A 53,102-nucleotide genomic window follows, 5' to 3' on the forward strand; every position below is an offset into this window, starting at 1 on the left:
CATAATTCATTTATGCATATATTTCTTTTTGTCAGAAGAGTAAAGTTTAATTTTATCTCATTCGTATCCATGATAGCATTATTGGATTTCTTGTCCTTTACTTTGATTAAGAAAGTAAATAAGTTTTATTTACCAAAGTCGATCTTCTCTATACATATTAACAAACTATAGTATTATATTATTAAGTGTTAAAATACTTATGTAACAAGATAAATAAACAAAATATTAAAAACTAATAACCTGATGTGTGGCCTAAATATGACACTTTTAAAAAGCATGTCATGGGTGGGGTTTTAAGCCATGACTTCATGTTTATAAAGCGTATAAGTGTGGGTACTCTCATTTGTGTCCAACTTGTTTTATATATGGCTGTAGCAACGTAGTTTAAATAAATGCAAAAGCAAGGTTCGAACTCACGATCAGATTGTTTCTAAGTAATAACTTTTACTAGTTGATAAATCATCAATTAACTTCATATTAGTAAATCATTTTAGTGAAAAAAAAAATCATTGTTTAGTTAAAAGAGCTGTTAGTTATTATAAAAAAATAAAAGCGGCCAGCAGGTTTTGAACGGAACACCAACACCCGCTGTTTTAAAAGTCGGTGTCTAAACCAGTTCAGCTGTGTTTTTATGCCCATTTTTTATATATACTAACACACAGTTTCATTTATAACTAAAAGTAGGTTTTAAAGTCAGGTGTGTATACGCACACATACATTTAAGAGATCAGATCCAATGTACAAGAGTTACCTGCGTAGTGTTCGAAGGTGGCTAAGGATGCAGCGGTGGCAATTACAGTTGCTGGAACCGAAGGTGGTGGCGGCATGTTTATTGCTGACGCCGGAAACCAAACAGTGGTGGTTGTGGCGCAATTTCGAAACGACCATTGGTTGGGAATGGGTCGTTTAGTACTGATTTCGTTGACGGTGGTTACATCCAATCGTTTTTGGTGACGTCCGATGGGTCTCCGGTTGTTGCTGGTGGTCGCCGAGAAAAACAAGGGTCGCGGCGATTAGTTTTGTTTTCGATGTAGGTTCTGATGTCAGTCGGCTGATTTAAGGCCCGTTCGATGTCTTCCACAGGTGATGAGTATGGTGGTTAATGGTTTGGGTATTCCTCCTCGGTTTCGCCGGAGCTCGATAATGAGAGGGTTACCAAACAAAATTAGTGTAAGCTGAACCGGAGTGTATTGGACGGTGAGTCCAAGGCTTTTATAGTGACAATATGAAGTTTCTAGTAATCCAAGTTGCAATGGGTTATCAGAGTTTGTCTCCAATAATGTGTAAGATATCATGTTTGACAATATTTATATCCACAAAATCTTCTTGCTCATAGAGGAGCTTTGTCTGTTATATGCATTCACACGCATCCTTTTGCAGGAGATGTTTGAACAAGAACTAATCTCATCCTCTCAATTATTGAAGGGGTTTTTTTTTTTCAATTATTGTTAAACTCATATATAAAATTAATTTTATTATTAGGATTATTATTATTATTATTTTTTTAGGATATTTCAATTATAAAATAAGAACTATTGTTCACGTGACATTCAATTATGCCTTCCACGTAGTATATAGTATGCTAAGTATATAAGTTTTCAATTCAATAAATTTCAGTTCATTATCTATTTACTATAGTATTAAAAGAAGATTTATTGTCCACGTGACATTCTACTAGCCGTCCACATAGGATGTTGTGTACAAAACTACAAATTTCCAATTTAATAAATTTCACTTTGTTATCTATTTTGGTTAATTAAAATTGTTAAAATGAAAAATATGTTGTTGATGAGAATTGAAATCACTAACTTACTTTTAAAATGTTTATAGCTTATCAACTCAACTAAATGATTTGATGCTAACCTTTTCTTTTCCTTAATAGGTATAGATTCACTACCTCTCATTTTGATTTCTTATAAAATATAAATACAAATTATTCTTACTAATCTATGTATCTTAGAAAATATGCAATTACCCATGTATTAATATTCATTATGTAATTCATATATGTATGTTTGACGTTTTATATATTTTTATATATTTTGTACCCGTGTGTTACACGTGATAGTATCTTGGTTATCTTTATTTTAAAGAATTGCGATTAAATTGTTTGCTTTGTAATTATTCTCATTCTACGTCTGTAATCAGTGGAGCAATAATATAATATACAATATTTACGAGGATCTCATTATTTTATGCCCACTTGAGGAGGATCTTATTTGATACTTTTAAAGAATGAGGAATCAAACGATGACGGATATAAAAACTCAATAACACTTTTGTATGTATGTTTGCACTTTTATCCACCCGTATGTAGAGTTCTAACCATAAGCGAAAAGCCGAAAATGTCAAAAATAATTAAAATAACTTTAAACTGCGTCTGCGGATTAATTGGCATCAGCCAGAAAGAGGACGAAACAAAAAACTTGGTACAGTCATATCAGTTGAAAATGACAAACAAAAGGTGAGATCTTATAAAGCTTATTATGTCTTTATCTGTTTGATGCCTTTTAACTTCATGCGAAAAAAAACAAACAAATAGAAGCCAGAAGTGATGAACCATGAACTAAAGGGGCTGATATTATTAGTAAATACACCATTGTGTGTTTGTGATTCCATATAAAGATCGTTATCTGCTTGGATGATTTCTTGATTGGTCTGGTTGCTTTTTTATAAGCTTTTGTGTGATTCTTCATCATCCGTGATCTTACTATCCACTAATCCTTTTGTCTCTTCTTCCTTAATCCTTTCTATTTAACAACTTGTAACAATTTTCCATTTCTTATCCTAGTTTCTCATTATTAGCTAGAGCGATTACAATTACATCGATGGCTAGTGTAACCAATGTAGTTCTTCTCTTGCTGTGTATAGCAGGAAGTTTGCTGATATGTGTTTCAAGTTCAAACCGAGCGCTTATTTTGCATGAAGTGCAACTTAAAGAAGATACGCGAAGTATTTTAAGTAAGCATGGGTTTGAACAACCGTTGTTGAAGTATTACTGGAGGAGGGCGATGTTAGCCAATGACCCCATGAGAGTGTCTCCTGGAGGTCCTGATGGTCATCATCATTAAGTGAACTTATGTTCATGCATTTTCTGCTTTTGGTTTTCATGTTGTCTTCTTCCTTTGCTTGCAGAAGATGAATTAGATCAAGAAAACAGTTTCTTTCTTTATTTTGTGTATTAATGGAGTTGTATTATCAGGCATAAATCAATTACTTCGATACTTTGTGTGTATCTTGAAGTCTTGTAATTATATTTAATAACCATAACTATCACATGTTAGCCGCTACAACTCCCAACTGACGAGTTGATCACCGTCACTCTATACTTTAAACTTGTTTGTCTGTGTCATTCCCCCAACTAACATGGTTAGTTTTGGGGTAAAAATTGTCAATTCCTCCAAGTTGAGGGGGTAAAATGGAAATTTTATTTAACATAAATCCCAACATTCCGGTCATCATCTTCTGCCACTCCACCAATTTTGTTCATCATCTCCGGCCACTCCACCATTTCCGGTCATCATCTACAGCCACTCAATCATTCCCGGTTATCATCTTTTACCACTCACTAGCACCCTCAACCGTCATCTCTACTCCTTTTTACCCATCTCCGATCTACTCCTTGCATGGTGCAGTAAGCTCAACGGAAATACGTGAACAAGTGGCGGCGGCTTGGTTTGGGGTTTAGGGAGGTTGGATATGGGTAAGAAGGAGTGGAGATGACGGTTGAGGGTGCCAACAGGCAGTATGGTGGTAAAACCTGCAACTAGCCGAAAAACATGGTTAAACAAATTTTACATTTACTCCCTCAACTTAGCAAAATGACAATTTTTGTCCCAAAACTAACCAAGTTAGCGTTTGATTAGTTTGGGAAGTGACACAAGAAAACAAGTTTAAAGTATAGATGGTGGTGGTTTACTCGTTAGTTGGGAGTGTCAGCGGCCAACATGTGAAATTAGGGGTTATTAAAATCCAAAAACCTTAATTAATATTATACCCAGACTTCAAGCATATTCTCCCTGCTCCCTAGTAAGTTTCTAACTCCATGTTGTCAATCTTCACCCTTCACCCAATCTTGACTTTTCACCGTCTTCCTCTGATATGCCTTGTCACATGATAACTATTTAACTCTCTTCTTCAAACTACCTACCTTGGAAACATCATCATCATCGAAGACAACGACGTTCCCAACCCTACATGCATGTCATGGGTGCATGCTGACCAACGATTGGTTCATGTTGATGGTCCAACTCTCCCACCATCTCTGTAATGCCCTAAACCGGGGCACCTTACTTTTAGCTGGATTTACTCATAAACTTAGTCTGATATAGCGGAAGCACATATAATTAGCAGCATAACTAAAAATTTTTACATAATAACTTCTTCCTCTAACTAATCTTCAATGGATAGTCTCGTACGCACCTCAAGCACGCCACGTCATCAACAATACCTGCTTGCATACTAAAAGTCAGCTACGCGCTGAATGAATTCGAACTTTTCATCTTTTCATAAATGATCAATTTTAAACTTCTAGTTTTGCTTTTTACATAAACAACTTTTATGATTATCCACAGGAGGAACATTACATAATATCTATTAAAAGAACATTTATTATTATCCATATAAGGAACCTAGAACTAAGGGATACCGTGCATTATCCATTAAAGGAACCCTAAGTATTATCCATAGAAGGAACATCATGTATTATCCATACAAGGAACACTATATATATTATCCATATAAGGAACATCGTATACTATCCATACAAGGAACACTATATACTATCCATAGAAGGAACAACGTGTACTATCCATACAAGGAATACTATATACTATCCATAGAATGAACGTCATGTACTATCCGTATAGGAACACTATATACTATCCATCAAAGGAACATTGTGTACAATCCATAGAAGAAACAACGTGTACTATCCATACAAGGAACACTATATACTATCCATACACATTCTTACCCTTGCCTTGTTTATACATATCGGAGCATGCACGCTGTTCACATACGCTATCTATTCTACTAGTATCAATAACTGGAGCATATTACACATATATTATTCTATCAGTCACTACCTTGTATCTATAACTAGACCATACAACACATCAACACGTGTCCCAAACACAATATAGGCTTTTAGTCCTTTATTGTGTTCATGTCCGTACTTTCCTGTCCTTGACAACACACTATCATTTTCATAAAAGGAACGCCTACTCATAACCACAAAAGAAACATCTGCCTATCATATAAGCACTTGCATACTGTCCAAGAACATTCATGCTATGGACAGGTATAAGGTACTACAAACCCTGATGTCCACGTCATGACTTACTTACATTCTTCATACACTTCACTTAAAAGAGTTAAGCACGTTTCTTATTTTACCCGTTTACTTTATCATACAAAACATGTCACATTCATCTATTATCTTCTTTCTTGAGTGTGCATACAGCCCCAAAACGTTTAAAGGTAAAACGGGGGCTAGACCTCACCTGGATCCTTAAGCGTTCCGAATTAATTGTAATCCATTTCTTTAACTGAGCACTGCTAACTATTTAACATATACACGCGTTAATTAACCATATAACTAGCAAAACTAACCAAGTAGTGAACTAAACTAACTTGGGTGAACTAAACTAACTTGGTTAACGGAGTTAACAAAGTTAACTTGAAAACTAAACTTGTTAAAAGTCTAACGGACCTAACGGGGTTATTGATACTAACTTGGTTTATTAGATTTAACAAAGTTTAAATAGTTACTTTAGCCCACTTAGCAGACTTAACTTATTTCTCACTAACTGAGCTAATGGGGCCAGTTAATTTTTCTTATTTTCATGCTAAACCAATTTGCATCTCGCATTCCCATCTTGCATTCCAGATCACAAGATACATCTTGCAGGTGCGAATGCAAGATACATCTCCATCTTGCATTCCCATCTTGCATTTCGCAACTTAGGCCTATCTTGCATTTGTCCTTTATTGCAAATGGTTTTTATCTTGCAAATGACATTTACCTTGCTAATGGCCTTTATGTTGCAAATTCTAGTTGTTTAAACGAAATTGTTTTATCTACCGGATCTGATCCAAAATTTCATAAAGCTCGGGATTTTATTAAACGTTGCATCACGATCTAACGTCATACAAAATGCCATGTCAAACCCGACTTCGTTTACCCGTCCTTTTTATGAACCGAACATTACTCGTTTTACCCGAACCGAACTGATTGGCTCGTTTATGGTAACTTTTGCAACTTTAACACTCATTTTAACCCGATCTAACATCATATCAATTTTTATGGCGATCCGACATAAAATACATAACCTTTTTAACTAAAGCATACCTTTCTGAGGTCGGTTCATATTTGGATCTTGGCACGCGTTTGATCTTGATCTTTCATATAAATACACGATACACGAACATTAAATGATTCTTGCTCGATTCTCCTCGGTTCTAGATCCGACTTAGATGGAGAATGGTGAGTGTGTGTGTTTTGAGAATCTGTAGGCAAAAAATGAATTATGAGATCTAGAGTTTTAGGGAGGTTTAAGGAGCGTATATATGCTAAGCCCATGGACCTCAAGGCCATTACCATCTTTAAGTCCATGTTTATTTCTAAGTCCATCATTTTAACTATTAAATATTTATTCAAAATAAATAATTTTCTCCAACACCTAATAATAATATTTTATTATTATTTATTAGAAATTCCGGATGTTACAATCTCCTACCATTCTCAACGAAGACAAGGACATTCCCAATCCTGCATACATGTCAGGGATGGTTATTGGCCAACGACTGTTCTTCTTAATTCCTCTCTAACCGAGGAAGCTTTTGCAGAGGAAGTTTGTGCTCGATATGTTGACTACCGGGTGTGGCTTACTGGGTTGCAGGCCTACTATAGGAAAACTACTTCCAAAGAACGGAGTCTAATGAAGGATCCCGAGTGCTACAGACAATTGCTTGGGAAGCTTAACTATTTGGCATTTACACAACATGATATGTCCTTTCTCGTTAGTGTCCTAAGTCAGTTATGGCCACAACATACACTAGAAACTGAGATGTTTCTGTTTGTGTCATAAGTCAGTTAATGTATCTCAAGACCACACAAGGTTTGGGGATCTTTATTCTGATCAAGACCATTGTCATGTGGGTGTTTTTACAGAAGATTGAGATGAATGCATATATGGATTCTTAGATTGGGCAGGTAGTCCTGTTTCACGAAGTTCCACCACCGGCTATAGCATATTTTGTCATAGGAAATATTGTCATGGAAGAGTAAAAAGCAACACACGGTATCTAGCACAAGTGCCGAGTCAGAGTACAGAGACATAGCAGAAGTAACATCGTATATTATATTGGTCCGTTGACTTCTTAGAGAACTCTAGCAGAAGTAACATCATATATTATATTGGTCCGTCAACTTCTTAGAGAACTCGACTTTATTTATGAGGACATGATGCAATTATACTGTGATAATCAATCAGCTATATATATTCCCAAGAATCAAGTATTTATGAGAAAACCAAGCATATTGTGGTTAACTATCATCTAATCAATGATGATCAGTAGGCACTAAAGTAGATCCTCCATCTATTCAACTAGTTCACATCAAAACAGAATCCCAACTAGCATATATTTTCACGCAACCTCCAAATGGCAGACGTCATATGTAGCAAGTTGTGTATGATTAACGCCTATGCTCCAACTTAAGAAGTGCTAGTTGTGAATAGTCTCTGGCTAGGGCCCTTTTATGCAATTATTATTTACTACGAACCCCTTCTCCATCTCTATAAATAGAGTGGCTTTCTTACAATAGAGTGATAGACACTCTTCACATTAATCAACAGGCCGGTTTATATAAACAATCAAACAGTTATTTCTAGTAGATATATGCAATGGAAGCCAAAACAGATTTGAAAATTTAGAAGTGATCATAACTTCTTAAAACATGTTACCAAAAAAGGACTGTTCATTTCTGATCACTAAAATGACAATTTTCGACAACAATGAAAATGCCCATAGAATGAAACAACCTAACATTCTTTTGGAATTTGCAAAGGGTATGTTGGGAACATCTGCTTCCCTTTTTATTGGGCAGCTAAGTGAACTGTAAACCTAGTGAATCCTGAAAAGTTCAAAACTGTGACAATTTCTTAAAGCACGCACGCGATGTTTAACTTTGGTTGGCAAACTTGATTCCCTTCTCGATGGATGACTTTAGCTCAGGCAAAAGAGCTTCCAAACCCTGTTTCTCAAAGTCGGAAAGCGGGCCCAGGCCTAGGACTTCCTCTACACCGTTCTTGCCGAGTCTCACCTGTAATAATAAATCTAGTTGTTATAACCGTTTAACACAAGAACCTTGTCATTTCTTGACAAAATCCACAACTTTAACCTGTGTCATTTCTTGGCAAAATCCACATTTAACTATTTAAACACAAAACCCGTGTCATTTTTTAACAATGTCGACAACTTTGTTATCGTTAAACACAAAACCCTTGTCATTTCTTAACAAAATCCATGACTTTTAGCTATTTAACACAAATCCCGTGTCATTTCTTGGCAAAATTCACAGCTTTTAACCATTCAACACAAACCCCGTGTCATTTCTTAGCAAAATTCACAACTTTCAACCATTTAACACAAAACCCGTGTCATTTCTTAGCAAAATTCACAACTTTTAACCATTTAACATAAAACCCGTGTTATTTCTTGGGAAAATCCACAGCTTTTCGTTTAACACAAAACCCTTGTCATTTCTTGCCAAAATAACGCAACAAGAATACAATAACTTAACCATTAATGTAACAAATTGTATGCATGGGTAGGAAATGGTGACGATGTTGTAAAAAAAGTTAAATATAAGTATATTTGCATTGCATTTTCTTGTTAGTTGCCCTTTAGAGAAGCACCCATAAAAGTGAAAAAGGCCGAGTGATTTTGGTTGGTGTTTTGAAAAAGAAAATGTTTTGTTTTTCATGTAGAGAAATAAAAAAGATGGATATTCATCATTTGTGAGAAAGGTGTATTTACTTTGAAAGGTTTGGTGAAGGTTAGAAAGACATTATAGTAGTGAAAGTACCTTAGAGGCAAAGAAAGGTAATTCTGTTACAGTCGACTGCACAAATGAGCATTCCACAACATCCGGGACGCCATTAAGTCCTTTCAAACATGCATCAGCAAATATTGCTCCCGCATAACTGCATTAACAACGAATAAAATCAACACTTTCTACGAGCTCATGCTGTCAATTTCACATTCCAACATATATTTATATGACTGCCAAGATGCAATTACTTAAGCAAAATAATCATCTTTTTTCCTGCTACAGGCTTCAATAAGAGAAAACAATATAACTCGATAAGAAAACGGGCAGCAATGAACAGAAATAATAATAACTTGGGACGTACGCCATTGAGAGTGTAGCAGAACCCTTTCCAGCCTTTGCCTCCACAACCTCGGTACCACCATCTTGAGTTCTTTTTGTTAGAGCAACTATCTCTTCATCCGATAAGTTATTAGCTTGTGGTGTAGCCTTCATTTACAATCATTCATAAGCATCGCAAACCACCATTATTAATGCATACACTTTTATGCAACCAAACGTATAAAAATAACCAAAAACATACCTGAGAAAACAATGGTAGAATGGTAATACCAGCATGACCACCAACAACAGGCACATTAAAATCTGCAACATATGAATTACCAAACCGAATGACCAAATTAAAGATTATGCAATAAGACAGTGTTTCAGTTCTTCAAATATAAAATGCGAGTAACCGTACCAGCAACTGGAAGCTTCGCCTTTCCAGCATAGAAAGTTTTTGCCCTGACAACGTCAAGTGTGGTCACACCAAACAGCTTCTTCTCATCATAGGTACCGGCTTTCTTGAAAACCTCGGAAGCAATGGGTACAGTCGAGTTGACCGGGTTGCTGATCATGTTAACCAATGCCTGATAATATATAAAGTGACAAAAGATTACAAGAAGATTCGTTTCTTCTCATTTATTTATAAAAGCGAGTACTCACGTGAGGGCAATACTTGGCGATAGCTGTGCACAAACCCTTAACAATACCAGCATTGATATTGAAAAGATCATCACGGGTCATACCAGGCTTCCTCGGTACACCTGCTGGAATAATGACTACATCAGCGCCTTCTAACGCCTTGCCAAGATTCTCTTCACCCGTGTAACCAACCGCCTATGAAATAAAACACCAATACATCTATAAATCTATAATATCAACGAATCAAACCTAATGTCACATAAATTTGCAAATACTGAACAGATTAGAATCAGTTCGAGTTCAATTTCACAACTTAGAGTTCCTGAACACCTCCAATTTTTAAACAAATTCTAAACGTAGAATTAAACAAACATAGAATTGAGCCACAAGTGATTTGAACAGAGGAGGTATCGATAGGCTTATAAACAAACCGAATGTTCATGAACTGTTCAGCGGAAGCTATTTATTTATAAAAAAACAAACAAACATAAACAATTTTTTTGTTCATTTAATTAAACATACAAACATGAACAAGCATTTTGGTCGTTCGATTATGCTCGTGAACGCCCGTTTATGTTCATTTATGTTCGTTTTGTTCATTTAAATTTTAATAAATATGCACAAAGACTTATATCTATATAAATATAAGCATAATAAGGGCTCGTTTTGTTGATATTTTGTAGAATCATGACGGATATTTTAAACAAATCATGTAAATTTAAATTTTTAACCACTAATACAGATGTGTTTTAGGATGAATTGTGATGCATTAGACTTCATCGTTTGTGTTCATTAACGCTAACTAATGTTCATTGGTGTTCGCTTAGGTTTAAAACGAACGAACACGAATATGCTCATTTTCTTAACAAACAAACACAAACAAAAATTTTTCAATTTATGTTCATGTTCGGTTAAAGTTAAATAAGCAAACACAAACACGCCCTCGTTTATGTTCGTGTTCGGTCTCGGTTATATGCCTGGGTATCGATCTAAGCTAATTAAGCCACAAACAATCTTAGCAAACAAAACACAACAGATTTAAAATGTGAGCCAAACAATAATATTACACAATTGTCAAAATTAAAAACCAATGGCGGAGAATAAAAGGCAACGTGTGATAATAATAATAATAATAATAATAATAATAATAATAATAATAAGGTATAAAGTATAAACAAAAACAGCAACCTCAGATCTAGTGTTAATGTGGCTGACGTCAGCAGCGACACCAGGAGTACCGGCGATATCGTACAAAGAGAGGCTTGAAACAAGAGGGTTAAGTTTCATGAGGAGAGAGAGGGGTTGTCCGATGCCGCCGGCGGCGCCCAAGATGGCGACTTTACGCTCCGGAGCGGATTCCGATGAGTAAGTACGGCGGAGGGTGGTGGTGGAGGAAGAACGGAGTGATTTCAACATGGTGGTGGTTGGTGTTCTCATTGTGGGTTTGTGGTTGCAAAGGTTTTTAGTTTTTAGTTTCTACAGAGAGAGAGAGATTTTAAAGAGTATGAGTGACCGAGTAAGTATCTAGAGAAGTGAAGTGAACTGAACCACTTGTCGGTAGGTTCTCGTTTAAAACATAGCTTCCGTATCTCTATCTCGATAATTATACTAAAAAAATATTATGTGTTATCTCTGACGTTTACAGCTAGGTTTTATTTCCCGTATTACAGGATTGTTTTCATTTTTCGTTTATATATTTATATAATTTTTTGGATTTTACTTTTTTGTTAATTGTAAGAAAGTTAATAATATACTTTGGGTTTGATGATGAAACAGTTTCACAAATAATTGAGATGCTATAATTCGTTTAAAAGTTATATGGGTTTGATAAGACCTATGACCCGCTTAATTTTTTACTATAAAATTGTTTCTTAATATAAATAATATCTTTTTTTTAAATGGATATTAATTTTTTAATATATCCCTATTTTATAGGATTTTTTAATTAAATATTTGGTGAAATTAATTTTGAATATTATGGGATGTTATAACCCGTTTAAGTGTTATCTGAGTTTGGTAAGATCAAAATCCGTGAATTCGGGTCAAATGCATGAGAAGCCTTCATTTACAAATAAAGCAATCTGGTAGCTTGAGATAATGTAGGAAGCAACCAGAGAGCTATTAAAGATTTCGTTTATATATATATTTAAGATATCATTTAATAAGAATTCAAAAATATTAATAAAAAAATCATACTCAGTATATAAATAAAAAACAAAAAAAATTAAAAAACCAAAATGTTTCCCCTGTCATTCCCGTTCCCAAAAAAATCGTGAAAAGACACAATGCCGAGAAAAAAGACACAATGCCGAAAATGAACAAACAACATGATGATAAACAAAAAAACAATAAATCGCAACATATAACACAATGTCAAACAAAATATGACACAATGTTGATTAATATATCACAATATAAAAAAAGACACAATGTCAAGAAAAAAAAACAATCAATGACGAAAATAAACACAATGATAAGCAAAAGGACACAATGATCTTTTTCACTCAACATTATGTCTTTTTTGAGTTTTTTTAGGAGAACGATGAAGACAGTGGAAACATTTTTGTGTTTTTATATTTTTCGTTTATTTATTAAAATTTGAGTTATGATTTTTTTATTAATTTTTCTTGAGGGTTTTTTTCCTATAAATCCTTCCTATCCTTCTCATATTTGTCCCCCTTTGTAGAATAACTTTACCCTATGTTTAAAATACGATAAGATCTGTTAATTAGTATAGTATGTGATTTTTTTTATTTTTTAAATAATTGATACATGTATGCGAGACTCCATCATTTTCCTTTATTGATACATAAAACTTAAAACTCTTTTATAGTCATGACATATGAAGTGGTTAAACGAGTCGTATTCATGTTTGATACTTATGTTAGGCGTGTTTCTAGCATGTTAAACCCGTTAACACATGAATTGCTAGCCCACTTTTAAAGAGAGAGGTGTGGTTGGGGGAATGGCAATAATGTTCTTGGTGTATCATATGGTCTTCGTTTACGGTTTTTAGAAAAAAAAGTTGTGTGTGTGATTGATGAAATGTTTTGATCGTGTTCAAAGCCTTCTCTACGGTGATTCATTTGTTAGTTGCGCGTAGAAGATGTGAAGTGGACATGAGAATGCATGTAGACATGACGAGGAGAGAAATTCATATATCATTTCACAAAAATTTAGTTATATGACAAATTCATAATTCATAAATATCAAAGAGTTCTTATTTACATTGAATGGTTATACAAAATTATCATGGCTTAATAGCCTATGTTAAGATGTGTAGAAATGGTTATACAAGAATCCCTTCTCATGAGACTATGAACAGTTTTGCAGTGGACAATAAGGATTAGATAGCTATATGTATGCTGTTCTAAAAGAACTTTTACAACAAATTAATAAACAAAATTTAAAACTTAAAAGCACGATAGCTAACCCAATGAAAAAAAAGTTGTACGGATATTGACCTGGAATTGATGTGTCATAGTTTTAACATGAGTTAAGATTTGATTGTCTATGCTAGCTCAAGAGTGGCGTTTTGAGTGCTGTACGTTCTTAGGCCCGATTCTCTAACCGTAGTGGTTTATCTGTATCTTCGGACTTCGGTTAAAGTTCATAGCCCTATCGTTTGTTTGTGTGGTGTATCAGTGTATTTGTATTACGAGCAAACCGTACGATTATCCGTTTGAACCCGTTTCTGTGATTTCAATTTTCTGCCCACTAACTTGGCCAGATTCCTATCAAGTGGGACTCGAGAGTTGACTATTTTCTTCTAGTTTTAAAATTTAAGTCAATTGATATATTTTGAAGATTTTGATTTATTTTTATGTTGTTTTCCATAATTTGGCAACTTTTATGCAAGTAATAAAAAAATAACAGAATCTAAGAACAAAATGTGAGCCAACGAACAGACCAGTTTAACAGTTTTAGATCAATAGGTACCGGTCTGGAAATGATCAGTGTTGGGTCGGTCTGTCGGGCTGGACCAAGACTGCTAGCTAGGCTGCTCCAATCATGGGCTGATACACTACAACACAAACAAATACATGACCACCAAGGCTAGGTTACACACATTATGTTGTGTTGCACGCATGTTTATTGACCCTGGTACACGTAAGCGGCACTTAAACACACGTAACCGATGTCTGAACATGCCATCTGATCAATACTTGCACCATGTTCTTTTTAATGCTACCGATTTTAATTTACTTTCACTTTATTGCCATTACATTTTTTTTGCGTAACATACTTTAAGGGTGATCCAGAACCAAACTAAATCCAAATTAACCACATTTTACATATACACATAATATATGTATATTATATATAATAAAAGATTTGGGTGGTACCCATATGTGATAAAATCCGGTCCGACTGAACTTTGGATTTTCCGGTCGTAGTTTTTCTTCTTTTTTCAGTATCTTAATTACAGGGTTGGAGTCAAAATTTTACAGGGGTGATCACTGATCAGACTAGATTTTATCACACACACATATATATATATATCTCAAATAAAATAAATTTCTCACATGATACAGCTGACACTTGTGCTAAGACAATGGGTCCGCCCCTGATCATAAACACTAGAGAAGTTACATACATTAATTAACCTTAATAGTATTAACTAGTAATTCGATTAATAAATGAGCTACAAATAAAATAGCACCAATGCCAGAAGCAATACATTTTCTGTAACCTATAGGAATACAATGAAAGGAACAAATACATGTGAAGAACAGATATAAACATTAATGTAGTGTAAGAAAATTAAACACCACTATTATACGCCTGAAAATAATGTTAGTTTTACGGGCATGCATGAGTAAAGTATGAATAGACACCTAACTAACAATTTCAATATGTATCACATACTAAACATCCCTTTCAAACATACATGATTACATGAAAAGAACCCTTACCAGAGTAAGGGACTATAGTTATTGCTTCCGGTACAAAAAACCATCGAATAGTCTCTGTCATGATACAATGTGTCGAGTACTTTAATTACGTACCGACTCCTGAAAAGATATAAATACAATTTTTCTTATAATTAATAGATCAGTTTTCCCAAATCCAAAGATAAAATAATCCATGATATAAGTAAAATTGGTTCAAATGGCATATATAAAGAGTAAAACATAAACATATATATACCGAAAGAATTTTTGTTATAGATTATTCAAGATTCGCAGTCCTTCACCAATACCACCACATAATCACACATGCCATGAACACATAAAAGGTTCATAGCCCTTCCCTATGTTCATGCATACATTCACATTCACTTGCATGCACATAGTACGTACAGGGTTTGCAGTCATTCCCTATATACTCATTCCATAGCAGCTAAGTAAAATATCTAGCTAACATTCATTACTCATTACTTAAAACATTACCGTTCCATTACCTTTACTCATTCATTTAATATTCAGGCACAATGCCAAAACAATTATTACTTTCAAGTCATTTCGTGAGTATTCACACAACCTCAAAACGTTAAAGAAAAAAGGGTCTAGGAACTATCTTGCATTCCAACAAGACTAAATATTTTTTAAGTTTTAAAATCTTTTTAGTGTTTAAATTTAATGTTTAATTTTTAGTAATTATTTAAGTTTTAGTTTATTATATACATATTTTTTTAATGTCTAAGTTTAATTTTTAATGTTTAATTTAATTATCAATATTTAAATATTATATATATTGTATTAAAAAAAGAAAAAATAGATACGGGAGAATGATGGGGAACACTATACAACATGAGTTGAGTGGTAGGTTAAATGATAGAGGAAACTAAGATGATGCTAACATAACGAATGATAAGAAATAATAAGAATGAAATATATCACATACAGCCTTACTAATCAACAACCAGTAGTTGCATGAAGTTGTTACATATTGCTTGCAACCCCCAAGGCAATTATCTCACTTTGTAGACATAAATATAAACACATGACTACATCCCATTCCTATACTTAACCAACCACCCGAAAAAATGACAACTTTACCCTTCGTCGATCGGCGGAATCAATACCTCTTCCTAATCGCACTTTCTTTGCTTATTTTTGTAGGGGGTTTGCGGATCGTTTTGACAATCCAAAAAACAACCCCTTGCTTTTTCGGCTGTCGGGTGGCGGATATCTCATTCGTGTTTTTAACGACGAAATAAGCGAAAAGGGTTGCAATATATTTGAAGGAAAATGGGTTTGGGACAATGTGTCTCTTCCACTCTACACAGAAGAAAGCTGTCCACTTTTGGTCAAACAGGTGACTTGCCAAAAGAATGGAAGCCCTGATTCATATTATCAGAACTGGAAATGGCAACCCCATGGATGCAATTTACCAAGGTCAAAGTCAAAAGTCAAAGTCAAACTTAGTTTTATTGGACTATTTTTTCTATTTGATGTTCATGAATCATAACATGGATGAATTTATGGTTTTGGTAGGTTTAATGCTTTGAAGTTGCTGGAGATTTTGAGGGATAAACGACTCATGTTCGTAGGCGACTCGGTACAAAGAAGCATGTTTGAGTCAATGGTGTGTTTGGTCCAGTCTGTAATTCCTAAGGACAAGAAGTCTCTTACAAGAGTACCTCATAGAAGGATTTTCAGAGCTGAGGTAGTACCTTTTGCAATTATAGTTGTACCATAATATGCAAGTCCATGCTTATATAGTTCTTAGAGAATATATTAATGAAGCTAGGTTTAGTGTCATATCATTATTATAGTTTATAAATAGTTGATCAATAATAATAATTTTTCAGAATACTGAACTTTTTCGGTTTCTGAATGTTAGGAATACAATGCATCCATTGACTTTTACTGGGCTCCTTTCCTAGTCGACTCTATCTCGGATCATGCAACGAACCACACAGTGTTGAAATGACTAGTCAGGCTTGACTCGATATCCAACCACAACAGGCACTGGGAAGGAATCGACTTTTTGGTCTTTGAAAGCTATGTATGGTGGATGTTTAACACAACGATCATCAATGCCACATAATTCTTCATTTTTAATTGCGACGTTTTCATAACTGGACGGGTCTTAGTGGTGTCAAATTGGTTTTAAAATGTTGAATGATGTCATAAATAATATGAAAAAAATAAAAAATTGTTATATGTATATCTAGTTAAAATTAAATGGAGCTACTTTTATCTTTTGCTAATAAAAAAATATGAAGCCTTTTTGAAAGGAAAAAAACAAAGAGACAATTCATAATTACATATTTCCCCTTCCAAATATCTTAGGTCATGTTCGTTTCAAGGATTTTGAAGGAATTCTAAGGAATGAGATTTTAAATCCCATGAATTGATATGTTCGTTTCATTAAATGAAGAATGGAATGGAAACTAAATCTCATCAAATCCCATATTTCATGGGATTTTAAAATCCCACCTATTTGAAATAATCGTTATGAAAAATAAAGGATTTTCTTATTAACAATAAAAACCCCTTCAAAAATAATTCAAAAAAATTAATAAAAAAATCATAACTCAAAATATAAATAAAAAATGAAAAATGTAAAAAAACTAAAACGTTTCTGTCTTTGCCCTCGTTCTTAAAAAAAACCGAGAAATGAACCGAAACCGAAAGTCGACGAAAACGAAACACAAACCAAAACTGAACCGAATTGATGGAAACCGAAAAAATCTATCAAAACGAAACAAAAAAACTGAAACCGAACAGAAATGAAACTGAAAAAACCGACCACAACGAAACAAAAGGCCGAAAACGAATCCGTAACTGACCAAAAACAAAAAAAAGAAATCGAAACCCAACCCGTCCAATGCTCCGAAACCGACCAAAAAGAAACAAAGGAAACCGAAACCCAACCCATCTAGTGCGAAAACTCGTGTCAGCTCGAAACCAATTCCAATTCCAATACATGTTGAACAACCAAACACATGATAGGCCGATTCTCAAACATTCCATTCAATTCCAATTCCAATTCCAATTCCTTTAAAAAAAAGTCCGTGAAACGAACGCGTCCTAAATGCATATAGAATTTTGTAATTCCGTCCTACCACCAGTCCAATTTGCCGGTTCAACCGGCCCCACCACGCATTTGACACAGTTCAAATATACTCAACCTTAATTAGTGCGGTGGTTAGCATCGGATTCCGTCTAACAGAGGTCTCATATTCAAATCTTGCTTCCACTAATTACCTAGGCCACATGCCTAGCACAAGTTGCAATTCACCTTAATCCATTGATTATCAACGTATTATCGTCCCGTGAGTTTTCCGGTAACGAATTCTCATGGTTAAAAAGACTCAAGTGGACCGATTATGTGGCTAGTTCCTTATCCAACCAGCCGGTTCGATCTGGTTATGAAAATGAACATGATATTTCAAAAACATACATAAAAAATTTTGTGTTTCTTGAACTAAAAAACATCAAAACATGTCAGGTATGTGAACCTTAAGAATGTCCAGGAGTACAATGTAACCATAGCATACAAGATAGCATTGGAAACTTGGGCAAACTGGATAGAAACCAGCATTAATTCTCATTCTCAGAAAGTGTTCTTCATGACCATGTCTCCAACACACTTTTGGTAAGTAAATTACCATATTTCCTTCTCACGACCGTGTGGTTAATCCTAAAAACATGATCTAACAACTACAGGAACCGGGAATGGAAGACAGGAGACGGTGGCAACTGTTTCGGTGAGACGCAACCTATACAACGGCCATATTGGGGAACCGGTTCAAATCTTGATATTATGGGAATAGTTAAAGATGTTTTGGGACGGTTGCAAGTTAACGTTAGAGTACTAAATATTACTCAACTGTCGGAATACAGAAAAGATGGTCACACGTCAATTTATGGTGAAAGGAAAGGGAAACTGTTAACAAAAGAACAAAGATTGGATCCGAAAAACTATGCAGATTGCATTCATTGGTGTTTGCCGGGAGTACCCGACACATGGAATGAGATCTTGAATGGTGTTTTGTTGCAGGATTATAGAAAATTTTGATATTATAGATTGAACATTGCAAAAATGATTGATTTGCAAGATTTTGTATTATTAAGTTGCTTCTTTGAAGAAATAGGTATAACATAAATTGGGCATATCATAGCATGTGCATCAAAACTCATTACAACAACGATCATTAGCGGATCCGAGGTTTGTGGATGAGTTGATCATGAGTGTGGCCATGAATTTTTTTAGAGTATACATGAGATTTGACCCCTAACGACCTGTGAGATATTTTAACACCAACATTTGAAACGACTTACGAAATTTTGACACAACCCTCAAGAAAAGTTTTTTCATGATTTTAAAAACTTACTAAATCTATATCTATACTCTCTAATAAAAAGCTACAAGTTTTGTCACTTGTCACTCCTATATTAAACATCACCATTTTTAACAAATTTATAATAGTAAAATAATATTTACCATTCTTAAAATTTGTTAATTTAATATTTACTTCCTATTTTTTTCAAATATTTGATATTTATAATAATCTTTTTACTTTAAAGTTGTTTTAAAAACTATTGTATAACGACGTGTATTAATAGTGTTTAATAGGTTTATTGTTTCTTGTATATATATCGATTATTTATCAAATATTGTATTTTCAAGAACTACCCGTATTTTAGACGGGTCTCAAACTATATAACACATTCATTAGTAATTTGGTTAATGAAGAAACGTGGATCTACTCACTGGTAGCAGATCTACTTTCCTCGGGTGTGATTAAACTATTTCACCGATGGTTCTTCTGGATCCGAGTTCTTCCACCTACAAAATGAACAGCGCCGTTACTTACCCCTCAGAAAGGGACAGAGGGGTCCTCTTTGGGGTAACCCTCCGGCGTGAGAATCAGTATCTTTTGGAGAAGATAATAATGTTGTATGTAAGTGAATCTCAAGAGTATTGCTGAATCGCTGAATACTCTTGATTTGTGTGACTGTGTGTTTTCTCTGTAACTGACTGTGAGTGAATATAATTCAATATGATTGAATGTGATATCACTGCTTGTAACTGTCAATGATTGAGTGTGAATGAATGTGTCATCAAAGTGGAGTTGATGCTGTATTTATAGTGCTAGGGTTTCCACTGGTTGGGCTCAGCCTCGTTGGCCTCCTCCAACCGCACTGCGCCATGTGTCCTCTGGGACACCTGGCGCTTTCTCGTTGGTTGTAATCATGTGGTAGCACATGTGTCATGCTGAGTTGTCGACCTTTCATTTGGCAGCTGTCAACATCAGCATATTCTTACTCCTTAAAAAGATGCCTTCTAGAAGATTGTCTGACGTGCACAATCAAGGTTGCCCTAACCCTGATTTGGATAAGGACGAGGTTGATTATGTGCACGTGTGATATGCGCCCATCCTGAGGATGCGCGAAGTCTTCTTTTTATTCTCACGCGCAGATATTTCATGCGCAGGTGTGATATGCACGAGCGTGTGATATGCGCCGCGCGATAGTGCGCCGCGCGCATATGCGACGCGCGAGCATATGTGATGTGCAAGAGCATGTGATATGCGCCGCGCGTTGAAGCGCCGCGCGCATATGTGATGCGCGAGCATATGATGCCTGAGCATGTTTTGTATGCGCCATGCGCCTAGGTTTTGGCTTTGTGCCTTCATAATGTCTTTATCTTGTGGGTTGACCCGCCTTGCTTGGTGTTGAGGCGGGTACATACCTCTTCAAGCCCCCCCAGTCTAATGTGTGTCTTATCTCGCGCGAGCGTGGTAAGATAGATATTAGACTCACTGAATTGTCCTTTTATAGGGGGTTTTGTCGTTTTCCTGGTTGTTTCCATCATCGCGCGAAGTTCTATCCACTTTGTCGAAAACCAAAGGTCCAAACACGTGGTTGGTTGGTGGTGACGTGCGCCGTAAACATGTCAGACGTTTCGTGTGCTCGAGGTGCTACAGTTGCCTTTCACGTCCCCTCACAGCTGTCTTGAACACGTGTCGCGCTCGCATTGGTTAGTACCTGCGAGTGGGGGCGCGTGTCTGTTCCGTGGCAGGTCGGTTTGTCACCTCACACAGCTGTTAGGGACACGTGTCGCGCCTTCGTTGGGTTGCCCCTGCGAGTGGGGGCGCGTGGAATCCGATCAGCTGCCACTTTTCTCTCTCCTGGTCCTATAAAAGCAGGCCCTTAGGAAATTTTTATCCTCATCTTTATTGTTGTTCAAATTCGAATTCCTGCTTTCACATTCTGATTTGAGTGTTTACATCGATTCGAATCCTCGATTATCGGCTATTACAGTTGTATGTCTGATAGTTCATACTCGTCTAGCCCTTCAATCACCTCCGTTGCCTCTCGAAGACGCCGTGTGAAGTCTGTGGTGATGTCGACATTGAAGCAAAAAGGAAAGGGGAAGAAGGTTATTGAAACCACATCGGAGGAAGTAGGGAGGACCAAGGCCACCAAAAGGTGGAATGAAATCCCCTGCAAATTGAAGCAGGCCGATCTCGACAACCTCATCGCCTCTCAGGGCTTTCCCACCCTGTTTGGCTGCATGTTGCCTAGGTCCGGGCAAACGGCGGCGGACCCGCCTGCCGGCTATATATCCCTATATAGCCACTTTTTCACCCACTGCAACCTTCGTCTCCCGATGACAAGGTTTGTGGGTGCACTGTTGAAGTTCTATGGGATTCACATATCCCAAGTCCATCCGTTTGGACTCGTGCGCGTGACTCACTTTGAGTTCATGTGCAAATCCCAGCGCGAGGAACCCACTCCTCGGCGCTTTCAATATTTTTATAAGGCCAAGATCCAAGACAATTGGATCTCTTTTATTCCTCGCAGTCAGAAGGTGAAGTGCTCCACTGTTTCATTCAAGAGCCTTCATGACTGGTCAGAGCGGTTTTTTTACATTAAGGCCGGTGTGATCCCCATCCGTATGACTATGCGCTCTATCACTTCTGCGCCTGCGGATGAGGGTGTCCTCAAGAACCCAACTGGCGCATGGGTTAAGAAACTGACCGCCGAACCATCCCCCGCGAAGAAAATTTGCGAGGAGGCGCTGGTTGGGGTCGGCATGAGCAGGCTCTGGGCCGACAGCGCGCTTGAGCCCGTTATCCAAGTCGACGGGTTGTGTAAGTTTTTTTTTTTTTTTTTTTTTTTTTTTTTTTTTTTTTTTTTTTTTTTTTGCTGCGCGAACATCCTTCTTTTGCTGATATCATTTAATTTGTCTTTGCGCAGTCACCAAGGATTACATCCTTGCCGCTTATGATGAACATGTGGAGGGCGGCTCCGTCGAACTTGGCATTGGGGAGGTTGGTTTCCCGGATCGCTTCGATGACATGTTCATCCCAGTGGATCTGGATTTTGACTTTGACGGTGACGCGCCTGGTAAGCCTTCGCACTCTTGCTCATTCCTTTAGAGTACCCAAGCTTATTAACAGTTCTGTCGCTTGTTTTTGTAGATGCGCTTGAAAACTACGAGCTAGAGCTCGCGGAAGAGGAGGAGGAGGAAGAGGAGGTGCCTCTACTAAAGCGCAAAGCTAAGGGGAGATCTGGCGCAGGGGCCAGTAAGAAACAAAGGAAAGATGACACCCCTGTCGCTCATCCCCATGCTCAAACAAAGGGACCAAAGGAAACCCAGGTGTTTACCACCAACGTCCCTTTATCTTCCCTCCCTGTGAAAGTGGGCAGGCCTCCTGTCCACTTGAGGTATGGTGCCGTCGCCTCCTCCGTTCGCGCTGCTGAAGAGAGAAGCCGCGCCGCGCCTGCAACAGGTATACTTTGCTTATCTTCATCTGACTGAGTTATTATTAAACCGTTGGTTATTTGAATGATTGCAGAGCCGGCGACGGTAACAGATCAGCCGCAGGCGCCACAAGGTGCTACGGCTGCGCCGGGGACTCCATCGAAGTCCCCTGTTCTACCCTCTGAAAAGGGTAGAATGAATTTTATGGCGATGTTCGACGCGCGAACAGAGTTGCGCCAAGGTAAGTGTTGCACATTTGTCTTCTGAATTTTTCCTTTTGGACTTAGTCATAAACCATTCCTTGTTTATTTGTTCATAGGAGTTGTAGCTGGTACAACAGTTGCTGATGACACTCCTGGCGCAGCTGCCGGCGCCGCTGGTTCTGGTCCTGCTCCTGCTAGTGCTGAGTCTCCCCTTGTTGGGATAACCAAGGAGCAGGAAACCTTACTGCGCGCCGAACTTGCGGCGTCGAGACCTCCTTCGCCTCCTCCCGCGCGAAGCCCTCCCCGCGAGGCTAACTTGGAGCCTTTCAGGTCGCAGGAGAAGAGGCCTGTTGAAGAAGATGAGGGGGACGAGGGGGTTCAAGTTGAAGACTCCTTGGGAGATCGCGCCAGCCCTGCGATGCCGCAAGTGTTTGCAGCGCAGACCTCTGGTGGGGCTGGCGCAGACATTCCTGATTCATCCCCGCAGGTATGTATCGATTTGTTAGTCCGCTGCGCGTATCTCCATATAAGATTGTTTTATGACTTAGAACTTTTCTTGTGTTTTTGCAGGAAGGTGACCACGTTTACCGCCCGAGATGGAATATTAATGAAGAAAGTTCCTTTCAATCCATGGGCGTATGCGAGGACTTCTGGGCTCATGCCGTGCCTCCTACTGAAAGGAGGTATCAAGAGGAGCGCACTCGCGCGGACTTGCTGAACGACCATGTTTTCGCTGGGTCGGCTTTTTTCGCTGCTTCCCAAGAGCTTCGTCGTGATTATATTAAAGTACGCGACGCTCTTGTGGAAACCCAGCGAGAGGCTAAGGTGGCCGCCTGGAACCTGTCTGATGCTCGCGCGCGAGCTGAGAAACTCCAGGCGGAGCTCAGTGAAAACCGAGCAAGTGCCAACACCGCATACATCAAGCGCGGGCATGAGCTCCAAGCTGCGCGGGAGAAGCAGCAGTTAGCGGAGGCCGAAGTTGCCAAGTACGCGCGCAGAGTGCGTGTCTTGGAACAGCAGGCCGAGGCGCGTGACCAAGCTATCATCCAGAGTATTACTGAGAAATCATCTCTGGAGAGCGAGGTTGCGCGCCTGAAAAGGGATTTGGCGGCCGCGCAGGCCGATAGAGATGAGGCCTTGGCCACGGCGGCGTCTAGCCAGGAAGCACTTGGTGCTGCGCAGGCGGAGAAAGAAAAAATTTTGGCGGCAGCAGCGTCTGACAAGGAGGAACTAAAAAAGGCTAAGGAAACTGTTGAGTTATTAAACTCTCAGGTTCCTGCCCTCGAGACGTCTGTTGCTGGCCTCGCGCAGGATCGCCAATGGCTGGTGTCACAGGGCATGGCTCGCTGCGCTTTGGCGATGAAATATTCCCACGGATGGCGCCAAATGAAGAAACGTGGATCTACTCACTGGTAGCAGATCTACTTTCCTCGGGTGTGATTAAACTATTTCACCGATGGTTCTTCTGGATCCTAGTTCTTCCACCTACAAAATGAACAGCGCCGTTACTTACCCCTCAGAAAGGGACAGAGGGGTCCTCTTTGGGGTAACCCTCCGGCGTGAGAATCAGTATCTTTTGGAGAAGATAATAATGTTGTATGTAAGTGAATCTCAAGAGTATTGCTGAATCGCTGAATACTCTTGATTTGTGTGACTGTGTGTTTTCTCTGTAACTGACTGTGAGTGAATATAATTCAATATGATTGAATGTGATATCACTGCTTGTAACTGTCAATGATTGAGTGTGAATGAATGTGTCATCAAAGTGGAGTTGATGCTGTATTTATAGTGCTAGGGTTTCCACTGGTTGGGCTCAGCCTCGTTGGCCTCCTCCAACCGCACTGCGCCATGTGTCCTCTGGGACACCTGGCGCTTTCTCGTTGGTTGTAATCATGTGGTAGCACATGTGTCATGCTGAGTTGTCGACCTTTCATTTGGCAGCTGTCAACATCAGCATATTCTTACTCCTTAAAAAGATGCCTTCTAGAAGATTGTCTGACGTGCACAATCAAGGTTGCCCTAACCCTGATTTGGATAAGGACGAGGTTGATTATGTGCACGTGTGATATGCGCCCATCCTGAGGATGCGCGAAGTCTTCTTTTTATTCTCACGCGCAGATATTTCATGCGCAGGTGTGATATGCACGAGCGTGTGATATGCGCCGCGCGATAGTGCGCCGCGCGCATATGCGACGCGCGAGCATATGTGATGTGCAAGAGCATGTGATATGCGCCGCGCGTTGAAGCGCCGCGCGCATATGTGATGCGCGAGCATATGATGCCTGAGCATGTTTTGTATGCGCCATGCGCCTAGGTTTTGGCTTTGTGCCTTCATAATGTCTTTATCTTGTGGGTTGACCCGCCTTGCTTGGTGTTGAGGCGGGTACATACCTCTTCAGTTAAAACTGTCACGTGTAGTAAGTTTGGTACGGGTCGTCAATTTGTTTGACCCGAACAGTTTTTGTTCAAATATTTTATTTACAGTTAATGTTTTAAATATTTTTACAGAAGTTATATCGTTTCAGTAATAATCTTTCGGCTTCTTTTAAGCCACTTTTCATTTTGTAACTTTACCTGTTTGAGATATAACCCGACACGACCCATTTAACACTTTCTCGGTGCAGGGTATTGCACGAAGGCTGATTAAATCAGAACCGAAGCTGCTCGGAAAAGAAAGACGAGGTACCAGCAAGTGAAGAGAATAGGTAAAGGGCTTAGGCGTCCTATTCATGATGACATAACAGTAGTTGTCGTTTTCTTTGACCAGCTAGAAGCAAATCCAGAAGTCGCTGAGGTGTCAATGCGTGGTTTTTCTCAAGCAGCCACGCCATCGAGATTTAACACTTGCACTGTAAGTGAGGGGCTGCATGACATAGTTTGATGGCATGAACATAAAACACTGAGTTTAGTTTTGTTTTCTTTTCTTTTCTTTTCTTTGGGATGTGTTTCATATTGTTTTCATATTGGGATTTAATGCATTGTAAGTAGTGGCTGCATCATTGGATTGATATGTGTTTGATGACATGAATATAAAACAATGACTTTTGGGATGTATCTCATATTCTTTTCATACTCTTTAACAATGGGATTGTTGTATGTCTTTTAGGTTCCACTTATTTTCAAAAAAGTGATTGTATTGCTATAGTTTCATAACAGAAAAAAAAATATTGAATGATGTATTTTTGTGATAGAACTAAGATTAGCAAATAATAAGACTATGATTAACAAACCTTATTTTATAAAAAATATATATATATATATATATATATAGTGATAGGATTAACACTGTACCACTTGGTTAATTAAAAACTCTAGGCATTTGCCAGTTTGTATACCAACTTAGTTAATTATTAGGGGTGAGCATAAACCGGGTAAAAACCATGAAACCCGTGACTGGGATCATACCCGGTTATTTTTAATAGGGTCGGTTCCGGGTCCAAAGAATACCATTAAATAGATTCGGGTTGGGTCTCGTGGGTCCGACAATTTACTTTTTACATAAACCGGGTAGAACGCGGGAGATCCGCGAAACCCGAACCAATCAAACCTAGCTATTTTCAACAGAGTTGGGCCCCGCTAAGCGGGTCCGAATCGGATCTCGCAGGTATGACCGTTTGCACACCCCTAAACTACTAATTATGCTAAATAACTACAATATGTAAATATATGAATATATGAGCATACTATATATACGACAACCACCGTTATGCCATCATGAACAGTACGCCTACGACCCTTTGCCATCCTTTTCACTTCATGGTACCTCTTCTTATTTTTCCGTATAAATAAATTGACATTGCATAAAAAAACAAGAATGAAGTTGTTCAATCTGGCGGGAATATATATAGGAAAGGAAGTATAGGAGTAAAATTAGGGATATCCGATTTTTTTGAACTTTAATTTAATTTACAAAATAAACCTTCAACTTCCTCATTAATTACATTTATCCCTGATTAGTTTACAAATCAATAAACCTAACCCATATATCACCTTTCACCTCCCATATAAGACGCCGGAGTATTTATGATTGTTTCACCAGAACGCCGGTTACTAATCCTCTTCCGGCGAAAATAAATTTCATCCGGTGACATTAAGTACCAGAAGATGCTCCCACTCCCTTGGTCGGTTCATCACCAAAATATTAAGACGCATTCAATCCGGTGGCTCCTTTATCTATTCAAGATTTCAATCATTCATCCGATTTGCTGCTACTTTCAAGGTCTTTCTTTTTTGTAGTAGGTTACTCCCTTATTCATGTTTGCCTTATTGCTAATTGATTACGACATCTAGGGGTTTACAGATGAAAAACGAGCTGTTATGGACAAGAAATCCCCAGGTTCTATTTCTTTTTCGGCAATTTCTGTTTCACACACACATCGATTATGTTCTTAAATGTGTTCCTTTGTCAATTTCACCTTTGATTTGTTTTTTATTTTCGTTTCTTTATTTTTACTTCTGTGACATTAGGTTTTTATTTACCCTCAAGACTGCAGCATTTTTTTCAATGAATATCTATAGCTCACAAGCCAAAAGCTGAGTAAATCAATGATCAGGTAATCTTTTTAATTCTTGAACTACAGGTTTCTTCTGGTTGTTATTTGTGTTTATCTCATGTATTTTGATGGGTATGTCTTTTCAAGAGTCAAATTTGGTGTGTTATTTTAAATGCACATATTTTATTTTTCTTGTTGCTTTGTTATATGTTGTCTAGGAAAGAAGCAAGCAGACAAGGTTGTTGATGCGTTCCATAATAAGAAAACTTTGTCGGATGTAATTAACTAATTATTATTCTGATCATCAGTTATATAACTGTTCGTAAAGAGATATATGTAATGCATTACTGTTGGTGTATAGAAAATTGGATTGCAAAGAAATAGGCTGTGACAACTCCATTAACATCAAATTAACAAACCTTTCTATCTCGGGGAATCAATGGAAATATTAGCAATTTCTATGTTTAGGATGCCCTGTTAAATTGCAAAGTTTTGTGTATCATAAAGATGTCCAACCTTATGGCACTTTGAACTGTGATGATTTTTTTCGGCCATTAGGCTGTGTGCTATGGTGGGGGGCTTCGAAGCCCCTCCACAGTGCCACGTCAGCGTCACGTGGGCACTGGGATGCCCCAGGGCATAATGCCCCTCTATGGTGAGGGGGCTTCGAAGCCCAACATTTTTCTTTTTTTGTTAAAACAAAAAAAACCAATACAATAATATATAATACAATAATAAAAAAAATACAATAATACTAAAATACAAAATAAATTGAATAAAAAACATATAAAAAAATTAAAGCTATTTTTAGTCGTTGTCCTCGCCGTCACCTTGCTTATTACTCCAAAGATGTTCAACCAAATCCGATCGAAGGCTGAAATTCGTTTCCCTTTTTTCGTGTTTTTAATAGATTAGCAAGTTTCTCATCTTCGTTTAGTGTACAGATCGGCTCTGGCTCATCGTTGTACTCGCCTTGGCAAACTGCTCCACCCGAGTCCTCCAATATCATATTATGCAAGATAATGCAAGTGTACATTATGTTTCTTAACTTATCCATTTGTAGAAAACGAGCCAGTTGTCTAATGATAGACCAACGTTTCTTTAATACACCGAATGCCCTTTCGATGTCTTTTCTTGCCGACTCGTGTTTTTTCTTGAAATACTGACGTTTTTCGTCAGTCGGGAACGTAAAGCTATGAACCAACATGGCCCACTCCGGATAAATACTGTCGACTAGATAATATCCATATTCGTAGTTGACATCATTCGTGGAAAATGAGATGTCGGGCGAGACTCCGTCTGTGAGGCGGTCAAAAATAGGTGACGCATTAATCACATCTATATCATTGTTTGCACCGGGCGTCCTAAAAAACGCATGCCATATCCAAAGATCAAATGATGCAGCCGCCTCAAGAATAACTGTTGGGCCATCATATCACCCGATGATATTGACCTTGCCAAGCAACAGGACAGGCTTCACATTCCCAATGCATGCAATCGAGGCTACCAAGCATCCCGGGAAAACCGTGTCTTTGATGATGCACCTCGTATATATTTTGTACGTCGCTTTGAGTCAGCTTCCTTAAATATTTTTTATGATATAGTCGTGGAATACCTAAGTTTAACAAATTTTATGAAATTCATGCTTAAAATGTTACGGTTTTGAAATAAATAATTAGAATATTAATACTCACATTCGCAGAATGTGTGAAGCACTTCTCGAGCCACTGTCGCCGACATCTGTAAGTACTCTTCCATGGCGTCGCTCACAGTCCCGTACGCTAGTTGACGAATAGCCGCCGTGCATTTTTGCATTGTTGAATATCCCGGTTTATCTCTCGCGTCCGCCTGTTGTTGGAAGAATGCATAAACGCTTTCTAAATCACCAAGTATTCGTAAAAATAGTTGGCGACTCATTCGAAAACGGCGCCGAAATCGTTCCGAATCAAAAGTCGCGTCCGACGAAAAATAGTCTTTTATCAACCGGTCATGCGCACCTACGCGATCCCGTTGAAGATGAGGTCGTCTTTCTAGTGGTTGTGAGCTTTAGTAATTCTGGACTACGAGTCGGGCAGCCTCTACAACGGCACTAAATATCGCTTCATCCTCTGAATCCGAATTGGAAATATCGTCGATATCGGGCTGGAAGTCGAGTGTGAAAGATGAGTCGGAAGACTTATTTGAGGAGAAAGTTTTATAAAGTTTAAATAGGATAATGGGATGTTTGTAGAGGTTGGGTGATTGGTACACACACACACACACACACACATATATATATATATATCGGGCTAGAAGTCGAGTGTGAAAGATGAGTTGGAAGACATATTTGAGGAGAAAGTTTTATAAAGTTTAAATAGGAGAATGGGATGTTTGTAGAGGTTGGGTGATTGGTACACACACACACACACACACATATATATATATATCGGGCTGGAAGTCGAGTGTGAAAGATGAGTTGGAAGACATATTTGAGGAGAAAGTTTTATAAAGTTTAAATAGGAGAATGGGATGTCTGTAGAGGTTGGGTGATTGGTATATATATATAGTATTTTATATTATTTGATTTTTTTAAACGGTAATAATGCCGTTGGTGGGGCCCCCACCTCACCGCCCCCCATCGCGCCCATCGTCCGCTCCACCCTCACCCCCTCCGCGCCCCACCTCACCGCGCCCATCTCCCCCTCCCTTCCGCGCCCATAGCGCATAGTCTTAATGTAAATAGAATTTTGAAATAACAAGAGACATTTTAATTAATACATGCAGAATCAAATTTCTAACTTTTATGACATAAAAGAACAATAGTTGACATTCACACTGAGAAGAAGTCAAAATGCTTATGGCCAAACTTTTTGTGATACATTTTGATGATATTTTATGATAGTTTATAATAGATTGACTACTCTTTTTTGTTTAACATTGAAATGCTTATATATTCAAACTTTGACTTTCATGCAAATATTGTAGATCTAAATATTAATAAATATGAACTAATTTAATTAATATTCAAATAATGCATTCCCTGATATTTATGTTATTCCGAAACTTTTTACCATTATTGATTATTTAACTTGTTTTAACCATCAAAATGTCAGCAATTGTAGCCAATTCCACTACTAAAGAAGTGAAAGTTGAAAAAAAAAGTAAACTATGATAGATTGTTTATAAGATAAATATATCAACCAATGCTTAGAATTATAAGAAAATATAACGGTCTATTATGGTAATTTAAAAAAACAACCCATTTCAACCATCTATACTGGCTATAACATGTTTTGACCCTGAGTTAAACTGATACATTTTTAAGACGGTCGCGTGTTGCAGCGGGGATACAATGGGAATTTGGTTCGTGGCACGTCGATCTGAGTTTTATTTAAAATGACAAGAGATTAGATGACTAAAAGCACCTGGTATAGAGTCCACCTAGCGGCGGGTAAACTTGGTTTTGAATAAAATTCATATAAGATCATAGATATTTAGGGTCGCAACGGGGGCGTTAGGGGTTTAGTTCGTTGTGGTACGTTATTATTGTATATAAAATTGTGGTAATAAGTGAAAATAATATATTGTGTTATATATTAATTATCGAGCTGAGGTCACGAGTTAAACGTAGGGTTGTGCAAAAAAACCAGAAAAATGCGAAAATCGTACTTGAAAAAACCGAACCAAATGGTAAATTCGGTTATCTGATCGATTTCTAACCGTGTCCATATTGTGAATTCAGTTCTGTTCGGTGACTGGGTCCACAAATCTTTGTGCCCAGTTTAATTAAATAACCAAATTATAACCGGTTTAAGTGGAAAATGAACCGAATAAATCTAATCAAATGAAACAAAAAGTGCCGAACAAACCGATACCTTGTTTATAGAAGTCGTTAACTTGTTAACACTTTGTTCCTCATAAAGACATAGTCATCTAGTCTCGGGCTTGTGGTGATGACCCTGACAAAAAAAAATGAAAACTTAAAAAGAATGAACTTACATATACATTCAAAGTGAAAGCAAATAATATTTATATTACATTTGTTTCTCCATCCATGGTCTCATTACCACAATTTGCCAACCTTTACCCGCCTACGCTCTTTAGGCTAAAGCCCCACATCATAATCATAGCAAATGAATGTATTCAGTTATCAAGTTAGCAATTTACCACCGGTATCCAAATTAAGTCGCTAAAAAAATTAAAAAAAAAAAAACATTACAATTAATTGTGGCTGTTGATGCGTTCCATAATAAGAAAACTTTGTCGGATGTAATTAACTAATTATTATTCTGATCATCAGTTATATAACTGTTCGTAAAGAGATATATGTAATGCATTACTGTTGGTGTATAGAAAATTGGATTGCAAAGAAATAGGCTGTGACAAATCCATTAACAAACCTTTCTATCTCGGGGAATCAATGGAAATATTAGCAATTTCTATGTTTAGGATGCCCTGTTAAATTGCAAAGTTTTATGTATCATAAAGATGTCCAACCTTATGGCACTTTGAACTGTGATGATTTTTTTCGGCCATTAATGTTAATAGAATTTTGAAATAACAAGAGACATTTTAATTAATACATGCCGAATCAAATTTCTAACTTTTATGAGATAAAAGAACAATAGTTGACATTCACACCGAGAAGAAGTCAAAATGCTTGTGGTCAAACTTTTTGTGATACATTTTGATAATATTTTATGATAGTTTATAATAGATTGACTACTCTTTTTTGTTTGACATTGAAATGCTTATATAGTCAAACTTTGACTTTCATGTAAACATTGTAGATCTTTCAAACATATGGCAAGTTCTTTTATATTTGTTTTTTTATTATTAATTTTGATATTTCTTGTCGGAAAGTAGTAGCTCGTCGGGCCCGGGAACCGAAGACGCTTCATTACGGCCCGTATTACCTGCTTGGGACATCCTTGAAGCGTTCCGTTTTTTGTTGACGCTGCTCTCACTACTTGCACACATGGCATATTATCTCCGCGTCAACTATGTACAGGTCAGCAAGCAAATAACAGATTTAACCGAACTGTAACTGACTTAACTGAATTTGGCAAGACTTAAGGATTTGACAGACTTTCTTCTGGCATCGTTGGCGATCATTGTAAGTTACTGATACGAACCCGTTAGAATTCAAGGGTGCTGAAGGGTCCAAGGAATATGAAGAGCTAAAGGAAGCCGGAGGGTCTAAGTAACCGCTTCATTTATTACTACCATTCGGGTTATATATATGTTCTTGTCCGAGTTTATAGGAAATCAATGTTTTATATATTAAAAATATTAGGGTTTGTTAATCTTGTATTTGGGGAATTGCCATCTCGAATCGGCTAACCAGAGACTAGCCCATCTCGAATCGGGTCAACTATCCTTGTTCTTATTTATTTTAATCATTCTAATTTCGGGGTTCTATCAGTTACTTCTCGACTGAGGTGTCACGCGGTGTCTGGAAACCAGTCTCCATGAATGAGACCGATTGGTCGAGTCCCGCTGCAAATCTTTCTGCTGTTGAAGAACATATTAAGAACAATCTAGCCGCTACAAACGTTAATGTCCCGCGCCTGTTTACAGGTTCTACATTTAGAATCTAGATGTTTAACTTTTCTTTGCTAAAAGTCAAAGCCTTTGACTTTCTTGGTTTCTTCTTGCAGAGATAAGTTCACCATTTACTCTTCCATTGCCATTAGCTGCATTTTTAAGCCTAACAATAACCTACAAACTTGACACATCATCACAACGATTTCTCAATCTCGAAGGACCCGCACTCGAGTCGCTTGCATTTTTATTTGTAGCTCTGATTATCATTATATGTTTATTAATTAGTTATTATGTTGGTTCCATCTTACACAAATTCGAGGTCAGTGTTTCAGCACCTGGTTTTTTACAAATTACATGCGCTATGTTACTGATGTTTTGTTTGGTGTTCTCGAATGCGACATGGCTGTGATGATGGGTTTGAGTTTCAACAAAGTTGAGATTTTTACAAGTCTTGGCGTGAGAACCGAGATGGTCGTGTGCTTAACTTCGCTGTCACATGCAACAGGTAAACATGCCCATAGGTAATCCAGCCCAAATTTGGTATTTTGTTTGTCTTTGATTCATATTGCGAATAAGGATTTAAAAGTGGAACCCGGCCTTAGTTTGAGCGGTACATGGACTTCAATTTTGAGTTGGGATTGGGATTGGGATAGGGATATTGCATAATATATGAACTTGCATCAACATCAACCAAACAAACACAACCGAATCATGCGCGTGTTTGTTTAACTTTAACTGTACAGATGATCAGTCATGGACTATTAAACGAACGGTGTTTTTAATCGTGTTCATTCATTAAGAAACTGGATGTGTTCATCTATGTCTGTTTGTTAACAATTTAAATGAATGGTTCATGAGTTAATCGGACAGGCATACTTGAACATAAGGCATACTTTAACATAAGAATCATAGATGTTGTTTCTAAAGAGTTATTAAAACTATAGTGAGTTGTACAACTAAAGTGAAAGTACCTTTTTATTCGTGTTATTGATTTTAAAGTACCTTTTTATATATATGCTTTAATTTATTTAGGATTTACTATAAATGCATAAGTCTCGCTTGTTCTGTAAGAACATGCGGAGAGAGACTTGAGGTTAATAATAACAAACCTACCGGGGGGGGAATACTTGATGTCCCAATGGCTTGTAGGTCGGTTGCAACTTGCAACCGTAAGCAACAATGTGCCCACCCTGGTGATTAAACCAATGGTGCTCTCTATTTACCAAAATGATAACTCCAATAGTGGTTCGAGATACTCTTTAAATAACCCTTTATTGCTCAGGTAACCATTCCTCAATTTAGGTCACATAGACGTTACAAGTGATGTTTGTTGACCTTCAATTGCATTCAATTATCAGTTTTCTCTTAAGCATCTACACCCCTTTAATTCGCCTGAGCATCGATGTTACAAGTGCTTTTTGTTATTTTTTTATCCACTTTTTTAAGCCAATAACTGTTTTAGTTTAAATTGTTACTTTTTTTAAATTGATTTTGCAGGTGCAGCAGCTAATGTTTGAATTAAATGAAATTCTGACTCATGAAACCGCTGATGAGAGCGGCATTTCTAAACAACAACGTTTTTAGGTATGTTGTTGGTGGGACTGACATTGCATTTCTGGTAAGCACATCAAAATTTAAGTTTTTATAATGTTATATATGATTTTTGCAACTATCATGTTAAACTATTAACATGTCAAATAATCATACAAATTAGTTTGCATGATAAAAGAAAGGAAATCCTATATCACATGCACATGGTTTGTAACATGACTCAAAGTTACTTCCTGCACTACCAATGATAGTTGATGTTCGGGTATTTTGTATATATATTTGTGTGTTAATTATGTAGTTTTGTTTAGTATATTGTTAGAACTTTGGTACTTCATACGTGCTTTTGTATTTCAGGTCATTGATCGTTAAAGATGCTAAATTGGAGACTTGTACGAGCATGAAATGACATCTCGGGAATACCGGAGCATAATTGAAGTCTTAGGAAGTGTTAGAAGGATTCGGGAAGAGTTTGGATGAGAAACCTACAGCCGATGCTAAAACAGAACAAGATGGGTTCACAAAAAGCGACCAGGAAGTAAAACAAGCATATCCTGGGCTAAAAAATGAGTTACGGAACCCATAATATATGAATTTCGGGTTTCTCGACGAGAGGAATCCAAATATGAGGTTATCTTCCATCTCGTAGCGCGATGGAATGGTCATATGGCCATCGCGCTACGTGATGGTCCCTAGAATCGTGAAAGTTAGGGTTTTTTCATATATTACGTTTTGACGACCCTAGACAGGATTCTTGACCTTCCAGGCGATTTCCAGAGCAAAAGAACAAGTCCCGATCATCCCCAATCATCTCTAAGTGTCCTACATGGCCTACCAGATCATAACCGAGGCCCAAGAGATGCCGATGCGCGGCTAGTTTCTTCAAGTCATACCCGGGATGTAGAGTATTGTATATTTCAGTTTTTCTCATGTATTTAGAATAAATTGATTGTAATGATCTTTGATTAATCTATGAGTATTGATGTCTAGTATTATTGTGCACTCAGTCGGTTTAGGTTTATTTCGATCAGAACGATTATTGTGCCAGTTGCTATGATAATTACTTATAGGATTGTTTTGATTAGTTGAATGTGATGAAGCATACGCTTTCCCTTAGTTGAGTCACACTGGCATGGACTGTTTGATAACCAGTGCCGTGTGTTAGTAAGCGTTGATGCCTAAGGTTTGTCTAGTTAGTCAATCGGTGTTAATCAGTGATTGTTAATCAGTTAAGTTGCATGAGTTTGCTGTTAGGTTAATTACTTACATTCCCGGGTGTGATTTGTCTTTGTTAATTGATTGAACACGTGATTACTTGCTTGATTGTTACAACATATAAACCAATGGCTAGTGTGATCAGCACTTTAATTGAATTACTTCATAAGTTTAGAAATTGATTTCACTTCACACTGACCACATACTCCTGGTGGATACGATACCTGACTTACCCTAGCTGCTTAGGTTAATTAGGTTTTTGCATGACTCAAACGACGGTCATCAATAGTTCAATTTTTAAACTGAATATTTAGCTTCAATATGCAAGTTAACTTTAATTTTCAAAACATGATTTCCAGTTTATCAACGCATTTTAAACTATTAAAGGCCTTTCATTTTAGTTCTTCAAATACGTTAAGAACAAACTGTCTTACAAATTAGTTTGCATGTGTTATTAATGTTATTAATGTTACAAATTGAACTATCATGTAAAGCCTTGCCAAATAACGATTGAATTTTGAGTAAGTTTTGATTATAAATTTAAATTATAGTTTCTTGCAGGTGTTATTAATGTTATTAAAAGCCGATGGAGTTGGCTTGAATTTGGCTGCAACTTCTGATGTATTTTTAATGGTATGTAACCATGTTGACTTTGTTACTTTGAATTTTTTATGTTCCTTGATTTGTGAGTGTATTTCACTATAACAGCAAAATGTAATAAACTAATGATCTACTTGTGTGTAAAAATATTCAAAATTTTATTGTAGGCTGCAGGAGATGCAGGGGTCTTTAGAGAAGCTAAAGACAAGTTGGCGAAGCTTGTTGAAGACTTAACATTTTGAGATTAGATTTTGAAAAGCATTTGAGGGTAATGTCTTATGTGTCCAACAAAGAATAGCATGCTAATATTAGTAAAATATAGATATTCTAAAAACCTGGTAAAAAAACTTGTTTACCTTAGTTTTTATGATAATGTTATAAGATAAATTGATAATTTTTTGTATTGAAAACTACACCGACTACAAATTTGGTTATGCCAAGTGACGGTACCATAACAAACCAAACCCTTACCGACTGAATCCCTGTTGCGTCTCCCGTCGCAACGTGCGGGCTTTTCTACTAGTATATGAGTTATGCATAATTACTTTTATCTGTTATTAAACTCATAGTTGACTGGGCTATAAACGCACTGAAGTGAAAAAACGGCCGATTCATGAACGCTTTGCCAAATAAATTTCGTTTGAATTAAGCTTGTTCTTGTTCGTCCTTGTCCTTTCTTTAATTTTGTAAATGAACGGTAATGGACACTAGCGGACACTAACAAACGCAAAACATAAATGAACACGTATTAATTTGAGAATAATAATCACTAAATCAACATAAAATCACCCAAAAATCCGAAGGTTAATATCCGAAAAAAGCTTAACATGGTAATCATAAACATAGTTATATCAAAATAGTAATATATATATGTATATATATATAGGAATAGTAAAATTTTAATAAACAAACACACACACACATATATATATGTAAATGAACGTAACCGGACGAAAGTAACTGTATGAACGTAAATGAACAAACGTTCACGAACATAATTGAACGGACATGGCCTATGTTCGTGTTCGTTTTTTAAGCTAACTGAACAAAATTATTTGTTCATGTTCGTTCTTTTAGTAAACGAGCGAACATAAACAAACTTTCCCCGAACGATTCATGAACGGTTCACCGGACGTATCTGTTTGTATACAGTCTTAATGGTCAAATTTTTAATCTAGCTACACAAGGATATTAAAACCCAAAGTTGAAGACCCCGCGTGTTGCAGCAAATCAAACTTGATTAACAAATGAACTCTAACGCCTACCACCTCGCCTGAAAACCCAATATAATTCAAACCCATTCTCTGTAGATGCTTTAAGCCGCCTCGTTGTGGCGGGGACACAGCGGTAACTCGGTTGGTATTGAGTTAGTTTGTTACGACACCATCAAAATAAAATTATAATGTTGAAATTCTAAAAGTATTGTATCAAAAGCGTAAATGCATGAAACTTATATGGCTAAATTTGAAGAAGTAATTTGAATTTCCTAAGTTATAAATTTAAAAGTTTTCGAACTTTATTTTTAAAAGTTTTGGTGCAAATATAAATAATACATTTTTTATATTTTACTTTTGAATTTTTCGAGTTCTCGTCCGGTAATTGCTTCGGCTGCAAGTGATATTCAAATTAATGCAACAGTTTATCACGAGAACTACCAAATTTTAACACATCGATTCTATTTAATAAGAAAATCTATCTAATCTAATCTAACTTTACTAATAAAAGAAAATAATGAGGATAATGTGATAATTCTATATTCATTTTTGGTCTAATCACTCTTCTCATTCATTCTACTTCTACATATTCATGGGTTATGGACAAAACCATTTTAACAAATGGGTTATAATTTCCTTTATAACCTTTCATCTAATTCATCCTATCTATTTATGGATCTAGGGGTGAGCAAGATAAGGGTCGGACCCTTAAAACCCGGTTACCCGACACACAAAACCCTTAATTAGACCTGAATATATAATATAGGTCGGGTTAAGGGTATTTAAATTTCATCTTAGTGGGTAAAAGGGTTTCAAGGGTCGGACCCATTTTCAGACCCTTGACACTTTTACTAGTGCCTAGATAGATATGCATCAGATTCGCGATTAATCTGAAATTCAAGAGAGATTTGTATTTTATATATGATTCATATGAAATTCCCCAACAACTAAGAAAAATAAAAATAAAGGCCATACTACTAATTGGAAACATATATATGGGAATCACTAAATTGTTCTCTACATGTAATTTGTTAATGTGAATATTATTTGCATCAGTTTAAATGGTTGATAAACTTTCAAAGTTAGACTACTATGTTATTAAATGGAAGTATAATTGTTCTAGGATTCATATATTAAAGTCATGTATGAGATATGCAACTAGTAAATGCAGAAAATAAGATGTGATTACTGTCTTAAAGGGTAAAGGGTTGGACCCTTAAAACCCTTAGTTATATCCGACCCTTTTATTGTTTAGAGGGTAGGGTCTCGGATCCACGTTTCTTCCTGAAAAGGTGTCCGAATAGGGTATTAAGTAAAAGGGTCGGGTCTTACCCTTTGAACAGTCCTACATGGGTCATTGATCAAAATAATTTTGGCAAATGAGTTATAATTTCCTTTATAATTCTCTAATTCCTCATCTTATTTATCCTGCATATCCATGGGTCATGGGTCAAAACAATTTTAACAAATAGGTTAAATTTCCCTTCTAATTTTCTAATCTCTTATCTCATTCATTATAGTTATCCATGGGTAATAAGTCAACAATTTTGACAAATGTTGTATATTGTTGTAATGGGTCATCTTATTCTAATTTGTAAATTAAGATTATAGTTTTCTTACTATTTATAGTATATATTTTATTTTCTTCTTACTTTAATTTTGTTCATTTCTTTCAAAAAATATACCTAATTTATTTTTATTATTTAACATTCCCGTGTAATACACGGATTCAAAAGTTAGTATAATAATATAAACCTACTGTAAACTAAGTATTAAATATAAAACAACTAAGCTTAGGCACATAAGCCCATTTAAACTAAATCCATTAATCATTAAACCCGTATACAAGAATAATCATTTTAAAAAATTAAACCCAAACATAATTTAACACACACATTTTTAACAATAAAAAAATGACAGGGCAACATTTTTTATTATCTATATTCTTTGATTAGTTGCTACTTTACTAGATTATTGATTAAATGAATATGTTCTATATTGTATGGTTTAGTTCTAATTCTTAATTTTTGGTTTATGTGTTTAACTGTTTATTTGTGGGATGGATAATTAATAAACGGGCATGGAGTTGGTTTGGTAGCTGTATTGTTGTTGAGATAGTAGCCGGGCTTATTTGGAGCTTTAAGCGTAACCCATATGCACAATGTAACCCGCGTTGTCCCTTTCCGTTTGTGATATCGAGATAATAAAATAGGGAGAGAATCAAATTTCTCTCTCTTTTAATCTTTAAACTGTTCGATTTTAAAGGTTTCATAATTTCTTGACGAAGCTATATATGTAGCAGATTATTGCTTTCTTTGATGTGATGTACGTCAGCGTATAGTTCTTATAAGAGGGTTTTTGTTGATTATTTTTTTGTATCATTACATTTGAAGGTTTGTTTTCTTTGGAGTTCTTGATTCATAATTATAGTTTTCTCACACCAATAAATGGGAAAACTTTAGAATAATAATTACTATGAAAGGAAATCTCATATATACTATCAAAGAAGTATTAGACTTTTACAAAATATACAAATAACAATTTTTAAAGATTCAAGCACCAAATATTCTATATCCTAGCGGTATCAATGTGTACGGTAAATGTATTCCTTCCCAACAAATTTAGAGTTCAAATCACATGGATATTGGTGTGTAACTTTAGGAATAGATTTAAAGGGTTGGATTTAACCATTAAAAATTCATATAAACTCATAAACTTCAGGTCGGCTCAACGTCCTCGAAGGCTTAAAACTAACTAAAATGTCAAGACATTTTTCTTCTTTTTATGCGTATAGCACTAGAGAGTATACAAAAACTATAAAATACAAATGATATGTAGTGATAATGGACAAATTCTAAAAGAACTCTACCTTCAAAATTTTATAATAAAAAACTCCTATTTAAGATGACGGCCGGAGGCCTAAAGCCATAGCCTCATTTAGCTTACACATGAGACGGTCCTGATAAACTCATTACATGTATCATGCTAATTTTAGTAACTAATAGGACTTGACAAAAGGCTTACGCTACTATATATTCCACAAAAACATAAAAACATAAAACATATATTATTTATTAAACAAACCTCATCAACACATATACAATGATACAAACACCAGACTTGAAGCCTTACTAATCACCAACCGGTTGTTGCATGAAGTTGCTATATATTGCTTACAACACAAGGCAACTATTTCACATCTTAAAGACACAAATATAAACAAACACATGACTACATCTCATTCACCTATACTTAACCAACCACCTGAAAATGACAACTTTACCCTCACCCGACCGCCGCAACCAATACCTCTTCCCGGCTGCACTTGCTTTACTTATTTTCATCGGGTGTTTGCGGATCGCTCTTGACAATTCAAAAAACAGCCGCTTGTTTTTTCGGTTGTCGGATGGTGGATATCGGGTGGTGAGACGTCCCATTCGTGTTTCGAAGGACGAAATTATCGAAAAGGGTTGTAATATATTTGAAGGAAAATGGGTTTGGGACAATGTGTCTCATCCACTCTACACAGAAGAAAGTTGTCCACTTTTGGTCAAGCAAGTGACTTGCTTAAAAAATGGGAGGCCTGATTCATATTATCAAAACTGGAAATGGCAACCTCATGGATGCAATTTACCAAGGTAAAAGTCAAAGTCAAAGTCAAACTTTGTTTTATTCGATTATTATTTATGATTTGATGTTCGCGAATCCTAACATTAGTGGTGTGAAAGAAACCGAAAAAACCGATATGAAACCGAGAAATCCAAACCGAAACAAAAACCGATGGTCTGGTTTTATGTTTTTGTAAAAATCGAACTTACGGTTCGGTTTTGGTTTTGCATGTAATAAAAATCGAAAAAACCGAACTGAACCGAAATCTAGATTTTTATTTTTATTTTAAGTAATTTATAAATAATTTAATAAATATGTAACTCAAATATTTTTGGCCAAATGTATAATAGTTAATTAGTTAATAATTAACAAAATTATTGATACCCAAATTCATTTTTTGCGCATAAGGTTTTTTCAGCCTAAAATTGTCAAGCTCAAATGGCAAAACCGAACAAACCGAAACCAAATGTTTTCAAAAATCCAAAAACCGAAGTTTCGGTTTGTGGTTTGGTTTTTAGCTCAAAACTGCACCGAACCGCACCACGCAGACCCCTACATAACATGGATGAATTTGTGGTTTTGATAGGTTTAATGCTTTGAAACTGTTGGAGATTTTGAGGGATAAACAACTCATGTTCGTAGGCGACTCGGTACAACGAGGCATGTTTGACTCAATGGTGTGTTTGGTCCAGTCTGTAATTCCTGAGGGCAAGAAGTCTCTTAAAAGAGTACCTCCTAGAAAGATATTTAGAGCTGAGGTAGAATGCAATATTATGTAATGCCATGCTTATGTGTAATACTAACTTTTTGTTGTGTGTTTGAATGTTAGGAATACAATGCATCTATTGAGTACTACTGGGCTCCCTTCCTAGTCGACTCTATCTCAGATCATGCAACAAACCATACGGTATTGAAACGACTAGTTAGGCTTGACTCGATATCCAACCACAGCAAACAATGGGAAGGAGTCGACTTTTTGGTCTTCGAAAGCTACGTTTGGTGGATGCATAAACCGACGATCAACGCTACGTAAGTTCTTCATCCAAACCGCAATGTTTCCATATTAGACCAGTCATTGAACAGACCACCTTATTGGTGTCAGACCAGTTCCAAAAATCAAATGACGTCATAAATAATTTTTTTTAAAAAAGTAGATAACTAATTTAAAATAAAATTTGTGACAACCTACTAATAAATGAAATAATAAAAGTTTTTTTGGAAGTAAATGTTTTTCATAGCCGGCTCTAAGGGGGGGCGAGGTGGGGCCCGGCCTGGGCACGTTTTTTTCGGGGGCACAAAACTTTTTAAAACCCGATGTTATATATATAGAACACCTGAACATTTATAATTCCATTATTTTTATAATACCCAAACACTGTTTAAACCCACTTTTTTAAATTACCAAAGACTTATAAGCCCATTCAAAATTGAAAAAAGCCCGGTACTTTTAATTAATCAAGAAAGTTAAATAAATAAAATAAAATGAATAGGCGGGATAACAATAGCGTTGAACACCGGCAGTCATCGGATAGCCATTAGCTTATTCAGTATGTCACAAACTCGTTCTAATACAATTATTTTGCTAATTGTTATGTTTAAAAAAAATTGTTTACATTATTTAATGCGTTAATGCTTAAGGGGCATATTTTTTTTCGGCTTGACCGAGGCACGAAAAATCTAAGGACCGACCCTGATGTTTTTTATAAGTAAAAAGAATTTAAAAAAAAAAGATTTTGAAATCCGGTCGTGTCTGACGACCTACTCTAGTTTGCCGCTTCAACTTGTTTAAATGGAGACAGTTCAAATAGACCCAGCTAAACTGTTATGAAAATAATGCCTCGCATAATATTTCAAAATTTACACTCTCAAAACTCAAAAGATCAAAACTTTCCTGTTTCTTGAACTAAAAAACATCAAAACATTTAAGGTATGGGAACCTCAAGAATGTCCAAGAGTACAATGTAACCAAAGCATACAAGATAGCATTGGAAACTTGGGCAAAGTGGATAGAAACCAGCATTGGTTCCAAGAATCAGAAGGTGTTCTTCATGACCATGTCTCCAACACACTTGTGGTAAGTAAATTACCATAATACCCTTCTCACATCCCGAGTCTTTGATGCTAAAAAGATGATTAGGGGTGGCAAATGTGACCCATGGGTTAAATGGGTTGTAATAAAATGGATAAGAATGGGTCAAGCTAAAAATATGATTGAAACGGGTTGACATTTCTTGAGTTTCTTTTTCTCTCTCTTTTTTTTAATAGAACGAGAAAAACGGAGGAAACTTTTAGTTTTTTTTCCTTTTTTAGTCTTTGATTTATATTCGAGTTATGATTTTTGAATTTTTTTTTTTTGAATTTTTTAACGAGAGGTTTTTGAAATTGGTCAAAATGGGTTGAGATTTCAGAAACCCCTCACTAAAATATTCAAAATAAAATAATAAAAAAATCATTACTCGAAATATAAATCAAAAACTAAAAAAGTAAAAAAACAAAAACGTTTTCTCCGTTTTTGTCGTTCCATTAAAAAAAACCTCAAGAAATGTCAACCCGTTTTGAGTCTTGACCCATTTCAATCCTCTTCTTTTTTTAGTTTGACCCATTCTGACCCATTATATACATTTTATTACAACCCATTCAACCCACGGGCCACATTTGCCACCCCTAAACATGATCTTACATTCTAACAACTATAGGAACTGGGAATGGAAGACTGGAGATGGGGGCAACTGTTTCGGTGAGACGCAACCTATACAGCATCCGTATTGGGGTACCGGTTCAAATCTTGATATTATGGGAATAGTTAAAGATGTTTTGGGAAAGTTGCGAGTTAATGTTAGAGTACTAAATATTACTCAACTGTCGGAGTACAGAAAAGATGGTCACGCGTCGATTTATGGTGAAAGGAAAGGGAAACTTTTGACAAAAGAACAAAGATCGGATCTGAAAAACTATGCAGATTGTATTCATTGGTGTTTACCGGGAGTCCCCGATACATGGAATGAGATTTTGTATGGTGTTTTGCTGCAGGATTATAGAAAATTTTGATATTATAGATTGAGCATTGCAAAATTGATTGATTTGCAAGATTTTGTATTGTTAAGCTGATTCTTTGAAGAAATAGGTATAATACAAATTGCACATAGCATTATAATAAGTTTGATGCACCATGTGCATCAAAACTCATTGCAACAAGTCAACAATTATTATTGGCGGACACACGGGTCGTGGATGGGGTGCGACCATAAATTCTTTTTAAGTGTATCACGCCCCTAAGGAATTTTAACACCAACATGTTGAAATGACTCACAAAATTTGACAAGGTCCGTCAAGAAAAGTTTTATATATCTTAAAATCCGACAAAATTGAGAGAGAGATATATTTTAATTAACCGTCCTCACTAGGGGTGGCAAATGGGTTGGGTTGGGTTAAAACGGGTTAGGGTCGGAATGAGTTAACGGGTCAATTAAAAAAGGGTTGTTTTGGTTTGGGTCGGAACAAGTTAGGGTCGAAACGGATAAAATGAGCTTCGTTTTTTTTTCTTTTTGAACGAGGATAACGACGAAAATTTTTTAGTTTTTTTAGAATTTTTGTTTTTTATTTGTATTTTGAGTTATTATTATTTTTGAATTTTTTAGGGGTTTCTATTAAGATAAAAACCCCTAAAAAATTCAAAAAATTAATAAAATAAATCATAACTTAAAATATAAATTAAAAACAAAAAAAAAGTAAAAAAATTAAAATGTTTTATCCATTGTCCTCGTCCCCCCCCCCCCCCAAAAAAAAAACAAAAAGAAGAAGAAAAAGAAAAAGAAAAACTCAAGAAATTGGCTGAAACTGAAAAAATCGACGAAACTGAACTGTACCCATCTTGTTCGAAAACTTGTGTTGGCTCGAAACCTGAACCGACCCATCCTATGGTCGTTAGAGTTTAGATATGCAAATTTTAACAATATAAAGTTAGCGTAACACTCACTCTAAACATAAGTTGAACAAAAGAAAAACGGTTTTATTTTATATCATGTGACTTGACCTGACACAGACCCAAAAAAATTACTATTTGATGACGAGCAACCGACCCTTAAAAAACATCGGTGACCGCATATCGTTGAAGTTGAGGGATGAGAAACGTATAGAGTACAAAGTTTGGGGATTGAAATGTCAAACAAACAAATTGTTTAAAACAGGGTTTGATTCGGGTCCGGCCATCGACCCGAGGGTTTAAGAACTGGTTTTCTCCCTATCCAATTATTTTACCCTCAATTGGTTCTTCATAAATTGTACCGAGTGTTTATCCTATATTGATTGAATCATTGAAATTGTGTTATCAGTTGGGTTTAATTGTAGAACCCTGGATTCTTTTAATCAAATTCTTTGATTTCAATGTTTGCCCACCAACTGTTCGACCTTTTGTCTCGGAGATGCTGTCTTCTAATTTGTAAGCCCATTTTTCTTCCTCAATTACTTTATATCAAACCCCAGTTCTGTTGAAGTTATTAATCAGTTGTATGCTAATATGTTACTTGGTTTTGTATTATATAATTTGCAAAGGTTATCCACATGATTGCCCATTTATTATATGTTTATATAGCTAAGCAGGCAACTTTATACATTGACTAGGTTGGTTATAGGCCCGTGTATCACACGTGTTGGATAATAAAAAAGGCATGATTCATAAATCTGTAAATGCTTATTATTATAAAAACGATATAATATGTTATGCGTATTAAATAATGAAAGAAATGTTCTATTTATAAATAATGTTTTATGAACAAGCTTTACTTTTTTTAGAAAAAATAGAAAACGTTTTATAAAAACAATTACAGAAATCATTATTATTTAATAGGAGAGAGAGACGAGAAAAAATTTATAAAAAGAATTAAAGAAATATGTAATGATTAATTGTTGACACGTGGCAAAAAAGGTTACTCTTTTGTTATGTAGTAAGACCATGTGTGGTGGGAGAGTTGTGGGTGGCGTTTTGGCCCAAAACTCTCCCCTACACCGCCCCCCTCAAAGTTATGAGTTTCAAAGTTATGTGCATAACTTTGGAAGAGGTGGTGTTTTAGGTTGTTTATGTGAGAGAGAGAGAGGGGGGGGGGGATAACAATTATTGCATGAGAGTTATGGGCTTTTTACCACTACACCACTTTTTACAAAACTCTCCAATGCTGAATGGACCGCCACGCTTCACAAAACGCCTATGTGTGGAAAGTTTTGACTACGCATGGTCTACGTATAAGTATAGATATAGATACATATAGATATAGATTATAGTCTAATTTGTGCATTTGAGGCTCTTATAATATGCATCACATAACAAACTATATCAGAACTAGCCACTTCTAAGGCTTTTATTTAGCATATTGTCTGGATGATATGTTCAAGGTGTTCAATGTTCATCTAAGAAGGTTATTCACTTATTCCATTGCTCATAATTGTATCTTTCTTCAGGAATCTATCTGCTATTTGCACAAACAAGAATCTAGCCCCAACACTATCTTTTTATCATTTTGTGGAATGTGATCGACTTTGCCTGAAAATCGCACACCTGGATGCACGTGTGTCTCCTGGATTAGTATTTATTAGACCATTCAGAGGGCTTAAATTACACAGAGCGTTTCACCGGGACTCACTTTCAGAAAAAGCATCAAACTTCTCTAAATCAAGAGATCAACTTATTTCCAGTAGCGAACCTAATAACTTTGTTATTGAAATAAGGTCAGACAAAGATAAGAATGAAATAGAAAGAAGACGAAAAATTGGACTGGCAAATAAAGGGAAAGTTCCATGGAACAAAGGCAAGAAACATACTCCAGGTACTTTCTTGTTCCATTCTGGCGTGTTATGGAAGGGTAAAATGATCAACGGGTAATTGCGATTTTGTTAAGGTGGTTTTGAATTGATTTAAGGTTGTGTCTTTCAGAGACTCGTGAATTGATCAGTCAGAGAACTAAAGAAGCTTTAAAAGATCCCAAGGTGTGAAGTCATGTAAGGGGGACGGTGTAATGATTTTTTTTTCTAATTTGGAATATGTTTTATTTCATGTCATAGATAATTACATGTTTGGACCCGACGTCCTGGCCCAGATTTCTTGTGCACTGTGCATGCATGTGTGCATTACTTACATTTTTTTTATCTTAACTTGCTTTATGTATTTTATTATCATAGGTGTTCCACATATTCACTGTCTGATATCATAAGCACGCGTCACTAATTATTTTTCTTGTGTTATACTGTTATTGTGCCTTTTCAGGTAAGAAAGAAAATGTCTGAATGTCCTCGCACTCTTAGGTATGATTTTTCTTCATACATACGTTTAGGATTTCTCACACACAACGATAAATAATATAGTTTGCTTATCATATTTGACACATTGATTTTTCATCAAAAGTTCACAATGTTTGCTTGAAAATCTATACATGAGGAAAGCTCGAGCTTTAAAACTAGAGCTTGAATCGAGCTGAGCTCAAGCTTGATCTCTTGTAAGTTAAACAAGCCGAGCTTGAGCCTAGTTGGGCTCGGCTACGCTAATTTACGCTAATTTACAACGTTAAATCTAACGCAACCCATTTCAACATACAAATAGTTTCCTGTTTTGACACGTACCCGTTTGGCACTTTACCCAACCTGCCCGACCCGTTTTTTCCACCTCTACAAATAACTATACTTTGAGTCTTCTTATAATGCATCATATTACATGCATACATATATTTCTGTGCAGCGAGCAAACGAAGGCAAGAATACGAATAACAATCACACAACAATGGAAAGAACGTTTAAAGATTAAAAGATCAAGGGAAAGATTCATATCAAAATGGGCCGAAAGCATTGCAAAAGCTGCTAAAAAAGGCGGGCCTGGTCAACAAGAGCTAGATTGGGACAGCTATGAAAAGATTGAAATGGAGATGGCTCTTCAACGAATGCAACGGTCTGCTGATGTGGCCAAAGCAAAAGAAATGGCACAAATACGGGCCGAGAAACGGGCCAAAGCAAAGGCTGAGAAAGTGAAACTCACTTTAAAGAAACAGGTGGCAAAAGTCAAAGGGTTAGCAAAGAAGAAGTCAAAAGAAGAAAAACAGGAGTTGGCTGCAGCTGAAGATCTTAAACTTAAAGAGAGATTAACAAAGGTAAAAGTTTGTGAGAAATTTATAGGCTAGTTTAACATCATTTTATTGAATTTATCACGCTTGTATATGTGGCAAAACGGGTTAAAACCAGTTTTGAGGAAAAGGATAAACTTTTAGGGCCAGTCGATAAGGGCTGGGTTGACTCTCAAACATCTCTAGTCTATTACTTTTAGGGTTGTGCACGGAATTGAGATAACTGAACCATAACCGGAATAACCGATGTAACCGAACCCAATTAAAAACAAATAGTTTTATATTATGTTTATAAAAAGAAGTGATATTTCGGTTCGGTCTTGCACTCTTACTATAAACTAAAAACCGAACGAACTGATTGGAACCGAATCGAACCAAAAAAAAATCAAAAAAACTATTTTTAGGTAATTCATAAGAAATTTAAAAATGACGTAGCAAAAAATATTAGATTCAACTGTGTAATAATCAATTACTAATTAATTAACAAAAAATTTAGGCTCAAATTCAAATTTTTGGGTTTTTTTGGCCCATAATTTTCAAGCCAAATGGTAAAATGAAAAAAACCGTAACTGAACTGAGCCCAATGTGTAAACCGAAACCGAACGGTTTTCCCAGACCAAAAACCGCATTATCAGTATTTGGTTTGGTTTGAGCCCAAATCTAATTCTATAAATAAAACAATTTACGAGTTCATAAAGACTTTGATTATGCAATGGGTTACTTTTAATCCCTTTTGGCTTAGCCTTTTTATTCTTGACTGTTTGACTCATTAGCATCAAAATAAAGCCGAACAAAATGGGTTAAAAGAAACTAAAACCGCACCCACTGGGTGACAATTTTGTATCAGTCTCACTCGGTTGTTATGATTTGTGGGTGGGCAACAGATTCACAGGAAAAAGTCAATAAATGATCAACTTAGTAGTCAAAGTCAAAGAGATTGGGAAAGACTCGACCTTGACTTTTGGAAAAGAAGTGCAAAGAAAGAAGACATTTCTCTTGCGGATCAGATTCGTGATGTTAAGAACAAGAAAGCAGAGATCTTTATCAGAAGTGCTCTGACAACAACTACACCTCCTAATAATTTATCATCTGAAACCGGATATTAACTCTTTGATTATTGTTTATACTTGTTCGATTCAGATACGTGTATTTTGAGATTCGGTTGGTTTTTGGTGGTGATACAAGACCATTCTTTGTATGCATCACTCTTTTGTAGTCAGTAAACTTGTTAGCCTTTATAATGTTTCACATTGTTCATTGTTTGGTACTATAGTTGATAAAAAAGTGAAGAATGATATTTCAATCTTTCATGTATCACATATCACCCATTACCCTTTGAACTTTCATGTTCCAAACTCCGGATTGATGTCGAACTAACCTCTGCATGAATCTCAAACTGGTCACTCACTTGTTTTGGCTAAGTCAGTTTTATGAATGCATAGTAAGTTTCAATGGTATATGCCTTGTTTTGTTAGATAACATTGCATTGGGTTAGGCCACATGAACACCACTAACTTACTAGTTATATACAATTGACAGGTCATATGGGTCGTATGACATTTTTGTCATATCATACAGGCCCATACGACCCGCATGTTTTGATAAGACTCGTATCGGGTGTTACACGAAAGTACGAAAAAGACTATTGCATTACCAACTTGTATGACACAACAACTTAGGGGTGACCACTAATCCAACCGTGTTAAGCGGATCGAAATTAACCAATAACCGAAAATCCGTTATCGGTTATTTTTCCCCCCGGTTAACCGTAATTAGCCGAACTGAACCAAACTATTCATAGTTTCATATATTTTTTTAACTTTTATACCTCAATATCATATTTTATTCCACCATTTCGTGTATTTATAAATCTATTGCATGTATTTCATTCATTTATACATTCATCTCATATATTAATGCATCCATTTCATATGTTTCTAAGGGCATATTTGGCTAAGTTTTTAAAACTTGCTTATTTCCTTTTCAAAAAGCAAATAAGTATGTTTGGGTATCACAAAAGTACTTTTAGTTATTGCCTTTGGCTATGCGTTAAAAAGCTGTTTTTCCGAAGCAAGAAATCCAAGCTTTTTGTTTTGCTTTTTGCCTTTTGCTTTTTGAATACCAAATTACAAATATACCCATCGTTCCATTACTGTAAAACTCAATGTTTTAAACATCGGTATTTTATCCGTACCGGATTTGGTTCGAAAATGGTATAACCGGTTGAACCAGGAAGTTCAACCAAGTTTAATAGTTTACCCTGTAATTTCATTTAAGTATAACTTTAACTCAAAAAACAACTTAAAAATGCATTAATAAACCTTAAAACTAATCCAAAAGTGTCAGAATGAATATATGCTTGTCTTCTTAGCCAAATCCATCATCCGGTTAAATACAAACTAATCCAACCAAGGAAACAATACAAAGGGTTTAAAAAAATCCTAAAATAAATTAAAAAAATAATAACTTAAAATATAAATTAGAAATGCAAAAATTTAAAATAACTAAAATGTTTCCCCCGTCATCCTCGCACATTAAAAAAAAAAGAACCGGTTCTGTCTCGGTTCAGGTTTGATTTTTTCGGGTTTTTTTCGGTTCGGTTTTGCTTTTTTTCATTTTGGTCATTTTCGGTATCTGTTCTGTTTCAATGATTTCGGTTTCAACTTCTCGGTTTCTATTCGGTTTTGTGGGTTTTGTTTGAAAATAAAATTGAATAGAGGTTGTTTTAATCCATTCTAACCCATAAACAAACCCATTCTATTATATAACCAAAGGCCATTAGTAGTTTCTCAATCCATCTTAACCTTCTTGCCAGTGTTTTAAAAACCGGTTCAAATCGGCCGGTTAAACCGAATTTCACACAACATGCCGGTATTTTGAGCCTGGTATTTTTGGCCGGTTTATTAGAACATTGTACCGGTGGTTTTTTTTATAAAATACCGGGTTTTACCAGCAAACCGGTTTTATGTCCAAGAAATTTTTGATATTTGCGGCCCATATTTTATCAAAATTACTTTTAACCCAACAATTAATATTCAAACGTGTAAATGTTATGACTATTTTTTTTTAAATTGAGTGCTTTCGTATTATTTTTTAATATGGATTAACTTTTGGATTATTTTTTGTTATGAAATCATTTACTTTTGTGTTATTTTTTGAGTAAAAGTTGTATTTATAGGAAATTATAAGGTAAATTATTCAACCGGTTGAACCTCCCACCGGTTATACCATTTTGTAGTCCAATCCGATACGAGTAAAAAACCGGTTTTTAAAACATTGCTTCTTGCAAAATTCTTTTAAACTATCCTGACCCATTTCAATTTTGAAAGTTATCCATATTAACCCAAAACAACCTATTTGTGTATGTTTTTTCACCCCTACTCGTGATCAATTATGGACAACTATATATATAAACTTAGTCACTCCTGATCAATATGATGTCATAGAGTCCATCTTGCCACAATAAAAATAAAACAATTATAAGTCTTAAGACCCAATATGACTCGTTAACGTTAGTAGATGTGTAACCCATAATTCGTTACTATCTAGCGAAACTCCACTGAGGCACTGAGCCATAATATGGATTCATATGACATGCGAAAAATGGTCATACGAAGTCGTACGTATAAAGTGTTATACTGACATGTTAAACGACCATAATATTTATACAAGTCATATGAGTTGATGTTCAATGAACAAAAATAACGATGTGACGACACACGACTTTTGTCATAAGTTCCATATGATTGTAGCACCCATCTTTTTAGTTTTATCTCATTGATTCATGAGCGTTTGTTATACTAAACATGAGGAGTAAAAAGACGCTACATAACAAAACAAAATTATTGCAATCGGTTGGTTCATGAGCGTTTGTTATACCAAACTTGAGCATTTGATATATTTGGGTTTCTAGCTCTAGAGACTGTGAATTTTCTGAGTAGAGTTCAGCGTATCATACATGATACTTTTTCGGCTCCTACTTCCCAAAGCTTCGTTTTTAGTAGGATTGGTTTTGCTATTCAAAAGGAGGTTGCGGCGCAGCTTGTTGCCCGTTTGTCTGCCACTTTATTGTAATCGGTTGAGTTTAATGAAAATCTTTATTTAACAAAAAAATAAAAATAAAAATTATTGGATACTATCATTCTAGATGGACTATTGTCCATTTATATTTATGCATCGGTTTATACCTAAATTCAAGTTATTATATTGTTTTAAAATAATAAAATAAAATATTCAGCGGTAGATAATTCGTTCTTTTTAGTAATTTAGGAAACGATCATCTTTTTAATTTTAAAATTTATTAATATTATATGTTATGTTATTGAAGAGGTAGGTCCCAGCAGAGCCCAGTTGGACCCGCAAGACTCACCTTGAAGAGGGACGTCTGCGCAAGGACCAACTGATTCCGCATGACCCACCATGCTCAGAGATGAAGACCTTACGCGTAGTACGCCAGCTGTTCCCGCAGGGAAAGCCTCCCAATGGTGAAGTACCCCGCCTGTCCCCGCAGCTGCGAATACAAGCCATCAGGGAAGGCTACCCGCACTAATAGCAAGGCTACACGCACAAGGCACTAACTCTCAATAATTCAGTGTCACCTGAAGGAATGAGCAAGGAGGGAATACTCCCGCCCAAATGAGCCAGTCCGTATGCTTATGGAAGATCTTTTGTACTATACCTGCCAAGGTATGGACAAAATAGACAAGATCTGACCAAAGCAGCCCATGAACCAATCACAGGGTGACAGCTCACCGACAACAGTACGAGGAGGAGCATGCTCTAGTACTGTTTGTCACTATTAGCCGCTGCCTACTCACCAACCCTTGTCGTGACACGCACATAGCCTGCAGTTGGTGGAAAGGGAACAGTACACAGCCGGCCTTGTCACTATCAGCCGCTGC

General features: G+C 36.3%; 4 protein-coding genes and 1 pseudogene across 5 annotated transcripts; 3 read left to right on the forward strand and 2 right to left on the reverse strand.

Annotated features, from left to right (window-relative positions):
• Positions 1-7,990: 7,990 nt before the first annotated feature.
• LOC143613155 (malate dehydrogenase 1, mitochondrial) lies at positions 7,991-11,488 on the reverse strand. Its single transcript, XM_077086941.1, has 7 exons — positions 11,210-11,488; positions 10,043-10,216; positions 9,798-9,966; positions 9,639-9,700; positions 9,420-9,544; positions 9,092-9,209; positions 7,991-8,326 (listed from the first exon to the last, which is right to left on the reverse strand). Exons 1-7 carry the CDS (start codon positions 11,456-11,458, stop codon positions 8,186-8,188), a joined length of 1,038 nt encoding a protein of 345 aa, XP_076943056.1. The 5' UTR covers positions 11,459-11,488; the 3' UTR covers positions 7,991-8,185.
• A 4,522-nt stretch (positions 11,489-16,010) lies between these two features.
• Positions 16,011-19,126, forward strand: LOC143613162 (protein trichome birefringence-like 31; annotated as a pseudogene). The gene is made up of 5 exons (XR_013150066.1): positions 16,011-16,362; positions 16,462-16,633; positions 16,811-17,003; positions 18,418-18,571; positions 18,643-19,126. The product of XR_013150066.1 is annotated as a protein trichome birefringence-like 31 (transcript).
• A 9,113-nt stretch (positions 19,127-28,239) lies between these two features.
• LOC143613159 (uncharacterized) lies at positions 28,240-29,303 on the reverse strand. The gene is made up of 3 exons (XM_077086944.1): positions 29,081-29,303; positions 28,495-28,805; positions 28,240-28,383 (listed from the first exon to the last, which is right to left on the reverse strand). The coding sequence occupies exons 1-3, from the start codon at positions 29,301-29,303 to the stop codon at positions 28,240-28,242; spliced, it is 678 nt and encodes a 225-aa protein (XP_076943059.1).
• An 11,455-nt stretch (positions 29,304-40,758) lies between these two features.
• On the forward strand, positions 40,759-44,200 carry LOC143613161 (protein trichome birefringence-like 31). The gene is made up of 5 exons (XM_077086945.1): positions 40,759-41,127; positions 41,685-41,856; positions 41,928-42,127; positions 43,026-43,172; positions 43,795-44,200. The coding sequence occupies exons 1-5, from the start codon at positions 40,760-40,762 to the stop codon at positions 44,144-44,146; spliced, it is 1,239 nt and encodes a 412-aa protein (XP_076943060.1). The 5' UTR covers position 40,759; the 3' UTR covers positions 44,147-44,200.
• A 1,203-nt stretch (positions 44,201-45,403) lies between these two features.
• On the forward strand, positions 45,404-49,405 carry LOC143613158 (uncharacterized). The gene is made up of 6 exons (XM_077086943.1): positions 45,404-45,536; positions 46,553-46,917; positions 47,025-47,077; positions 47,355-47,392; positions 47,823-48,228; positions 49,086-49,405. The coding sequence occupies exons 1-6, from the start codon at positions 45,520-45,522 to the stop codon at positions 49,305-49,307; spliced, it is 1,101 nt and encodes a 366-aa protein (XP_076943058.1). The 5' UTR covers positions 45,404-45,519; the 3' UTR covers positions 49,308-49,405.
• Positions 49,406-53,102: the final 3,697 nt, after the last annotated feature.

This window comes from Bidens hawaiensis, unplaced genomic scaffold, assembly GCF_021521415.1.
Source record: "Bidens hawaiensis isolate Kalapana, Puna unplaced genomic scaffold, B.hawaiensis_p1.1 tig00036757_1, whole genome shotgun sequence".
NCBI lineage: Eukaryota > Viridiplantae > Streptophyta > Magnoliopsida > Asterales > Asteraceae > Bidens > Bidens hawaiensis.

Excerpts from the sequence above, each read along its gene's own strand:
- LOC143613155 (XM_077086941.1), bottom strand. The coding sequence starts at position 11,458 with ATGAGAACACCAACCACCACCATGTTGAAATCACTCCGTTCTTCCTCC. Across the intron at positions 10,217-11,209 it reads ACATTAACACTAGATCTGAG|GCGGTTGGTTACACGGGTGA; the intron begins GTTGCTGTTTTT and ends TTTATTTCATAG. Across the intron at positions 9,210-9,419 it reads TCTGCTACACTCTCAATGGC|TTATGCGGGAGCAATATTTG; the intron begins GTACGTCCCAAG and ends TTGTTAATGCAG.
- LOC143613159 (XM_077086944.1), bottom strand. The coding sequence starts at position 29,303 with ATGAGTCGCCAACTATTTTTACGAATACTTGGTGATTTAGAAAGCGTT. Across the intron at positions 28,806-29,080 it reads GCTTCACACATTCTGCGAAT|TTATTCTTGAGGCGGCTGCA; the intron begins GTGAGTATTAAT and ends ATGGCCCAACAG. Across the intron at positions 28,384-28,494 it reads ACATCGAAAGGGCATTCGGT|GACTCGGGTGGAGCAGTTTG; the intron begins GTATTAAAGAAA and ends ATGATATTGGAG.
- LOC143613161 (XM_077086945.1), top strand. The coding sequence starts at position 40,760 with ATGACAACTTTACCCTCACCCGACCGCCGCAACCAATACCTCTTCCCG. Across the intron at positions 42,128-43,025 it reads AAACCGACGATCAACGCTAC|GTATGGGAACCTCAAGAATG; the intron begins GTAAGTTCTTCA and ends AAAACATTTAAG. Across the intron at positions 43,173-43,794 it reads ATGTCTCCAACACACTTGTG|GAACTGGGAATGGAAGACTG; the intron begins GTAAGTAAATTA and ends TAACAACTATAG.
- LOC143613158 (XM_077086943.1), top strand. Across the intron at positions 46,918-47,024 it reads AGGCAAGAAACATACTCCAG|AGACTCGTGAATTGATCAGT; the intron begins GTACTTTCTTGT and ends TGTGTCTTTCAG. Across the intron at positions 47,393-47,822 it reads GAATGTCCTCGCACTCTTAG|CGAGCAAACGAAGGCAAGAA; the intron begins GTATGATTTTTC and ends ATTTCTGTGCAG.